Here is a 67225-nt window from a genome sequence, read left to right on the forward strand (position 1 = left end):
TGGGGATCATGAAAGGAGAGAGATATAATATTAAAATGTAGCTTTTTGCCAAAAAAAAGAAGTGTAACAATTATTTAAATATGACCGCATTTGATAAATGTAACACTTATTAAACACGGAGAGAGTAGGTATGTTTTTCTTACGTGAACCGCTTAAGGGGTTGTTACTACTTCTTCCCTCATTCAATATTGTTGGTGGAGTTAACGAGTGAGAAAACTAGTGGGATCGAAAGTAATGTATATGTGAGAAAGTTATAATTTGGTATATGGTATAGACGTTTATAACATGTACTACGTATAAGAAAATTTATTAGAGACAGGGCAACATTTAGGTGAGTGAAAATAAATTTCATTACTTTTATGTGACATCATATCATGTCCCTTAATCTTAACGACTTGATCAATCAATCATGTGGCATGTGCTGAAATGTCCTTGCCATCAAATAGGTCTTTCATCATTTGTATAACAAACGTCTACATTATAAGTACATTGGCTTAAGGAAGTTGTTTTCCATATAAAAGGTGCCATGTAGTATATGCTAATTATGGTTAAGACTTAAGAGGTATTGATGGTGATATTATTAACCTTCTAGTACAATCTTTAATGTTTAAGAGATTGAATTAGAGTTTTTTCACTTTCTTTCTTATAGAGCTAGCCAGCTCATCATGCAATAGTTTTTTTTTTTTTTTCATTCACAAAGTATATCTAATCTATCCTAAGTTATCCACATAATTACCCAAGAGAAGTTTTTAGATAAATTCTCCTTTATTTTAGTTAACTTTGTAATGTACCGGGCTAGTTCTTCATCGTTTTTTTGTTTCAAGTTTTTAGTTTTTTTTTAAACAAAAATCAAATATAGGAAACAAGAAAAAGTAGTTTTCACTTTTCTAATTGTCAGTTTTCTTAATAATCATGATTTCGACAAGTCGGACTAATTTTTCATTCTTAATATGACATATTCACATATATATATATATATATATATATATATATATATATATATATATATATATATACATACCATGTGACTTTATAAAACAAAAACCAAAATACTAAAAACTATAGTGATGCCGAACGAGCCCTAAATTTTGTATTTTTGTTGGAAATTTACCATCATTATTTATTAACATTTATACAATAATCCCTTTAATCAAAATCAATGCATCAACCTTTTCTAAAATTTTACTATTTAGATTTATGAAAATTCTAAGGTGATTAAATAAACTAATTAGATTTAGATTTAGTAAAATTCTAAAATTTTACTATTTAGATTTATGAAAACTTTGATCACCTCAAGCTAAGCCATGTTACATGGCACTCTCTAGGCCACATATAATCAAAGTGGTCCCTCTTAACTTTTTTTTACCAAAAATCATTTAAGTGATTTTCTAAATTGTTAAAAATCATTTATGGAAATTGGAAAATAAGTTTAGATATTAAAAAAAAAAAAAAAATATTCCCAGCCACCCTCTCCACCAGCCCCCACCCTGCCGTGACCACCGCCACCGACTCTGATTGCCGGAGACCACCGTCGACCACCTTTGTCTGCCGGCAACCACCAACCCAGCACCCTAACACGCAACGAACGCCTAAACCCGCTTCAGCAACGCAATAGTATCCTTCTCTAATTCCCCCAATGAAGAAAAGGAGAAAGGAAGAAAACCATAGTCAATAGCCCTGCAACGCGCCCCATACTTGTCTCGCTTCCGCTGAGCAGCAACCGACACAACACGACCAGGAACGAAGTCAGACAACCCTGATTGTGTTAAAGGAGAAGACCCCGTCAAGTCGACACACACATCAAGGCCTCTGTCCCAAGAATAAAGCAACACATCTGCACGTCAAAGTGTCATTCTCTCCGGTCAACCCAACGTTAACCTCCTTTCTTGCAGAAACCCCAAACCGAAAACAAATATCAACAAGGGTATCGCCTAACATTATGCCGATGTTTAATCCCCACAATCCCAGCACATGACACTGCATGATCCCCAAAAATGTCCAAACACATATGCAGGTCGAAGTGCCCCATCATTCCCTCCAGTCAACCAAACACATCTACAGGTTGAAGTCCCCACCATCCTAACACATCTGCAGGTCAAAGTGCCCCATCATTCCCTCCAGTCAACCCAACACATCTGCAGGTTGAAGTCCCCACCATCCTAACACATCTGCAGGTCGAAGTGCCCCATCATTCCCTCTAATCAACCCAACGTTAACCTCCTTTCTTGTAGAAACCCCAAATCGAAAACAAATATTAACAAGGATATCGCTCAACATTATGCCGATGTTTAATCCCCACCATCCCAGCACATGACACTACATGATCCCCAAAAATATCCCCATCGAAAACCCTTGAGCAAGCTAAACACGATGTCAAAACGGAGTACAATGGAACACCAAATCGGTAGCAAAGAACTGAACGGTAAGTCTTATCATTCATAGTCTGACCCAACCCCGATATTGGGACTGCTCGCAACTAGGCAGAAGTATGATCCCCCTGCTGGGACTTCCATAAGGCAACTTGACGCGGAGATAAGGAGAAAGTGGATGTTGCAGATGCAGTAACTTTCGTGAAATATATATGTCAATTTCTTCATGAGTTTGGGGCAGCGATCTTACTAGGGTTACTCATAAGGTCAGTTTGCACAGTCTTATTAAAAAAACAAAGAGCATCATCGAAGGCCAATCCCAAACCAACAATACTATAATTGCAAAGAAGCGGTAGCCTGAAGACTAGTAGACTGCAAACGCGACATAAGGAAAGCATAGTGTCGAATATCACCCGTTGATTAAACACCCAGTCCTCCATAAGCAAAAGGTAGGGTGGCAAGTCGCCATTGTCAATCACCAAAACCAGGCCCCGAAGCAGTTACAATGCGCTCCAAAGAAGTCTGAAGGGCCATATCAAAACAAAGTTGGGTCGCTTCAAAATGACGAGGGGGAAAAGTGCGCATAGCAAAGTTGAGTTTTGAAACCCAATTACACGCACAAAGCAGTAACAACTCACATTGGGGATCCTCAAGCTTAGCAATAGCATCCATGAGCTCAATGGTCTTCGACACTCTCTGCGAAACAAGCTCACCACAAAAAGAGGAATCCACACTGACAGGTTCACCAAGCAACTTAACATCATGCATAGGATGAGCAATATCTGGAGCAAATTATTACAAAATAAATTTTAATTTGAATGACTATTTTTTTTCTTATAAAAATATGGTTTTCGTTTTGGATGGTACATAAATACCTCTATGATGGATATTACCATTCAAAATTAAATTATTTATCAAAATTTTATACATTTTATTGTTTAGATAATGGTTATGTAATAAGAATTGTAATTAAATATTAGTACTTTACCCTATTATTGTAATTAGTTACTAACATTAATGATACTTTATAAAAAAAAAGATTTTTTGTAAATTACCACCCAAAAAACTGTCCACTTTTGATATAACCACCCAAATAATTTTTTTTTATATTACCACCCAATAAATTAAAATATTGCTCAGATTACCACCCATTTAGAATTTCCGGTGAAATTTCCGTCACTGGGCCCCACTTTTTTTTTTTCCTTTTTTTTCTTCTATTTTCTGGCTTTCTCACTCTCTCTCCCCAATTTTTTCACTCTTCTTCTTCCTACCTTCTTTCTTTCTTCTTCCCAACCACCACCACCACCATTGCTCCACCTTTCACACCACCTCTGGCAACCGTTAACCACACCAACCCACCCATCTCCTCCACCTCGCACAGCCGCACCAGCCACCGCAAGAAGCGCAAAAACAGCAGCAATTCCCTCCACATATCAGCAATTTGGTATTGTAATAATTGGTTTTGCTCGAAATTTCAGATAACCCCGAATTCAATTAAAATAAGAACCCTAATTTAAGAAACCCCCAATCAATTGAAGCATGAACCCTAATTTCAGAAAACCCCCAATCCCCTCAATTAATTGCGGATGGGAATGTCGATGGGGTGGGAAATTTGGCTGGGGTGGAAGATGTTGCAGATGGGAATGTTGGTGGGGTTCATAATTGCAGATGATGATGTTGGTAATGGTTCATAATTGCAGCCAAGCCATCTCAATTAAATTGTTGCCAAGCCAAATGGGTAAGTTACCCAACTCAAAAACTATTATCCTACACAATACCAAATTGAAATTGACAACAATGGAAAGAACAAAATCATCACAATCTCAAAATGATTAGTACTCCGTATAAAATAAGGGGGCGTTTGGTAAACGCAGAAAAAAAGAAGGGAGTAGTAGTACTGTAGTATGGTTATTGTTGTTGTTAATGATGATGGAATGGTGGTGGTGGTTGATTAGGGGATTTTTATCCACCAATCACCGTCTGACAAGTGGACCAACCAGGTTTCGCCACGTGTTCTTTACGAAGGCCAACAGGAACCTGCCACGTGTCAATCACAGATACGTCCTCCACGGACCACTTAAGACACGCCACGTGTCTACCCATGCCAAATGGGACAACCGGCCATCAAGGCCCAATTCAGTCTAGAGGCCCGATCAGCCCTAGGTTTACCTTAAACCTAGAGAGTTGCACGCTTCCCAAGGCTATAAATACTTGATTAATCCTCATTAATCAGGATCGAATAATTAAGAGATCAAGCAGAGAAGAACAGAGTTATTAACAACCGGCTAATCTCGCTAACAACGCAGATTACCAACGCTAAGCACTCTCACCTAGAGAGATCTCATTACTTTAATTTCTGTATTGACTACTCCTTAATCGGGTACTAACTTGACCGTTGGAGGCGGAGCTCTCAGGAGTCTCCGTTATTTTGCAGGTACAGGCGTCCGGTTCCAGTCTCGGAATTGTAACTCTCCCGCAGGACATCAGAAAATCCCGAAACATTTGGCGCCGTCTGTGGGGAGAGTACTTCAGAGATGGCATCCAAGTCTGTACCGACTCCAGAAGAGAGGCGTCCCCTAGACGACCCTCAAGTTCAGTCGGACCATGATACCGAAAGTGAATTTGAAGTTGAAACTCATACAGCTCCAGACGGGACCCTAAGGGCCCGACGTACCCGTCATACCGAAATGAGGGAACGGGAGTATCTTCAAACAGGAAGCGAGCCAGCAGGCGCACCGCTTGCTCGGCAACAGCCGACTGATGGGTCTGCTCCCATCACAAGGAACGAACTCATGACCTTCATGAGGGACTTCAAGGGAGAGATCCAAGAGTTGATCAACAAAAAACCGCCTGCTTCAGTCAAAGAGCAGTCGGCCAAGAAACCTTCCACTTCACTGAAGAGGAAGCCAGTTCAAGGGCGAGAGGCGACTCCCCATCCTAAATCCAAGAAGCGGGAGCCGTCTGCTCTTGATTTCACAAAACTCCGTTATCCTACGGGAAATAGGAAACCGGTTCGTCATATTCAGGCGAACGGGTCAAAGCAAACGTTCACAGATGCTCGGCACCTGCTAGAGCAGAAGAAGAGTGACCGATTATCAGAGTCGGCTTCTACTTCAAATTTTCAGGACAGTTTGCAAAATGCCTCGATGAGGCCAACTCAGTCGTACCATGAGAGTCAGTCAGGCGGCACCTCCCGTCAGTCCGGCTTTCATAGTGCCCAGGCGGTACCAAACTTGCCATTTGTGCCGCAACAACAGTATTTTATGCAGCCACCTCCATTTGGTGGACCTGCAGCAAAAAACGTCCAACCTATGGACTGGCAGCTACGGCTGCTTAGACTTGGTGAACAGCCGTCGGCCTTCTCCAAGGAAATTACTGAAGCCGCTCAGCCGGCCAAAGTAAAAAATGTTCTAGTAGGCGCCTATGACGGCACTACTAACCCAGAAGACCATCTGATGGCATTCACCAACCTGATGTACCTTCAAGGGTTGGATGATCCCACTTGGTGCAAGTGTTTCCCAGCGACTCTCAAGGGAATTGCACAGCAATGGTTCGGCAACCTGCCGACTGGTTGTGTAAACAACTTCAGGACGCTTGCTTACTTATTTGCCTCCAACTTCGCAATGAACATCCCTGCGAAGAAAACAACCCTTGATTTGGGAACAATTCAGCAGGGCGAGAAAGAGGGGCTTCGTTCCTACATCAGGCGGTTCAACCTGATGAGAATACAGATTCAGGGGTTACCGGATGAGGTAGCTTATACTGACTTTTTTAGAGGTCTCAAAGACGGGTCTACCTTCAAATTTGATTTAGTTCGAAAAAGGGTGGCGACTCTTCAAGAGGCCTTGATTGAAGCAGAAGCCTATATACAGGCGACTGATCTGTGTACGATGAAACAGTCGGACGGGAAGAGGTTCGACAAAAGAGAGGGACGACAGAAACAGTCGTCCAACAAAGATGAAAAAAGAAAAGAGGTCTGGGCGGCTGATTCCTCTAAACAGCCGGCCCAGAAAAAGAAAAAAGAATTCAAACCATACTCCCCAAAGTATGTGTTTAACAAGGATAACCAGTTTATCCTAAAAGAAATAAAGGGACGGCTCTCAATTGAGAAGCCGCTCCCCATGAAGGGTTCTGCGAGCAACCGGAACCAAGACAAAATCTGCGCTTATCATGATGACATTGGTCATCACACCAATGACTGCATCAGTCTCATGCGGTACCTAGACCGCTTGGCTGATCAAGGTGATCTTGACACTTATGTCAAGAAATCTACGGGGAATACTTCCTCAAAAAAGCAGTCGGCCAAAAAGAATCAACAGGCCGACAGTTCCGATACAGATGATGCAGTCGTCTACACCATTGCAGGCGGCTTCTCAGGAGGCGGCCCCACTATTAGGGGCAACAAAGATAATATAAGGCGGTTAGATGTAAATTCCGTTCACCAAGAACGGCCGTCCAAATATACATTTCCTGAGATTGTCATCACTGAAGAGGATCTAGGAGGAATAAGGGGACCGCATGACGACCCTCTCGTTATTGAATGTAAAGTGGCCAACCAGAGAGTTGGCCGAATCCTCATAGATACTGGGAGCTCTTCAGATCTCATCAGCAGCAAATGTCTGTCAAAACTGAAATATCAGACAGACTGCATACATCCGGCCTCCCACCCTTTAATAGGTTTTGGAGGAGGAGTCGTCCACCCACTGGGACGAGTGGATCTACCCATTCGCCTGGGCGAAAAAGGGGAAGGACGACACATGGTAGTCCGGTTCCTAGTGGTAGAGGAACTTTCGGCCTACAACATGATTCTGGGTCGACCAACCCTGAATAATTCCAAGGCTGTTATAATCCCGTCACTTATGCTGCTTAAGTTTGAAAGGGATAATGGAACAGTCGGCTCCCTAAGGGGAGATCAGAGGATGGCCCGAGAGTGCTATCTCTCGGATGTCAAGCCCACTGTTATGGCCACTGGGTCAAGTGGAGAAAAAACAGACCTTGACAATGTCAAGGAGAGTGCGCCTGTTCAAGAAACAGGCGACAGAAAAAGAAAGGCGTCCCAGACTGAGTCCGCAAGAAAAGCAAGAAAATAGCAATCATTGGCAGAGGACCGGCCGGATGAGTTCCGCCCTCAGCCGGCTGGTGAGCATGCGGACCTGATATTAGACGACTCCCATCCTGACCGAACAGTCAAAGTAGGGACGACTGCACTGAGAAACCTTGGTGACGACTTTCACAACCTGTTGAAAGAATACAAGGACATCTTTGCATTTGAAGTCCATGAAATGCCAGACATTAGTCCTGATCTGGCAGTACACAAACTCGCTGTGGATCCGAAAAAGAAGACGGTACGACAAAAGAAACGGAACCATGGTGAAGAAAGAGGTCAGGCGGCAGCCGCCGAAGTCAAAAAATTACTTGATGCAGGGTTCATTCGGCAATGTTACTTCCCAGATTGGGTTGCAAATGTGGTACTTGTTAAAAAGCCGAATGGCACCTGGCGAATGTGTGTAGACTACACAGACTTGAACAAGGCGTGCCCCAAAGACAGTTACCCTCTGCCTAAAATTGATAACCTGGTCGACTCAACAGCCGGCCATGCCTTGATGAGTTTTATGGACGCCTATTCTGGTTTTCATCAAATTCCTTTATGGAAGAAAGATCAGGAGAAGACGGCCTTCGTCACTGATCAGGGATTATACTGTTACACGGTCATGCCGTTTGGTCTTAAGAATGCCCCGGCTACCTTCCAACGAATGATAAACACAGTGTTCTTTGATCAGATTGGGAGAAACGTCGAAGCATACATTGATGATATGATTGTCAAGACTAAACTTCAGAAAGATCATCTGACGGACCTCCGAGAAACTTTCGCCACACTCAGGCGGCACCATGTCATGCTCAATCCCAAGAAATGTGTATTTGGAGTTGAGTCTGGGAAATTTCTCGGATTCCTTATCAACCAGAGAGGAATAGAGGCGAACCCTGAGAAGGTACAGGCGGTCATTGACATGCAGTCGCCTCGTACCGTCCGAGAGGTTCAGAAGTTAACAGGTTGTCTGGCGGCCTTGGGAAGATTCCTAAGCCGATCGGGCGACAAATGCCTATACTTTTTCCAGGCAATTAAGAAGAAGGCAAGGTTTGAATGGGGGCCGGATGCTGAGGCCGCCTTCCAGAAATTAAAGGTTCACTTGCATTCCTTGCCGAGGCTGGTCAGCCCTTTGCCCAAAGAAAATCTCTACATGTACCTGGCCGTCTCTGATCACGCGTTAAGCGCGGTGCTCCTTGCTGAAAGGGACGGCTGTCAACTTCCGGTCTACTTTGTCAGTCACGTACTGAAAAATGCCGAGTTGAGGTATCCCCTAGTGGAGAAATTTGGTCTTGCACTCTTCATGACTGTTAAAAAATTGAAGCCCTACTTTCTGGCACATGCAGTCGTCGTGTATACCGACCAACCGATCAAGCGGCCCCTTACCACCATGGAGTCCTCCGGACGAATGATCAAATGGGCCATAGAAATGCAGAGTCTCGAAGTTACTTTCGAGCCTAGAAAAGCAGTGAAAGGGCAAGCCTTTGCTGACTTTATTGTAGAGATGACTCGTCCTCCTGACTCTCAAGTTCCAGACCAAGTCTGGAAGGTATATGTGGACGGAAGCTCTACTTCAAACGGTTGTGGAGCAGGCGTCGTATGTCAATCTCCAGAGGGCGACAGGTTCGAGTATGCTCTACGCTTCAGTTTCCAGGCTTCAAACAATGAGGCAGAATATGAAGCTTTACTAGCCGGGATCCGCATGTGTAAGGCGGCAGGGGCAAGGAAAATAGACGCCTGTTCTGATTCACAACTGATAGTGAGTCAGTACAATGGCGAATACGAAGCAACACATCCGGCCATGATCAAGTATTTACAGGCGGTCCGACAAGCGGTCGGCTCCCTTGAGGATTTCCATCTGATCCAAGTGCCGAGATCAGAAAACAACCAGGCAGATGCACTTTCGAAATTAGCATCATCCGCCTCCTCCGATACTCCTCGAACTGTGTTTTGGGAAGTAATGGAGAAGAGAAGCATCGAGGAAAATCCTATTGGAATTCTAGACAGAAGCTCAACCTGGATGGATTCAATCAGGGCATATCTGACAAACGGTACACTGCCGGATGATCCTCAACAGGCGGCAGCACTGAAAAAACGAGCCTCCTGTTTTGAAATGATACAGGGAGAACTTCACAAGAGGGGGCACCTTCAACCCTTCTTAAAGTGTGTTACTCCTGAAAAGGGACGAGAGATACTAGATGATCTTCACTCTGGTTTCTGTGCTTCCCATATAGGTGGTAGGATGCTTGCTCAAAGGGCAAGGCGGCAGGGCTACTTTTGGCCTACTTTGGAAGCAGATGCAATGGAGATGGTGAAAAAATGTGACAAGTGCCAAAGGTTTGGCAAATTAATTCACCGTCCGGCTACTGACCTCACTACCATTCACAGCCCACTACCGTTTGCTAAGTGGGGCATGGACATTCTGGGTCCATATACGCCTGCTACAGGCGGCAGAAGGTATATACTTGTTGCCGTTGACTACTTCACTAAATGGGTAGAGGCGGAGGCTGTAAAGGGAATCAAGACGAAAGATGTAATTTCATTCATTTGGAAAAACGTCATCACTCGGTTCGGGGTTCCCATGTCTATGGTTTTTGATAATGGTCCCCAATTTGAGACGCCTGTTCTCAAAAGCTGGTTGGGTGACCAAGGAATTGCACACTACTTTGCATCTGTCGGCCGTCCACAAGCAAACGGCCAGGTAGAAGCCTTTAATAAAATCATCTCAGACGGTCTCAAGAAAAAGATTGAACGAGCAGGCGGCCTATGGGCAGATGAACTACCACATGTTCTTTGGGCCATTAGGACGACTGAAAAAGGGGCGACTGGAGAAACTCCCTTCCTCCTAACTTATGGTGCAGAAGCTGTTCTTCCAATAGAACACTACGAGCCGACTCTTCGAGTAATGCTATATGACGAAGAGGCAAACTGGGAAGCTATGCGCCTGGCATTAGACTCACTTCCTGAAAAGAGGGGCAATGCTGTTTTGCGCCATGAGATCTATCGCCTGAGAATGACTAGATCATACAACAAAAAAGTACACAGGCGTCCACTCAAAGTAGGGGACTTTGTACTTAGGAAAATGGAAGGAGTTGGTAGGGCTAATGAGTCTGGAAAACTAACTCCCAACTGGGAAGGACCCTACCGAATCTATGCGGAAGTCAGGGACGGTACCTACCGTCTGGAAACACCAGACGGACAACCGTTGCCTCGAACCTGGAATGTAGATAACCTTAAAAAATATGTTTTCTGAAAGTAAAGAGCTACTTAATAAAGTTTGCACTTACTATTCAATTTTGTATTACGAGGGGCATGCCGTCTGTACCTTTACAGTCGGCTACTCTCCATTGAGTTTCACTCTATCTTTAGAGGGGCATGCCGTCTGTTCCTTTACAGTCGGCTACTCTCCATCGAGTATTTTACTCACAATACTTAGCTAAAAAGATTAGGGCCTGGCCGATCCTGTAACTAACAGGCGGCTACCCTTCTTTTACTTAGCACCTACGTTCACCAAAAACTTACCAAGGCCACCGGCCGAATGATCAGACCAGGCGCCAAGCCACCTGATCAAAACTACAAAACTAATTCGACCTGTCCCAACATCATAGCAGGCGTCCGACGGCATCCCTCCGGATGAAATTCGTCGCAGAGAGCAGCTCCCTTTTGGGTGGAACATTGTTCTATAAACTAATTACACGGCACCTATACGACTGTCCCCAAGGGCAACCACGTAGCCGTTTTTGAGACAAGGATAACTCTATCACTAACCAAACCAGTGGTAGCAGTTGACATCTGAGTCAGATGACCGCCTGTATTACTTGGGATAAATGCAGGGGGTACCTATTGAGTTAATAGCCAACAAACATTGGCGAATCAAGGGGTCTAGCCGGCCTACGCCGCCTGGTACCTGTACTTCTCAAACAAAAGTGATGGCGACTGAGTAACTCCAAAGTTAACTCATAGTCACTCCTTCAAATTTGGTATGGAATCTAAAAAGTTTGAGTCGTCCGCCTGTTTTAAACAAACAAGGGCACTCGAACCCCTATTCCTACTGGATAACCTATTGAGTTAATAGCCAACAAACATCGGTGAATCAAGGGGTCTAGCCGGCCTACGCCGCCTGATACCTCTACTACTCAATCAAGATTGTGACAAAGACTAAGTAATTCCTATGTTAACTTAATAGTCACTCAAACTTAGTATGGAGCCTAAAAGGTATGAGTCGTCCACTTGTTCTTAATAAACAAAGGCTCTCAACCAATACTCTTGCTAGGTTAACAAATAACGAATTAAAAGCCAACATTGGCAATAAAGGGAAATAACCGGTACCCACCGCTTGTTTTCCTACTTAATTCCTTGGCTACTAGTTAATTCTATTTACTTGGTCAAATTGAATAAAGAGTTCGTATACCGATCGATTAAAGGGCCGACTGATCATCTATCCTGGAAACAGATAACCAGTCGTCCAGGGGCATAGGCGGCATACTTACTATTTGTACCTGTCTTAACGTTCGGCCATACACAACAGTCGGTCTAGTGAGCAAATTTCAAATACTTAGACAAATTTGAACCAAAACTGAAAATTTGATTAAAAATAAGCCGGCCACAAAAGACCAGCAGAATATTCAAAACCCCGGCCCCCTGGCCGGGTAATTACAAAGCAAACGGCACGCAGGCCGTGAAAAGAAAAAAATACTTAAAAGCTTAAGAAGGGGGCAGTTCAGTATCAGCAGCAGCCGCCTGGTCAGCACTCTTCTTGCTGGACTCGGCCTTAGCTGCACCATCTTTTGATGCCTTACCCCCAAGTGGCACAAGCGCCACAACCGGCTCTTCCTCCTCCAACGCACCATCCAACGCCTCTTCTTCAGCAGCCGCCAGGATCTGTTGATTATATATTTCCGAACACTGGCGGTACGTTCTTTCCCATGAGGCAAAGTCGGCACTGGGGAACAGTCGTTCCCAGGTCATGCGTTGGATTTGGGCGGAGTCTTCCACCATCTCCCGGACGAGCTCTTGTTTCTCTTGCTCGGCCTTATCCGAGAGCTCTTGGGTAAGACTCTTCTCCTGGTTCACCAGGCGTTCTTTTACGTTAGCCAAAGATTTCTCCATGGCTTCGTAAGAGTGCATTTTTTGGCGAAGGGGTTTCAGCTCGGCTTTAAGGTTGGTGACGGTCCCCTCCAGCTCGTCAACCTTCTTTTGGGCCGTCTCTAGCTGAGCCCGAACAGCGGCGGTCGCCTGCGCCTGATAATAAAGAAGATCAAGGGTCAGTACTTCATTTTGGGCAATTTGAAACATTGCCTTATCACAGCTGGAGGCGGCCATAGCCTTTGCGGCCTTTACCTCTTTGTTTTTTCCGATCAATCGGCTTGCGAAGGCTGTTGACTCGGAGCAGGGCCTAAGTACAAAGAAAAACAGGCGTCAGTTTCCAATCAAAAGAGTTAACAGGCGTCCTGGAACTCAAAAGCTCAAAAAGGTGCTAAGTATACCTCAGCTAGGACCCCTGAAATTCCATCAAGGTCAAGGGTGCCGGCACCCTTGACCGCCTCCCTGTCAGAAGGAGGAACTACTTTAACCATTGACTTGGCTACCTCAACCAAGTCAAGTCCCTGGGGGCCGGCTGCATTAAGCGAAAGGAAAAAACAAGTTAGACCTAATCAAGAAGGAAGCAAGGGTGAGTTTTTACAAGCAAGTGTCCATACATCTAGGCGGCCCCGCCTGGGTTTTTGAAGAAGTGGCCGGCTGCTTCTCAGCCGCCACTGTTTTCCTGGAAGACCCAGGAGAGCTTGCAACAGTCGTCCTCCGGGCCTTGGGGTCCGGCTGTTGCGAGGAAGAAGCCCTTGGAGTGCCAGACTGAAAACAAAAAGAGTTAGTATATGCATAATACAACTAAAAGGAGAAGAGTTTTCAAAGCTTACCAAGGGTGCCTCCTTGCTAGGGGAGTCGGCATACGACTGCTTCATTAGCGAGACCCGCAGCATGGCCGCCGCAGTCTTAGATGCTGTTATTTTACTCATGGCGTCGGCTGAAAGAAATAAACAGCAAAGTTAGTAAAAATCCCAAGTAAACAAGGCGTGAAAAAACAGAGTATTCGTCAGGCCGGCTACCTCTAGAGCACCGACTGCTGAGGCCACAGGCGGCCAAGAAGTACTCGTCATAGAGCCACTTGAAGCTCGGGACGCAGTTTAGGGGTACTTGCTCTCGTACCCCTGAAGTAGAGTTCACCCTAGTCTCTACTTTGAAGAGTCCTTTGTCTAGGATCTCTTTTTTAGCCTTTGGGGGAACAGGCGGCATGCTGCGGCCGCCTGCGAGAAGAGGCGGATCCCTGTTCCACTTGTTAAAACGTTTGTTCAGCTCCGTGTCTGAACTCTCGATAATAAGGAAGGTGTTCCGCCAATCCTTCCATTTGTTTGCCTTACCTCTCGTCATGAGGTAACCCTTATGGCTTGTTAATTGATACCAGCCGGTACCTCCCGACTTAGGGGTCCGGCTGAGATAGTTCATGTGGGCGAAAGCCTCAAAACTTGGCTCCACCCCGTTCAGTTCGCACCCGGCCACATAGCCGAGTACGTTTACCCAAGAGTTGGGGGCTAACTGCCATAACCCCAGATCATACCCATCTAAAATCCGCTGAACAGCCGGATGTAATGGGAAGCGCAGTCCAGCTTTGATGGCCGCCACATAGCAGCCAAAGCAGCCGTCACCATAGCTGGTACCAGCCGGCCAGACGACAGTATCTTCTGGATCCGGCACAAACAGTAAATACTCCGGGCCCATTTTGTGGTTAGCAATAAAGCTCGCCACGTTGTCTCGCATGGTTGCAATCCGGCCCCGGGGTACCCTGCAGTAGTAGGGGGCGTTTTCCTCTCTGTAAGAGGCGGACGGCTCTGCCCAATTATCCCCCTTCTCAACTGCATGAGAACGTCTCGCCTCTTGTAGGCGGCTATGTTTTTCTTCTGAGCCAGAAGAGCTGGATTCGGACTCGTCCCCTGACGAGTCCGAAGAGGACGACTCCTCCCCTCTCCTAGAGGGACCCGCCTCCTCTCCCTTAGAAGGAGCAGAAGGAAAATTAGACATGTCCACGGTAAGATGGGAAGGGAACACCTTGGTCCCTCTCTCAGAACTGTCAGCTTGACAGTCGCCTCGTTCTACATCTGGCGCCTGGTCAGATGTTTCACTAAGGAGCACCCTTTGGGAGGAGCCGTCTGAGTTTGATATCATAGCAGTCTTTTTTGTTCTGGCCATCACGTTCTGCATAGACACAGATACAGTCGGACTTTGTATAAAGGGCAAAGATGGGTCCAGAAAAGGGCAGGCGGCACTCCTAGTCCTAGATTCAGCCGTCCCCGGTGACCGGCTGATCACTAACTTAGGGCGTGTCGTGTGCTTCCATGGTGCCATTTCAAAAAATAAAAAGAAAATTAAGGGTAAGAGAACTGAGTTACCTGAACGGGTGACGGTTGATGAAGTCCTGGAAGTTCGGGTCAGTCGGCTTGTCAGAACAGGCGGTAGGCAGAATAAGTCTTAAATGTCAGAGCAAGTTCAGGGGTCCGAATGTTCTCGCAAAAGTTCTCAAATGTGAAAATGACCGAAGTCAGCACTTCCTTTTATAGGCAAAGTGAGAAGGCGAAGGGTCGCTTCCAAATTCAAAATTTGGGCGGGAAAATCTCTCGGCCGTCTGCAAGGTGACACCTGTAACAGGTCGTCGCCTGTCACCGTGCGACACCTGTCACAGGCGACACGTGACCAGTCGCGTGCCACCTGTGAGGGGCAAATGATTAGGGGATTTTTATCCACCAATCACCGTCTGACAAGTGGACCAACCAGGTTTCGCCACGTGTTCTTTACGAAGGCCAACAGGAACCTGCCACGTGTCAATCACAGATACGTCCTCCACGGACCACTTAAGACACGCCACGTGTCTACCCATGCCAAATGGGACAACCGGCCATCAAGGCCCAATTCAGTCTAGAGGCCCGATCAGCCCTAGGTTTACCTTAAACCTAGAGAGTTGCACGCTTCCCAAGGCTATAAATACTTGATTAATCCTCATTAATCAGGATCGAATAATTAAGAGATCAAGCAGAGAAGAACAGAGTTATTAACAACCGGCTAATCTCGCTAACAACGCAGATTACCAACGCTAAGCACTCTCACCTAGAGAGATCTCATTACTTTAATTTCTGTATTGACTACTCCTTAATCGGGTACTAACTTGACCGTTGGAGGCGGAGCTCTCAGGAGTCTCCGTTATTTTGCAGGTACAGGCGTCCGGTTCCAGTCTCGGAATTGTAACTCTCCCGCAGGACATCAGAAAACCCCGAAACAGTGGTGGTGGTTGGGAAGAAGGTAGAAAGAAGGAGAGTGAAAAAATCGAGGAGAGAGAGTGAGAAAGCCAGAAAATAGAAGAAAAAAAAGGAAAAAAATAAATTAAAAAAGTGGGGCCCACTGACGGAAATTCCATCGGAAATTCTAAATGGGTGGTAATCTGCGCGTTTTTTTAATTTAATGGGTGGTAATTTAAAATAAAATATTTTTTGGGTGGTTTTAACAAAATTGGTCTATTTTGTGGGTGGTAATTTACAAAAAATCCTAAAAAAAATTTAAACCAACTAATATTATCACTAGGGGTGTTAATCGAGTTGAGCAACTCAAGGTTGAGCAACTAATATTAACTTTGTATTTCTTTAGAGAGAAGTTATTAATTAGTCCTTATATCCATGACTCACCCCATTTTAAGTTCAAATAGAAATAAATAATGGTGATGAAATACTTTGTACAAAGTTGGCAATATTGAGTAAGATTAAACTAATGAAATAATGTAATGATAAGATGAGATAAAAAAATCTTGTGAAATAATGTAATAAGAAGATGAGATAGAAAAATGATGGATATTAACATCTAAAATTGATCAGCAAAGCTTTTGGGATAACTATCAACTTAATTTGAATAATATTATACATTTTATTATTTAGATAATAATTTTTTAATAAGCATTACTATTACGTTAATACTTTATTCAAGAAAAAATGTTAATTAACTAATGACTAACATTACTAATACTTTAGAAAAATTTTAAAGCAACTAATATTATTACTAAGGGTGCTAATTGAGTTGAGCATCTTGAGACCGACAAATCAGCTCATTCAACGTTCGATCAAAACTTGACTCGAGTTGTTTTGACTCGTAGTAACCTTAACAAGAACTAGTCGAGCAAGTTATAACTCGGCTCAATAAGCTCGTGAGCACCTCCATAACTATTTTGATTAATTGTGAAAATTAAAAAAACATAGTTAAAAAATAATGTGATACCTCTATAGAGAGATGCTATTACTTATGTCCTCAACAAACACATCTTAAATTTAAAGTGAAATTAATTAATTGATAATGAAATATTTTTGTATAAAGTAGACAAGAATGATAATAATTGAACAAATGAAACTATGTAATAGGAAAAAAGAAGGAAGAAAAACTTATTATTATAGAGTAATTTTGTTGAGCAAAAAGATTTGTAAAAGTCCCACATTGAGAGAAACACTACAACAAATTGACTTTTGGCCACGAGTAAAATCGTGGCACAAGTTTAAAATTCCCGTGGCTATGCAATATAGCTACGGGAATTTTAAAATTTACTCCCATGACACAAGAGGTCGTGGCTAAGAATTTGCCACGGGAAAATAGATGTCATGGCAAATTTTAATATTTATGCCACGTGTATTCACGTGGCAAACAAATTCTCTTGCCACAAATACTAACGTGGCTAACTAATTATTTTCCACAAATTACCATGGCTAATAAACTTTATTGCCACAAATATTACTGCGGCAGCTTGTTGGCCACTAATACTACCGTAGCTAATAAACTATGTTGCTACCAAGATTGTGGTTAGACATTACCTAAACCCAGTTTTCTTGGTAATTACCAAGATTGTGGTTAGACATTACCTAAAACCAGTTTTCTTGGTCTAAACCCGACTCTAGTTGGCTATATTCGAGCTAAGCAAGCTATAACTCGGCTCGATTAGCTCGTGAGTAGTTCAATAATATTTTTATTTAATTGCGAAAAATAAAATATCATTGTTAAAAATTAATTTGGTACCTTTTTAGAGAGAAGCTAATACGTATGTCCGAAATTCATCACATTTTAAATTTGAAGGGAAATTAATTAGATGCGATGAAATACTATTGTATGAAGTAGGCAATATTGATTAAGATTGAACAATAAAACAAATGAAAATGAAGAAAATAACATATTTTATAAGACTTTTTTTTAAGAAAAATGAATAAGAAAAGTATAGTGCATTTTCGTAATTGAGCAATTCGAGATCAACTTGGTCAACTCTTGGTCAAAACACGACTCGAGTTGTCTCGACTCAAACGCGTAACCTTAACAATCACGAGTTGAGCCATTACATTTTATTCTAAAATTTTATGCGTTTCTTCTTCTTCTTGTTTGAATAACCCAAGCCTTAAATAGGAGTCAAGTTATTCATACTATTAAAAGAGAGGCTAAATTTCTCTTTTTATAACTTCACCATCTTTATACTCTCTACTTTCTTTTAATGTGGGACTTTTGCAAATCTTTTTACTCAACAAAATTACTCTATATTAATAGTTTTCTATTCCTCCTTTTTTCCCATTACATTGTTTCATTTGTTCAATCTTAATCATTCTTGTCTACCTTATACAAAAATATTTCATCATCATTTAATTAATTTCACTTTAAATTTAAAATGTGTTAGTTGTGGACATAAGTAATATCTTCTCTCTATAGAGGTACCACATTATTTTTTAACTATGCTTTTTTTATTTTCACAATTAATCAAAATAGTTATGGTGGTGCTCACGAGCTTATCGAGCAAATTTATAACTTGCTCGACTAGTTCTTGTTAAGGTTACGACGAGTCAAAACAACTCAAGTCGAGTTTTGACCGAACGTTGACCGAGCCGATTTGTCGATCTCAAGATGCTCAACTCAATTAGCACCTTTAGTATTAATTATAATTGCTTTAAATTTTTTTCTAATGTATTAGTAATGTTAGTCATTAGTTAATAAACATTTTTCTTGAATAAAGTATTAACATAACCGTAATGCTTATTACATAATTTTTTATCTATACAATAAAATGTATAAAATTATTTAAATTAAGTTGATAAATAGTTATCCCAAAAGCTTTGTTAACCAATTTTAGAAGTTAATATCCATCATTTTTCTATCTCATCTTCTTATTACATTAATTCACTAGATTTTTCTATCTCATCTTCTCATTACATTATTTCACTAGTTTAATCATAATCAAAATTGCCTACTTTGTACAAAGTATTTCATCACCATTTAATTAATTTCTCTTTGAACTTAAAATGGGGTGAGTCATGGATATAAGTACTAATTAATAACTTCTCTCTAAGGAAATACAAAATTTATATTAGTTGCTCAACCTTGAGTTGCTCAACTCGATTAACACCTCTAGTGATAATATTAGTTTCTTTACAAAAATTTATAAAGTATCATTAATGTTAGTAACTAAAATCAGTCTTCAAAAAAAAATAGTAGCTAATTACAATTATAGGATAAAGTATTAATATATAATTACAATTCTTATTACATAACCAGTATCTAAACAATAAATGTATAAAATTTTAATAAAGAATTTAAATAAGCTGATTAGTTATTCCAAAAGCTTTGCTAATCAATTTTGAACGGTGGTATATGTATTAATTAAGTTCATGTAAAAAAAAAATTAATAATAATAATAATAATAACAACAATATTAACTTTCTTCAAAAAAAATAAAATGAAAATAACAACAATAACAAAACTAATTAACAAATCTAATAATAATAATAGTAGTAATATCAACTTTCTTCAAAAAAAAAAAAAACAATAATAACATCAATAATAATAACAAATCTAATAATAGTTAATGTGAACTGCTAAACATTGCCCGCAAATCTCTACATAAAGCCCATAAATAGTAGGTGGATTGACACATTTGCCCTTATTTGTTTTAAAAAAAAAACTCATTTTTTCTCCACTCTCTACTCTTCCTTCTCTCTAAAAAAAAAATTCAAAATACGACAATGTGGAGGCGGCAAGGCAAGGAATTGGCGGCGGCGGAGGCGGAAGGAAGGCGGTCGCACGGTGGCAAGGTATTTTTTTTTTAAATAAAAAAAAATCTCAAATAAGGCGGGGCGCCTGGCCAGGACGCCGTGGCCACGGTGGCGGCGGCCAAGCCAGAAGCCAGCACCACGGCAACGGTGGTTGGGGACGCCAAGGCCACGGTGGTGGTGTCTTGTGAAGGCGCCGTCGTCGTGGCCGTGGCCGTGGGTCTGGTGTAAGGTTGTGATGCCATCTCCCTTTTTTTTGTTTATGTTTATTTTTTTCAGTTTTCTGTTTTTTTTTTCATAATTTTTGTTTGTTTTGTTTATGTTTATATTTTTTCTTACAATTTTTGGTATATTTTTTTGTTTATTTCTATTTTTTTTCAAATTTGTTGTATTTTTATGCTTATATTTCCTTTTCAATTATTTGTATTTTTTTTGTTTATTTTTATATATTTGTTTTCCAATTCTGTTGTATTTTATTTGTTTTTTTGTAATTTTTTTTATGTTTATATTTATTTTTTATGTTTTGGTAATTTTTTTCATTTTATTTTGTAATTTTTTTGTTGTTTTTTTTTTTAGTGTTTTGTTATTTTTTTTATGTCAATGTGTTAGTATTTTTTTTTGTTTATTTGATATTTTTTTGGTTAGTTATTTTTTTTTAATTTTTTTATGTTTATATATATTTTGTGTGTTTTGGATATATATATATATATATATATATATATATATATATATATATATATATATATATATATATATATATATATATATATATATATATATATTTTCAGTGTTCTGTTATTTTTTTTTATGTCAATTTATTAGTATTTTTTTTTATTTGATTTTTTTTTTGGTTAGTTATTTTTTATTTTTTTTATGTTTATATATATTTTAATTTTTTAATGGAGTTAGATATCGCATTTTCGACCTGGTGCGGGGAAGAGTATGAAAGTTATTAGAAGTAGAAACTACTCTATGGAGAGCTCGGGGCCCAAGCACGTTAGATCCCGTGGTATTTCGGCCTTGACTCGCAGAGAACGGGTTCACCATCCTGAGGAGGATGAAGATGATGATGGTGAGGAGGGGGATGTGGACGATCAAAGTGGACCATATGATGATTACGGTCCATTTAGTCAGTGGCTTGATGATATGTACGAGACGCATAGGGTAGATGTGCGTAAGGGTAAAGATGGTAGATTTGTTAGTAAATCTGGCACATCATCTGCGTCCACTGTGTCTGCGGTAAGCAGAAAACGATCGAGGGTCGTTAATGATTCTTGGGTGGTGAGGGGTGAGGTGGATGGAGGACCTGTAGAGGTGGAAGAATCAGTCTAGTCCTTCAAAGCTCTATGAGCGCTCTCAACTCTACATGTTGTAGTGTTTCCATAATGAAGAACTTGGTTTGTCCAATATTTGACAAACTTTTCCCTGTGAGGTATCCACTGCTGCATCACATAGTTTACCACTGCCGAACACCATTGGTACGCATCCCTAAAGTTATCCAATGCTCGATCGTACTCTACCTTTGTGGTAGCTTGCAGGATCTTCCGCCACTTACCATTTACCAATCTCTCTGCTGAATTTAAATTCTTGTTGAAAAGGTTGTAGGCTTTGACTTCCACACAGTTGTTGATGTGACATGTGCACAGTAAAATGCTTCGATTCTGGAAACAGCTCCGCTATAGGGGCAAAAAGACCTCCCTCACAATCACTGACGATGGTTGATGGCTAAACATTAGGGTCGATGTAGTTTCTCAACTTCGATTCTGGAAACAGCTCCGCTATAGGGGCAAAAAGACCTCCCTCACAATCACTGACGATGGTTGATGGCTAAACATTAGGGCCGATGTAGTTTCTCAACTTCTCCAACACCCAATAATAACTTGCAGTCGTCTCATCCTTGATGACTACATAAAATCAGAAAGTTCTAGTTCGTTGGAGCCATCCCAATCATCTCAACCAGTGGGAACTTGCATGTACTTGTTTGTCTTGTATGTTGAATCGATCAAAATCACAAATGGCCAAGACTTGATCATATCAGCACAATCAGGATGCACAAGGAATAAATGAGTCACCTTCGATGTCTCTTCATCAGAATTAAACCAGAACAAGTAACCACGTGCTTGTGCCTGGTGTAGAAGCTGCTGAATAGGGTTCCTTCCCTCTGACCGTCCAAACATCGGTTTCTGTCTGACGTTGTCGATGTATCTTCGGTTTGGCTGGTTTTCAGGAAATTTCTCTAACACAGATGCTAATATTGTAGCAGGCTTCACTTGAGCATCACTCATTTCTTTGACAACTAGTTTTGCTGCAGGACTTAAGCCGCTTAACTGTCGATGACCCACTTCATATACTATCATCTGACGGTGGCGGCGTTCCGGCCAGCATTTTGTAACTTCAATCTGCAAGGTAACTCGCTTTCCGGCGACGATGACGGCTCTCCGGTGTTCCTCGGCTCTCCGGCGTCCCTCGACGATCCATTCCGGCTCCACATTTTTCGAAAGAGAGAATTACGTTTTCGGTAAAAATTAAAAAAAGGGCAAAAGTGTCAAAGTAAAAATAATTGTGGGTTTTATGAAGAAATTTGTGGACGATTTTTAACAAATCCCTTAATTAATGAACAAAATAACTATAACAACAACAATAATAAATAATATTAATAATTAATAATAATACTAATAATAACAATAACCACTCTCTTAAAAAAAAAACTTAACCATAACAACAACAATAACTAAATTGATTTTTTTCCCTAAAAAAAACTAAATTGATTAAAGTTCCGGAAAAAAAAATTGATTAAAAAAAAAAAAGGGGAAAATAAAAAAATAAAAATTAAAAAGCAAAAACCAGTAAAGCACCACCACCAAAATCACCGCCCAGCCAACCCTTCCCCTCCCCTCCCCTTCGCCGCCCAAAATTATCCCAGATCGCCGGAAACCTGCCTGCCTCGCCGGCCGACACACCCCCTCCCTTCCCCCGGCTGATTTCGTGGGGTTTTGGGGTTAGAGATAGGGTTTGGCTGGTGGGTTATAGTTTGGGTTTGGTGGACGTTGCCGGCGGTTTTGCGATAAGGGGATAGGGAGAGGGATGAGTCGCCGGTAGTGGTGGGGCTGGGTCGCCGGCGATGGCGATGGTGGGGCTGATTTCGTGGGGTTTGCGGTTTAGCTGGAGCGTCGGCTGCGGTTTCGCGGTAAGGGAAAAGGGAAAAGGGAGAGTCTTGGGTCGCCGGCATGTTAGAATGCTTGCTTGGTGGTCGCCGGAAGGTTAGGATGCAAATTTGGTGGTCACCGGCAGTCAGGGGCGGTGGTCGGCGGTCTCCGGCAATTAGAGGCGGTGGTCGGTGGTTGAGGTTCCAATTTCCATAAATATTAAATATTGATTTATAAAAGATTTTTAGGAATTTAGAAACAATTAAATGAATTTTGGCAAAAAAAAAAAAAAAAAAAAGAAAAAATAAATAAATAAAAACAAAAAAAAATAGAGGGACCACATTATTTTTTGTGGCCTAGAAAGTGCCATGTAGTTAGGCTTATGATGATCAAAAATAGTTTGATCACCCTAAAACTACCCTTAGATTTATCCATGCTTTTAAAGTTTTCTCTACTTTTACTCTTATTTCTTGGATATGTTTTTTTTTAGGTTTTTTTTTTAATTTTCATTTTAAACTCTTTTGTTACCTCACCTAATAACACCCTATCATAATTAATAACTCTCTGGTCTCTCTCTGTTCTCTTTCTCTCTCCTTTAAATATAAAATACTCACTTGAATGATGTCCAATTTAGATTTTTTATTTCACACTCTTTTGTTACCTCACCTTATGAGACCCTATTATAATTAATAACTCTCTCTGATCTCTTTCTTTCTCTCCTTTAAATATAAAATACTCAATTGAACGGTGTCCAATTTGAAGTTTTTCTAAGATTTTGAAGCCATGGTAGAAATTAGGATAATGGGAGTAGCATAACTATAATATCTATAATATCTATCAGTAATTAATGTAAAAAGTTTCCTTGAAAAAAAAAAAAATGTAATGTAAAAAGTGTTTATCACTTTTAGCTTTTTCTTAAATTTGTAGAAAAAGCCATATGCAACTATCTTGAATTGGAGAAATTAGTACTACGTATTAGACTTCAACATTCTTAAGATAGTGGTTGAGATTAGGGGTGGGACTTTTCAAACCGAACCGTGAAACCGCCCGTTACCGAACCGAACCATCACGGACCGATCCGTTTATAAACCGATAAATGTAAACCGAAAACCGAACTGAACCGTTTGAACCGCTCAATGTCAACCCGTTACGGACTGTAAACCGATAACAAACCAAACTGCGCAAATCCGAACCGAAACGAAACCGAACCGAATGGTTTATAAACCCGTTAATGACCCGAACCGTTTATAAACCGAAACCGTTTAAACCGAAAAAAAACCGTTTAAACCGAACCATTTGTAACCCGCTAACCGTTTAAACCGACCCGTTTATGAACCGAAACCGTTTAAACCGCACGTATAAACCGAACCGTTATAATTCGCTAACCGTCTAAACAGAACTGCCATAACCCGTTAAACCGTTAAAATCGAACTGTTTTCGAATCGCAACCTGTTTAAACTTATCCAATTACAAACTGCTTAATTCAAATTGAATTATTTACAACCTAAATGGCTAAATAGTAAATATAATTAAATAATTAATGTTAATAAATGTAGATCTAATCAAACGTCTTAGATTTATACAAAGATTTATATCACCTAGATCTAGGCCAACGACATTATTAATATCGTTTTAGATTACTTATTTATTTTAATTACAAGATATATCATTTGTATCTTTTCATTCCAGTAATAAAGTCCACCCAAATTATCTTCATTGTTCCTTGATATTCATGATCATCCAATAAGATAACATAAGATTGGAGATAAATAACATTAAAATTAGAGTAATATCAACAAGCAATTAAAAAAAGTCACCATTTTCATTGATTAAAATTCACAATACATATACCAATACATAATGAAACTACTATCACTACTACCCAGATTAGATTTCAGATTTATCAACTGAAACATCATCAAGTTTAGGGTTGCAAAAATGATACATGATAAGATGAAGGGAGGAGTGAGAATGTGAGTGATTTGGGAGCAGAATCTTGAAGCAGAATCTTGAAGCAGCAGCCCAGCACCCAAGAGCAGAGGAAATAGCAGCAACAAGCAGGAACCAGCACACGCAATAACAGATCAGCAACTTATCCGAAGCAAGGAATAATATAAGCAGAAGGGACTCAGCAAGAACTTATTTTTGTTTTTCAAAATTGCTCTCAGATTTACGTTTATCGTATCATCACTGAGCAATGGTTGTTTTAACTTAAAACTTGAAAAATGCTGCCAGCAAGTACATATACATTGAAGTCTCAACATAAATGACAAGGGCAACGATGATTCAAGAAAAATTAAAACAGCAAGCATAAGAAACAGCAGCAACAAAACTTATCATAAATTCATAACACAAAAGGCAGCAACACAACACCTCAAGCTGGCAGGAGGCAGGAACCAGCTCATGCAGGCAACAATATAGGCAATAACAACTCAGCAGAGACAACAACCAAAAGGCAAAAGCACTACCAGCAGGCAGCAGCTCATAACAAGTTCAAGCAACTTCAAAATTATAGCTTTTGTTTTTTAAAATTGCTCTCAGATTTACATCACCAAGCAATGGTTATTTTAACAAAAACTTAAGAAATGCTGCCAGCAAGTCTGAAAATAAATGACAAGGGCAACGATTTTAAAAGTCTAGAAAAATGCTGCCAGCAAGTCTGAAAATAAATGACAAGGGCAACGATTTTTCAAGATAAAATAAACCACAATGAGACACAAATACCAGTTATGCAGATGAAGCACTTTCGGCTTCAATCTCTTTACCAATAAGGAGGACGTCTTCCTCAACATCCGCTTGATAACCACGGCACCAATTTTGGGTGGTAACCAATGCCTCAACATTCTTTGGCAAAAGTTTACCCCTATATTTGTTCAAAATACGACCACCCAAACTAAAAGAAGATTCAGAGGCCACCGATGTAATAGGAATGGCCAAAACTGTTATCAACATAATGAGCAGTCAAAGTGAGATAGCCTCGGATAGTACATGCAGTCCACAAGTCACATGTAAAGCTAACTCTACCAGAAACATTAGCCAAAGACTCAAGCAACAAGGATTTATATTTATCATGCTCAACAATAACATACTTTAACATAGTTTTTCTACAAACATGCTGCACCTTAGGATTCAAATATGCATGAAGTTCCCTAAGATATTCATGCTCTACAATATTTAAAGGATATGCACGGCAGATTATAGCTTTAGCAAACTTTTGTAAATAAGTTTTTTGATCAAATTGTGATTCGTTACCGGACTGGAGACCATGCTTTTCCAAACATGCATTAATATGAGCTCTACAAGTTGAAGTACCCGCTTTACCAGGTGCTTTATATTCTTTGCCACACAAATTACAACGAGCATAATCTACATTTTCATTACCTATCGTCTTTACAAAAAAAGTGTAATGCTTCCATATACCTGCGGTTCTTTGACGTTTATTAACAGAAGGATTGATAGTGCCGGTATTACTAGCATCATCAACCGAGACAGAGGCAGCTTGAGAGCTAACAGTATCAAAATTTGATTGCCTCTCATAGTCAAATTCATCATACTCGCGAGACATGACTGAAACAAAAAAAAAACAGCATTTATAACTTATAAGTACCAAATTAAGTGACAGATTCTACTAATAGTGAGCAATTAAGCATGCATTGTCTCATGTGACTGACACTGAAGTCACGACAGTGAATCCTATTCACTCAATACCAAAATTCAACTAAATAGATAGTTCATATTTCAGAATTTTATTTGCACTAGTCAATGTTTCAAAATTCAGAATTATACAACAAACGTGATTACAACATATATCCTAACAGAATATAGAAAGTTATATACGATACAGTCACATATGTGTACATTTTAAGTACTAACTTTAAGCCAATCATATACAATGCTTGTATTCCAACAATATGGGTTAAAAATATAAAGCTAAAATCCCAATAAATAAACAATGCATGTATTCCAACAATAATAATCACATAATCTGAACAACCCATCATCATTACTTTTAAATCGAGCATAATAAACAACAAAACAGCACAAATCTACCATTTTCCCGTAAAAAACAAAAATACAATCAACAACAGATTTTATTCATTTTAGGCATATTTCGACTATATTCAAGCAAGAACAACAACAATAATCAAATACAAAAACAGAAAAACTGTATTAAAAAAAAAACAAAAAGGAAAAAGTAATTACCTTTGACGGCTTGAAGGAGATTTGAAGATGGAGAACTACCTGAACTGGAGATCAAAAGAAAAAATCAAGAATGTAGATTATCAGAACTTGAAATAAAAAAAAAAACCGAAACGAAAACGAAAAAAATCGAATAAATTAACAAAAAAATTACCTTAGGGTTTGACGGCTTGAAGGGGAGGAAGATTTGAAATCAGAAATCAGAAATCAGAACTTAGATCCAAAACAAAAATGAAACGAAAACAAAAACCCTAAATAAACAAACCGAAACAAAAACGAAAAAAATCAAAACGAAAACAACAAAAATTAACAAAAAAACGAGAATGTAAAGCGAGAAATCAGAAATGTAGATCCAAAACACAAATGAAACGAAAACAAAAACCCTAAATAAACAAACCGGAACAAAAACGAATAAAATCAAAACGAAAACAACAAAAATTAACAAAAAAACGAGAATGTAAAGCTAGAAATCAGAAATGTAGATCCAAAACACAAATGAAACGAAATTGAGCTTGAGATTCTTGAGAATTTCAGAACGAAAGAGTGAGAAACTGAGAAGTTAGAGAGAGAAACTATGACAGATTGTGAGATTGAGAGAGAAACGGCTGAATGAGTGAATGAGAATGGCTGAGAGAGTGAGAGTGGGTTTTTTTTCTAGGTTTAGGTTTTACTTCAGTTGATCTAACCGTCCATATTCAATCTCAACATCTAAGTTAGATCTAACCGTTCATTTTTTTTTTGTAGATTCTAGAATATTCATCTAGATCTAACGGTCTAGATTTTCTTTGTGCTTTTCTAGGTCTTTTTGACCGTTTTTTTTTAATAATTTATTATTATTATTATTATTATTATTGTTAGTATAATTATTTGTTAATATTATTATTATTACTAGTTTACTACTACTATTATTATAATATTATTATTATTATTATTATTATTACTATTATTGTTATTATTATTATTATTATTATTATTATTAGTTTATTACTTATAAGTTATAAATTGTAAGAAACGCAAATGTTTCAAAATTGAAATTGATTCAATACGACATAGTTAATGACTTAATGAGTTAATGGCTTAATGCTCATCAATATGACAATATCTGACATCTGTGAGTCTGTGATTGTATATCAGTATATATAATAAACTATAAAACTAATAATAACTTAATAAGTAATAATACTAATAACTAATAAAGTAATGAAAATCTAACCATTGTTTTTCATGGGCATTCAATCTAACCGTTGTATATTTGACTATTCGTACATTAGTATTGCATAATGCTTTCATCACCACTTTAATTAGTGATTTCGTGATTTCGTCCATTTAACTTATTAAGTTGTTTGAGTTAGTAATCTAAATAAAGTAACAAACTAAATAACGAATCCATTTAATCTCGTGTAAGTTATAATTTATAAGAAATGCAATGTTTGGAAATGGAAATTGATTCAATACGATATTGTTAATGTATATGTAATTATATTATTATGTATATGATGTATATCATATCGTACGAATGTACGGTTGGTATCATTATCATACTATCATAAGTATCATTGCCTCATTGAATTATTGGTATGTACTATAATCGATAAACATATTTAGTTATTTACATATCTGATCATTAAAACTTAAAAGTTTAAAACACTTGTTGATCAATCTAATTGAATACTTGTACATTCTTAATTATCGATTTATCGTATTATAAGTATCAACTCATTAAATCATGGTCATGATTTCGTCCATTTAACTTATTAAGTTGTTTGAGTTAGTAATCTAAATAAAGTAACAAACTAAATAACGAATCCATTTAATCTCGTGTAAGTTATAATTTATAAGAAATGCAATGTTTGGAAATGGAAATTGATTCAATACGATATTGTTAATGTATATGTAATTATAGATTAATTATTATGTATATCATATCGTACGAATGTATGGTTGGTATCATTATCATACTATCATAAGTATCATTGCCTCATTGAATTATTGGTATGTACTACAAATCTACAATCGATAAACATATTTACATATCTGATTATTAAAACTTAAAAGTTTAAAACACTTGTTGATCAATCTAATTGAATATTTGTACATTCTTAATTATCGATTTATCGTATTATAAGTATCAACTCATTAAATCATGGTCATGACGCGATCTTTAAAACAATCATGAATTCAATTCATGACCCAAACCGCTTATAAACCGAACCGACATGATCCAAACCGTTCATAAACCGAACCAATTGAACTGTGTAAACCCTCTACTAAACCGGCCCATTTCAAACTGAACCGACATGATTCGCACCGTTTATAAACCGAACCGATATTGACCCGGGTAAATGCCCTAAACCGACCCATTTCAAACCAAACCGGCTTGATCCAAACCGTTTGTAAACCGAACTGACATTGACCCGGGTAAACCCGCCCCTTAAACCGACCCGTATCAAACCGAACCGACATAATCCGAATCGTTTATAAACCGACCCGCTTATGACCCAAACCGAATTTAAACCGCAAAGAAATTAACCGAAACCAAACCGAGCCGTGACTAACCCAAACCGAACCAAACCGACCCGCCAGCTAAACTAAACCGTTTCAATCCGAACCGCTCCAAACCGAAACCGACTCAAACCGAGGTTAAACCGAACTGCCAGACCGAAGTCCCACCCCTAGTTGAGATGTATCATTTTTCCCACAAAGTTTTAAAGGGAGAATAAATTTTTATCAAAAAAAAAAAAAACAAAAAAATAAAAACACTATATTTATTTTTTGTAACAAAATCAACTTTTCACCGTAGGCGTAAAAGTAGTTGTTACATTACATAAATGCAAGTCCAACTAGTCTCTACCTGTGTTTGTTCACTACCATCTTTTCATCATTGGAATAGTAAGAAGTGTCCCAACTGCAAGGTACAAGAGATGCCGTGAGTTTTATGGAACTTGCAACTTTTTTTTGGTCTACTTGTCAAAATACAAGATACCATGATAAATAGATACACTATGGTACATACATGACCAATCAAAGATGCCTTCTAGAGGTGTCAAATTTTGCTTATAATATCACTATAACATATCTATCTGATATATCATATATGTCATCACCACCAAAATATATCTATCTATCAACATCAATGCATAAGGTTAGGGTACCGACATACGTATTCCTTTTTTTTTTTTTTTTTTTTTTGACAAAGATTGCATATAATAAAAGGCATAGATTACAACCTATAAGAGCTAAACAGAACTACATTACAACAAAAAACATCAAACCACACGCATAACCAACAAAGGAAGAACTTATGAACTATAGCTGAGGCAAGACGCTAAACTCATCCCATAAACTTGACTCATTAGTAGACGATTATGCATAGCGGTAATGAGAATTTAAGTATAATTTCACCTGTAAAGTACCAAGTAACTTGTACAGTAATAGATGGTAATAAAAATTTGTGCATTTGTTTTTTGAATTTCAAATACATTGACAGAATAGTTCTAGATTTTTCTAACAATTTTATATACAAATTCACGAGGACAACCTTACTTTATAGAGAATTACTCCTACATTGAATTACAATTTTGCAAAAAGGGTATAAGCCATATAACATGCTCTAATATAATAGCATTAAAGCATCAATATTTGCAAATTCTTCGAAGCTAGTCCAGAGAATACAATGTGGATAGGTTCATCCTTTTTGACTACCAAAATCTGAATATTCGTTGGGACAGTTCCCTGGAATTCTCTCTGTACTTCGTATAAGACATTGACAGGGCATCGACCTCAATTAATATCGCCTTCCACCTTTTCCATGAAACTATGTGGATGATACAAAAGTTTTCTTAAGTGCGTGACCAGCATATCACTTTATTTCATCTTCCACAAACAACACTTTTCTTTATTCTATCTTTTCAGAACATTTGTGTGCTTCATCTGAGTTAACGCTTGTTTAGTAGGCACTACCAGGTGTTCTCCCCACCCTGTAACCAAAAATAAATACAATAACCAAAGCTCTGTGAATTTTGTGATAAAACGGAGCTTGATACAAATTCGGGATTGCTGCCACACTTGCAACTCTCAGTCTTCACAGTCAGTAATCCTGGCACTATGTATCAGCAAACCTGCATGGTATTGGTATTGGTGCAGCAGATAAATAATTGGATCCAGCCACTAACAAAGTCTGTGTAGGTTCATACGTATACAGTGTAAAACTACAATTATTTGCAAAAAAGACTAAAAAAAAATTCACTGAAAGACACCCCTTTCTCTCAATACTAATGGAAGTTAATTACTGTATTTATAAGACAGGTAATGAAAGAAATATGGTACCTTGGGGCAAAATGATGAACAATGTTCTCCGGCACAGAAATTAAGTCGCTTCAGCTGGCTTCACTCCATCAGAACTAATGAAGAATGGACAGATCCTTGATTCCACAACAGTGATCCAGATCTCCCTTGCCTACTTCTGAGCTGTCTTTACCAAAAACGGCGCATAGTTCTGATTTCACCACATCACTACAGTGAAACAAAGTGATAGAAGGGACTAGTTTGCATAGTAATGGGTGGAGAATTGGAGATCAGTTGCATCCAGATTCCAGCATGTACTAGAAGTTAAAAGCTACTGATCTTTAGGTTCACAATTGACTTGCCCAGATAAGCATTATAATAAAAATTATAAAAAATAAAAAGAAGAGAGATAGATAACTCTCATAACTCATACAACATATTTAAGAATCAAATTGGCCACATAGAAAAGACTTACTACACCTCATGGCTCATGCTATGCATACATTATGTCAATTAAAGCTTATCGTGATGAATCAGATAGCAAAAAAGGAAACAGAAGATTCTTCTTAAACTTTTAATACAAACACTGAAGACGAAGATGCAAAGTGACTTCAGGCACCACACATAATTAAAAATTTACAGAGTAAATGAAGAATGTAGGTCTAGCGAGAAAGTGGGTGCAGTAGACAACTCCTGTCCCATTTCATAGCTCACCTCTGAACCACTATCCACCACAATGCAACTCACAAGGTGCTGGGCTTCTCAGGCATTCTCCTTGATTGAACAGCAACAATGCTAAAAATAGTTCTGACCTGCATTCTCTTATATAGAACTATAAATATAAAGACCAGTCAAGCAAATAAACAATAGCATAGTGAGGTTGAACATAATCTAATTATGGTTCACCATACATGCAAACGAGATTTTCATTCTAAAAGTAAGAGAATCAAGACACACAGCTAATTTCCAGCTCGAGTGAGAGATTGGCAAATTGACTCCATATAAGTCATCTGTCAGGCCACTATATAGAAACGGACAAACCAAAATTGCGTGCATAAAGGAAGATCAACTAGAACCTCAATGTCCTCAAGTAGCACATAACAAGAGTTGAATGGTGACTTTATGTAATGCAACTTTCTTCTTTCTGTACGACTGCATGCCACAGGTGGCTATAACGGATGGCCATGTTTGAACCCCAAAGTACACTCAAGTAAACAACACAGGCTTTTGTTACTTACATGGAAGTTCAAATGTATCGAGAAACAGCTGAGTAGTAACTGTCAACCAGTTCATAAGGTAATCCAAAGTGAGGTCTCCAAGTATATATGCAGCTATATTAAAATAATTTCTACAAGCTTCTGAAACTAAGGAGTACAGAACAAGTAGAAAAGAAATCACAGGATAATATTATAAAATAAACTCATTCTTCTCTATAGAAGGTAAAATTCCTTTATTCCATTTTAAGGTGCTCAAAGGAAACAACAAAATCTACAATTTGTCAATTTTCTTCAACAATGGTAGCCAGTAGCCACTATAGAATGCAGCTAAGGGGAAAAGAAGGAATTTCCTCATCTCCAAACAGGATAGATAAATTACATACTTTATCATATAAAAACAAATAAAAAAAAACTCCTAAATGATTGACCATTAACAGGAAGTAAAGGGAGACAGATTGCCTACAGAGCACTTGAAGGGAAGCCTTTATACAGAAGGCTTCACAAGTGAGTATGAACAACTGCTACATGACACCATGAAAACCAGCTGAATCCAACAACACCGCTTTGATCTGCTCAGGCAAGATTTCATTCCCTTCCCTGCATTGCTGATTGCAAAAAATAAGAATTGTGAATGTCTGTCCCTTTAATTGCTGCTAAGCCATATATTTGAAACTACCTCTATTTATTAAAATTATTCCAAATAGCAATTGCTGCCATCTGGAAACATTGCCTAAGACTCTAGGAGCATAATACCCAACTCTTTGGAAGTTTGGATAACAGTCAAAAATCAAAAGCATTTTAAAATTTAGGGGACAAATAAGATTTATAGGGGCAACAGGGAATTTTCATATTCTCAAAGCAAAACTAAACCAAATATACATGCACATATAAATTAATAATTTAATACAGCATAAGCAGAAATAAGTCTCTTTTCACAAGAATTTGATAAGGCGGATCTCATTCAGTGAAGACAAGTTGACTTAAATCAAGCTATTCAATCCAATATTGCCGTAGATAATTGTTAAATAATATATCCTTAGTTCCTTACCTCCGCTCGAAATATATCCAATGCAAATCCATTGAAACAGCTAATAACACCTTGCTGAATATCCAGCCCAAGGTTCTCCAAAGCTTCTAAAGTGGACAGCAACAGACCAGGTCTACGAGCACAAAACAAGTGGATATTAACTGCCCTTCCTTCTCCAGCACTGACTTCAATCTATACATAGTGAAAGGAAACATGGAACCATTTAGATTACAAGACAAATGGCCTATATAATTCCAAAAATTAGCCCCAAGCATCAAATTGAAAAGCCAGGGAGCAATTAACTTCTACTGATGCACTATGCTATATTTTTTTGTTCTGCAAGGTCATTGATTTTTACTATACAGAAAACTAATATTTACTGATTACTAAACTGAATGTTACTGTAACGAAATTCAAAACCCAAAAAAAAAAAAAAAAAAAAAAAAAACCTTGAGGCAGTTGTCAAGCCTTAGATAGTTCCACACTTTAGGAAGAAAAACTTCTGTAAGGACTGTTTAACAAGATTTATCCAATGAATGAAAACATTAGGTGTTTTTTTTTTTTTTTTTTTTTTTTGAACAATGAAAAACATTAGGTTTTACTGGCATATTATTAATATTCCCTTGATCATTACTTTTCTTCATCAAATAAGAAGAAAATAGCATAATATTTAAGTTCAGATTCACTAATTGTTATACTTGACTAAGTTAGCCCAAAATCACTAGTGATTCTTGATTGCTAAAAAGCCAGAGAACATGACATGACAATGGATCAACCTTCCAACTTTTTTGGGGAAATTGATTATCAATGTTATCAATAGAATAAATTATTCTCTATAATGTATGATCAATGGGTGGACAATGTACAAGCAAGCAATCAGGTTTCATGACCAGCTTCTAAGAAGGGTTATGCATAAATAAACAATGAGTAACAAAAGGACTCTACAGCAGTTTCTACAAAATCATTCACTGACAGTAGCTTTTCCAGGGACAAGGTGAGCAGTATCATAAAATTGAGTGGTTATAGTCTATAGCTTTTCATGTGTTTGATCAGCCCATTGCATACTTCTAGACTTAGGTGGTTAATGTGCTAATCTAGTTGGCAGAATAAGATTCATGGCTATGGCATTTCATCTGCAAAATCAGCCACAGTTTTCTGATTGCTATGGCCATAATACTTATGAGACACTAAATCCCAGAAACCTCCCACCGACCATAGGTAGACTAGCCATGTAATGATTGATATCTGAAACATTGATTAGTCAGACTAGGCACATGAAAAGAATATTACACCATCAACCTCGTTTCTTACACTGTAATTGACCCCCTCCTTCGAGTCCTTCCCACCAAGTTCCTAGTTACCTGCAATCACTTCAATGTCTCTTGTTACTTCCAAGGCTTCAAGGGCTTTAACTAGCATGCATAGTTGGAATGTGATAATCAGCTGTGTTCCATGAATTCGTATCGATCTCCCCTTGTTCCCATGTTAATTTAAAAGCTACAAGTGATAATAAAATAAAACTTTGGCTTTGAGTACTGAACTAAACTTGTCACCACAGATTAATCACAAATTTCTGAGAAAATTCTCAAGCTGCCTAAGGGGATTCTTCATACCATCTATTAAGGAGAAACTTCACTCTGTACATTACCTTGGATGAGAAGTGTTTTTATATTTTTATTTTTAATAAAGATACAGTACTAATTTAAATACTTGGACATCATTTAAATAACCCCCATATCATATTAATTTTACAGAAAGGTCATAGATCCTACAATGCTACATATCCCAGTCTATTGCATCACAGATTCACAGCAACCAAGCCATCGGAAACTAACCCATCCATTATGTGCAAAGGCCTAAATGGACCTGTTTTCCTAGTACACTTTTCATACCAGATAATTCAATCATGTCCAACATTGTTTTAGAAAGTCAAGAGTGGAAGTTTCCATTTATACTCCACATTAGCAACCATGTAAATCTGATAAGAAAGTACATTCATCAGCTACTAATAGAAACCCCAATATGGTACCAATCTGACTCAAAGAATTAACACACACCCAACCCCCCCCCCCTCCCCAAAAAAAAAAAAAAAAGAAAGAAAAAAAACGACGACTTAATAGAAGAATAGAATATATAAGTATTTAACCCATAAGGGAATGAGTTTTAACTTTCCATGAATATAGAATTAAAGAGTCCAAGTTTTATCACCATAGAGTATAAAGCAGATCCATACAAATAACTTCATTTTTATCACCAGAAATAAATAATAATAATAATAATAATAATAATAATAATAATAATACTTCTTCAGTTTTTATTTACTTGCTAGTGGCACACACTTTGAAGTCAAGATTATATAACGTAAACACACAAATTATTCAAAATAACTTTTACACATAATACCAAGACCTGTCAATCGGGTCGAGTGATTCGGGTCGCTCCGGGTCACGGGTCATTTCGGGTCGGCTCACTTCAGGTCACGAGTCGAGAAATGCTCAACCCTAACCCAAAGTTTTGGGTTCAGGTAAACCCAATGGGTTTAGAACAATTTTTTATTAAAAATTTTTTGGCTTATTTTTAAAAAATTCTGATTTTTTAAGCTTACTTTGCTATTTTTTTTTCCAATTTTTTAATCGAATATTTTCATCATATTATTTTTATCCATTACATACTACATAATTTAAATCGTCACCATTTCACCAAAAGCACATCAAAATGATTTTTCTAATAATACCTAACCCTTTTCTAATCCTTGTGTTAAAATTAATTTGATAAAATCATTCGTTTACCTTCTGTAATCACCTCCTAAAACTGCATGCCTAAAAGGTGTGTTGCAAGTAAAACAAAAAAAAAACAAAGGAAGTAGATAGATAAGGAATTAAAGAGGAAAAAAACAAAAATATTAAATAAAATATAAAAAAAACATCATGCATATAGATATGAGGTTCCATGAAAATCGACCTAACTCCATGCCTTGGCAAAATATAGCTATAATTCCGGTTATTGAGGTAATAGATGTTCTTTCCTACAATATAAAGCACTATAGAGCTCTCCCACTTCTATGACCCCTTCTCAATCTCCTCTCTTAGTAAATTAAGCAATCTAACTCTTCTTGTCATCAAGTAGCGGTTGCTTCTCCAGTAGAATGCATCCTATACCATTAGGAGAACCTACACACTACTGCAGTACTACCGAAATACCGATGTAGTCAACACAACACGACCACCCATGAGAACCTCACAAACAAATGGAAATTAAACGAGAACTGCCCACTCCATGGCCCGTTATAATCGGTGAGAAGAAAAGTGAGATAAGTGGCCCAATATAATTATGTGGCCTGTTACCTTTTCAGCATTAGCAGAAGAATAATCTCTCCTTAGCCATCAATGGGTGAGGTAAGCGAACATTATCCGTTTACAGCTATGTTACAGCAAGAACAACTCAATTCACTTCGTTATACTGTTCAACATTAGCTTGAATAGCATCAACGATTCAACGGTCACTTAGTCAGCTGGTCAAACTAGTTTGCAAACTTATAATTGTCATATGCCTTGTCTCTTCTTAGATTAATTGTCTCTCCCTCTCTTTCTAAAGCGGTAATAATTTTTTATAAGCAATCAAGTCTTTGAAACTCAAGTGGGAGCTCCATAGTCGGGCTACCACCCAAAGATTTATGGTTGAAGAATTCCTCTCACCTCAAGGTTATAATCGATTACATAGTGGAGTTTCCACTTCCCATTCTATGGCTTAGACTTTCCCCTTGGGCTGGAACCCACTCCTTCTCAAGTCTCATAAGAGCTAGTCCACATAAATCAGCTATTCAACAAATTAAATGAAGAAAAAGGAACAGCTCCATTTGATGTGGATTAAACCACGTTTTTCAGAGGTTGTGCAAATTTTAAACAAAATAAAGGATACCAACTCAAACCCTAATTAAAATCCTAAATACTAATTCTAAGGCTAAGGCCTAAAATAGGAAAAACCCTTTCAAGTGAAAGGTAAAAAAAACCTAGAGGCAAAATCTAGATAACTACTAGAAACAAAAACAAGAAATTCCCATATTGAATATGCATCACCTTTACATTAATATACCCCATAGGGCACAAAATAAGGCTCCTAGTTCATGAAGATCTAGTTTGTGCTCAAGGAACTTGCTCAGCTATTTTCCTTATGTGACTCGGTGTCTCCTTGGAACTTCCAATAATTAATGTTTTCCATCTGCCACCATTAGTACAAGCTGGATTCTTGGATTTTAGCAATGCATAGCTCCTCCTTAATCTAAGATTGCAACAAGCAATTATGTGTGGTTCAGGGACTACCATTATAATTCAAGGCATGTAGCAATGTGTTTATTTTTTTTGTATGATTGTATCACAAGATCTTTGTCAAGCAAGCCAATCATCTTTATCAATCCAAACCAAAGAAAAACAAAACAAAGCAAACTAAGCAACGCAAGATTGAGGAAACAAAATAAGATATTCGATAGTCAATTCATAAAGTTACCCTAGCAAGCTGATTCTTGGGGACCGGCAAAGAATTTGGGGAAATTTCCTCCTTCACGCGGCATGGAAGAGTTGGTGGGATAAGTGTAGAAGGATGAGAACTAGCTGGCATCAGAGGGCCAGGATTACTGGACTCCAATTCATTGTGAAGCTCACTAATCCTTTCCAAGAGCTCTTTTAAATAATCAATAGCATCTCCAAGTATTGAGGCTCTGTCCATCTGCAGGAGGAATATCAATTATCAAATACTATTAGTGTTTTTAAATAGTGCGAATAGTGGACATGAGAGTATTGTACTACATAGAGCAGTAAAAAGAGCACATAATAATCCACTGTAAAGAAGAATTTGTTGAACTAATCAACTAAAAGAATTATCAAGTCCTGACCACAAATGTAATCAGGAAAAGATGTATCATAAAAGGCATCCAGGACATAATTCATACAGTATAAACCAAACAATACTCTGTAGAAGTTGGAACTCGTGAGAAGCAAGCAGCCATCTAGCAATGTTTTATCTATCATCAAAGCACTCCGTATTTCCGTAATAAGAAAGATTTCCACATCAAGCTTTGGGATGTATCTTCCCAGTCTAAGGAGCCTTAGAAATTAAGTCTAAAAATCCTCTAGATTTATAACAAGTTATTTGCAATAGACCATGTGACCCCTCCAGTGGTCTTCACCTACTCCAGGAGGAAAAGGCACACTAAGAGAAAAACCAATGGGCCTTTTCTAACAACAAGGCAGCCAAATACACTTGAGCCAATCAGCAGGAACCAAGTGGCAGTGATTGAGGAAGAAGACAACAGCACAAAAGACAAACTCAGCAGCCAGTAGGATCTCCTTAGGGAATTGCATTGTACATATCAAAAGGGAAGAGAGTAATTGATGAGGTAGGCAATTTGTGAGTAATCTTTGTTAAGCTAGGTAACCTAAAGTTACCCTATGAGAGTTGTGGGCTAAACCCACTGTTTGTAAGAAACCTTTTGGCTTGTGCTTAATTAAAGAATCAATCTTTCTTCCTCAAATTTTGTTGTTTGAGTCTTTGTTTGTGAACTGGTCTGAATCTATTCCATTACCCAATCTAAAACAAGCAAAATCATCTGCTGACACAAAACTCCAGATAAACCAGGTAAAGCTAGACTACAGGGTAATAGGTTGATCCAGTGAAGTTTCGCTGATCCCAAACGCCATAAACCCTCTAAAGTACCACCTTTACCATTTGAAATACCACCCCAACCATCCAAAAGTACTACCAAATATGCACCAGACCAGTCCACCACAATTCTCAAATGTACAGGCCTACAGAATCAATGTAATACCAAAGTCACAAAATATATGGGATTGGATTATTTATTGATCTCCGAGAACAATAAATAGCTCCTCAAACTAGACCAAAAAACCATCAGCATCATTCCAACCAGTTACTATCATGCATGATCCGGTCATCAACAAGCTCAGAACCCAGTTTTTAACTACAAAGCTTATGGTTATGAGATTATGTTACTCTAATGATCACAACCTAAAAAAATGGTTGAACCCTGTTTAAAGATCTAACCTTTTTGTCCCCACTTAGCTAGCTAACAAGTTATAATTCAAATCACAATCATTAGACCACTTCCAATGATGAGCAAAAAAAATGCTTGCCCACTATCTCTCTACCCACTTTCTCTCTCAACAAATCAGTTTTGCCCATGGGCAATTTTTTTTCACAATTTCTCTCCCAATGGTGAGCAAAAAAATGCTTTCCCACCACTCTCTCTCTCTCTCTTACTTTTTCAATACCCCACCATTACTTTCTCTCTCCTACACAACACTTCTTTATTTATTAATTTCATTTATATTTTAACAATATTACTCCAAAAAAATAAAAACTAGTCTAAATTTGTGTAACTTTTTTTTTTTATTTGTGTCGTTTTTATCGTTAAAATAAAGAATATGGAGGATTTATGGTATTTCTGAAATTATACCAAAATATACCAAAATGCATGTCTATTTATAGAGAATTAAATTTTATGACCGTTGGTAATTTTAATTTTTTTTAATAAATATTTATTTCAGAATTTGCATTACAAAAAATATAACCATTGCAAATTGTGGGGCCCACCAGAGCACTATTCACTTGCAAATTTGCCCAAGTCTTGGGCATTTTAAGAAATGCTCATGGGCATATTTTTGCATTTCTTCATTTGATCACCATTGTAATGCATGAGCACATTTTTTGCCCACCCAAAATGCCCATGAGCATATTTTTTTATCACCATTGGGAGTGCTCTTAAAAGCAAACCAACTCAATCAAATATATACCAATCCTTTTCGGTTCTTCTGTATAACTTGCAAAATTAACAATGTCTAACAACACATAGTATCAACTTCAATCATCCACAGAGAACAAGGCAATCAACTAAAGTTCATAAAGCTAGTAATCATACACACATAAGATTATAAGACCCCAAAACCAAAAGGTGTCTGAATAAATAACATCCAAAATAAAGTCAGCTAAACTAAAGATGACCCTGCTAATCTTAGGCAATAATAAATAAACCAAAACAAAATTGGCTAAACTAATGCTGACCTTGCTAATCTTAGGCACAACAGACCTAAGCAAATAAAGGCGGTCATTAAGCTTCTTCCTCCGACGCCTCTCCGCCATCAAATTCTTCGCCGGCAACCCCTTCCTCTTTCCCTTCCCCTTCCCACTACCACCACCACCAGTCACTAAGCTATTGGTATTCGAGTTCGAAAAATTCCCGTTATCATCATCATTAATACTATTATCATGATTCATAGTAACATTATTAGTATTATTATTATTGCCAACATCACCTTCCTCAAATTGTTCATCAGAATCATAATTAACCATTGAAACCCCAAAACTCCCTTCAACCTCATCTTCCTCAACATCACCATTACCATTATCATCCCTTTTTCTCTTCCCTCTTCCTCCCCAAAACCCACCACCCAATTCCCCTAACTTATCCGACCCGGTAGAGCTGGACCGGACCATAAATCGTTTCTGAAACAAACTGGGCTCAACCGGACCCGGCCCAGTACTCGGGCCCACTTCAAGGGGCATCAACATTTTCACCCGGTTCCCAAACAAAGTAGGATTCGAATCCAGACCATCTAACCCAGAGTACCCAAACCCAGGGAACTCGAAGCATGAACCCGGTTCAGTACGGTGAACCGGAGGAAGAAAACCCGGTTCGGTGCAGAAATTATAAGCGTTTGATTCAAAAGGACTGTTATTGTAGAACGAAGAGAGAGAAGATTTAGCAGCAGAAAATGGGAAGAACGGAAGTTGTTGTTGCGATGAAGATGATGATAATAATGGGTCGAATTGAGGTTGAGAAGAGCAAGACGACGTCGTTTGAAGAGTAGAAGGAAGGAGTAAAGCGTCATTTCCAATTTCTGATGGTGGGGTGATAATGTGACCGGCGGCGAGGTACCAATCACCACCGTCAAGTGGTGGTGGTTGTTGCTGCGGATGCGGTGGTGGTCGTGTCCATGAAACGGCGTCGTTTTGGTCAGCTGTGTCATCGACCCATGCGACGTCGTTTGATCTTGAAAGCATTTTTTTGAGGAGAGAGAAAGTGGGTTTTAGGAGGAGAGAGAAAGAGAGTAAGTTAGAGAAAAAAGGAGGGTAAATTAGAGTAACACGGTGGTTCAGTGAGTGCCGTGCACGGTGGTGCGAGACACGTGGTTTATGATTTATGGAGGCGCTGCTTCATGTCACGGGTGTGTTGGGTTGAATTCAATTTTGAGATATGGGTTCAAGTTTCAACTTTTTTAGGGTATTTTCTCATGCCACATACAGCTATTGTTTTTGTCTTTTCTCTCTTCTCGGCCGACCTACTTACTATCTACGGAATAGGTTGTATGAAAATGGATACACATATGTTAGGATACAAGAGTCGAGATAAGACCAACCAATAAATGACACAACTCGGGCGACCTACTTGCTATATACAGAATAAGTTGTATGAAAATGGATACAGGTATAAGAGTCGAGATAAGATCAACCAATAAGCGACACAACTCTACTACTTATACTAAATCTAAGCACAGTCAAATGTATGTTGTTACTTTGTTAATAATAAGAGTTTCATTTATTTCATGATTGGTCAAATGTTCAAGTCCTGCCAATTCCGACTCTTGGGGATGTGAATTTTTGTTCCTCTCCCTCCCAAGGGCTAACGTTTTCAATATGTGTATCGTTAAAGACTTTATTTGTTTATTGTATCATTTAATTGTGAATTAAGTAGTGACAATCTTGAAAGAGAAAAATGAAATGAAATACATTTGTTTTTTTTACAAAGGAATGAAATACATACTATGAGTCTATGATACTAGTTCATTTTGCCTTTAAAGGGGTGTTTGGTTCACGAATTCTAGGTAAAAAGCTTGAGTTAAAATCATAAGCCCCTAATTACCTAAACGAGTACTACTGTGAGGTAATCCCAGCAGCAATCGGAAGCTGGCATGAATGAAACAATTATGCATTTTGATGCCATCACTTGATGAAACTGTGAAAGAGTGAAGCTAGTAAAGACAACCAATAAACATGATTCCATTAGTACATAAACTAAGGATCTAGTCTATTACTCCGTATTATATTACTCCGTAGTACGTGCAGCTAAAAAGTATGCCATGAGGCCATGCATGAAACTCACCTACCCCGTATAAAATATTAAGTGGTCCACCATACACCAAGGATGAAATTGACAATGCAATAGGTAAGAAGAATTTGATTAAGCTGTATTTATCATCAAGTACTCGATTTCAAAAAGTTAGTCCTCATCAACTGAATCGTGCTGATTTCCTCTTTGTGAGGGTTCAATGATGTTATGGTTTTATCAACTCAACATTATCGATTTTAAATAGTCCTTAGGAATGCATATAAGAATATAAAAATAAAAATATTTATGAATATACGTATGATTTTGTCATGTATTCTCAAATTAATATTTACCTATACAGTATTTATTGTGGAAATGTATTAAATGTTTACATGCATCCCTATATATCATTACCTTTCAACATATTGTCTTGCTCAATGTTTTAATATCTCTTTCTTTTGACTAGACAAGTAAAGGTGGCAATCAAAATTGTTCCAATTGAATTCAGATTTATTGAATACTGATATATGGGTGAAACATTATTGAGAATGGTTTTGGATCCTTTTGATTCTATAAGTTTATTGTGATGAGAACATGAGATAATCACTACAAGTATTTCAAAATCAAGTTCAGGTCAAAACTATTTTGTGTCGAGTGACTTTAGGTAGAGTTTGATTTTAGAATTCCTTACAATATGGCGTAAAAGATGAAACTATTGTATTTATTTTGTTCCATCATCATCATGAAACTGAGCACCTTACTAGATACGTTCTAAATCCAAATATATATATATATATATATATATATATATATATATATATATTAAAAAAAATGGTCTATTTGCTTTAGCGGTTAGAAATGGAGCAGTTAACAGCAGACAAAATTTCATAAACGCCTTTAATGGCCACTACTATTATACTCAATTTTCTACCCCTATTAAGTAGTAACTATGTAGCTGTTAGACAATTTAGCCACTCTTCTGTATAGACATGAAATTCAGACAATCTATTTAAATAGACCAATAACAATAAAATAGACATGAAATCAGGCAATCTATTTATGTCATAGTAGTTGAAGTTACAATGATGTCCAGCCAATTTCTGAGATGCATATACTGATGATATATTTAAACCTCAATCCCCCCAAAAGACATTAAAAAGGCACTACAACAAATCTGGTGGCTGATATTGATGGCCGCTGCTATCAGAAATTTATACTCCACCGCATGCAGTTGCCTGCACCAATTTTCCTGGAGAGTATCATGTATTATGGTTTTCAGCCCAATTCTGCCCTAATTCAAGGCCAGATAAGAGGGTAGGCTACGTCCCTGCATCACATAACCCAAGAAGTGTTCAAGAAACCAATATAATATATAAAGTGTTGTTTTCGCATGAGATAAGCAGAAACATACATGGTATCATTAGTTGGAACTTAGCCAGGAGGTTATCAAGTATCTGCTTGAGTGGTAGAGCACTCAGAGTCCACTTGGCAAGCTGTGGTTGTGCAGACACACTATAGAAGAAAAAGATGCATTGAAGTCGAGCAATGATCAGATTCAGCTAATTTCAATTTACTAAAGAACTAAAGGAATTTTTAAAGGACCAATCAAGGGCTCACTATGCTTCAGTCACTATATATAAGTAGCTGAAACTAATTCACGACTTCAGAATACCAGAAAGCATGTCTAACTAATCAACAACAAACTGCATGTCCCCAGAATATCCCATGTCATTCAGATTGAAATGACACAAGGAGCAAAAAAAAATGATGCAAACGAAGTTGTGGAATCAATTACATGAACAGAAGTTACTTTCTTGTACCTTTGCTTCATTGATGGGCTTGGTTTGAGCAGTAGTAATTGATTCAGGTCCAGAAGAAATAGACTTGGTGGAGCAAGCAGGCTACAATTTCATCACATGATACCTCATAATTCAGTACTACACTACCACATAAGAAAAAAGCTATTTCATGTATAGTCCTATATGCAAGAGATTTACTTGCCTCTTCTGCATGGAACTCCTGGACATTCGCTTCTTGCATTTCTGTGGAAGGGTATGTATCACACAGATCACGTTGTGAAGATGCTGCAAAAAGTAAAAGGCAACAAATTCAAAAGAAACAAAGAAGACAAAAACCATAAGTCCGTGCACCAGTTTTAACTTTTTACAAATGGTGTTGTGTTCATCAATAAAACAACATACGGAGTACTAAAATATAACCAATGTTCATTAAGTGTTAACCCCACCCCACTCATCTCTAGCTTAAGGAAGACTCAATTTTCTTATGTCAATTAGCCAAGGAAAAAGTACAAATCTTCTTCTAGACTTTCAAGTGCTATATATGTATATGCAATTTTCATTAAAATCTTTGTCTTGCCAATATAACCATCAACATCATAATTTTTCATGCCCAGGCAGAGTAGGGAGGATTGGATATATTAAAACCATGAAGTCGGGTGATTTATACAATACACCAGAATATAAAATCTTTAATAGGAGCTTTTTAGTTTTAGTTTTCTATGGAGGAACTTGACATAATTAATTCTCGAAGTCCAGAAAAAAGAAAAAAGAAAAAAAAAAAACTTTCGAATAGTGCAAGTATTCAACCAATATGCAATTCCCCAATAGGTTGAAATTGAGACATGAAATAAGTGAATATACATAAGGTACAAAGCTTACGTAGACTTAAGAAATTTGAGCCTTGGACCAGACAAGAGAAAGACCATGATCAACATATCAAGTACCTGTGCAACTTGCAAAGCCTCCCGAAGTAAGCTTTTCAAAAGATTCAGCATCCTTCCTCGTGTCAACCTTAGAATCTTCAGTCCTGGAGGCTCAATGTGAAAAATAAGTATCAGTAAATCACTAAGAATAATCAACTTCCTTAGTTTGAAGCCTCCCCCCCCCCCCCCCACCCCACCCCAATTGCTAATTTGACATATGTATTGACTGTATTCCTGAACTCTAGCTGGCAAGAAAACAAGTCAAAGAAATTAGGATTTAGGTTCACGTATGTAAGTGTGATGTAAAGAATGCATGAAATAATATGAAAAACGTACATGGGATTCTTAGCATAAAAGTATTATTCTAATTTTCGGCTTAAAATAATGCCTTAATACTGATCAATTCACATGATTTTCACTCATCTACATTTATTTGTACTTACCTAAACTTATCTGGACATATTAGAACTTATTCTAGTTGTAGTTAGAGCATGAACTTCCCTTATTAACCCTTATCAGAACTTATTTGTCCTGAACTTATTAGAACTTATTTCCCTAAAATAAGTGGAAACAAGGTGAAAAGAACAAGTACTTTATGTTTTTTCCTCTCTAATCTTTGGGGGAAGGAGGGAGGGATTGGTAGCAACGTACTAGCATTTAGGAAAGCTTATAAATGTCATATAATCTCCAGATGCTGATCATGAACGACAATGAAATCCAGAGCTTGACCTTCTCATTTCCTCTCTAGGAATCGTACAAAAATTTTCCTTGCTTTCAATTATTGAGAGAAATGCTTCTTTGTCCTGTCATTTGGATCAGAATATCACAATTGGAAATATGTTGCATTCTGCAAATATGAAGAGAGATGCCATAGATTGTTTGCAATATTGCCATGACAGCTGTAATTACTCTTTATACCATTAGATGTTACCAAAAAAATGTACATGAATACGAAGTTCAAAAGCTATAGTAAATATACACAAGATTTAACAAGGTATGCTTCAATAACCTATTGAGAAAAGTATAATCCGATGACCTTGATTAGTTTTTTCTTTTTTGAGAATGTAAAATACAATGACCTTGTTGATACCACACAGCTGATCATCACATTTTATACATGTTAATTAGTTTTATAAGAATGCCTAATCTATCAACTGGCAGATGTCCAATCAGGAAATCAGTATGGTGATACGCAGTTGTCAAAATTGTTATAATCCATTCATATTAAGAATAAGCATACAGTAAAACAGGGGAACTGATTATGACTACTACGCCAAAGACCTCATTCACATCTCTGAAAGCATGCTGGATCTTCTCCAAGACAGCACCTAAACTCTTTAGTTCAGAATCCAAAGCCTGCAGTGGGATATAGAAAGTGAAAATTAGAGCAAGGCGAAAATTAATCAAACTGAAAGGATGAACTACAAATAACATGAGCGAGCAAAAACTCTGTACCTGCTTCTCTGATATTAAATTTTGTATAATGGCTTCCTTCTTTGATAGAGTTTTCTGAAGGTGACAGTAGTCAAAGCATAACATTTTGGAGATTGTTCACATATAAGAATTTAAGAAATCACTTAAATTGCTCTAAAAATGCATAGATCAGAAGGATATAGTTTCCACTTGTGTTTGATTTTTGTTACTAATTCTCTGTGCTTCAATATGTGCTTCTAGCTCAGAAATAATCTTCTCTTTTCTCTGGAGCTCATCCTTGTATATCCCAAGCCTATTTTCCATTTCATTTATTTTTCCTGCATGACACAGCATCAAACACTGTTTAAGCCTGAATTAATCAATAAAAGATTAGGTCAACTGACGAGCTACAGAATAGCAATTACCCATAAGAGCCTTCTCGGTTTCAGGAAGTCTGTCTAACTTTCTTTTTAAGCTGTTTACTGCACATATAGACTTGACATTTGTTAATAATAGAAAAGGAAGACCAGCAATATTGAGCTAATTCACAAGGCTATCACTGTAACAATTCTATATAAACTATTTGCAACTAACGAAGTGAGTGATCAAAAGAAAAACTTAAGAATCAAGGTTTTTACATACCGACTTCCTCTTTTTCATTGACAACATGCCGCACACTATCAACAACTTGCTTTACATATGATGCCTCCTTTTCTATAGCATCAAACAGTAACAAGTGTGACTTCAGCTTCTCTGAGAAAAACTTGAGCTTCCGATCTCTTTCTTCAATAGAGCGTTTCATATCATACGTTGATTCCTGAAACCAAACCAATATATAATCAATGCTCTAAACCCCTCTGTATCCAATAGCAGAAGGTCCATTTGGACTACAATAGAAGTGCAATCTAAAATATTACATAGATAAATGGGAAAGTTACATTATACATTCAATGGAATGAAAATAGAGAACACTGCAGAAAACCCTATCGATAAGAATCCAAAGCTGTTACTATCGTTAAAAAAAAAAAAAAAAAAAAAAATTGAACAAATCATCCAAGGTTCTAGCCACAGTGTCTCACAGGATAACAAGATATACTATAGCATTCATTAGCCTGTTAAACATGTGGCGTTTTAAACATCCAAATGACTTGAGTCATATCTCAAACCAACTTACAGGTCCTATCTTATGGCAAAAGCCATGTTCAAAATCCGTCCAAAGAACTCATTGTAATTCACTTGAAAAAACTTAATGATACTAGACAGGTTTGCAAGTAGAGTCTAAGTTTCGACCATGAATCCATGATCCTAAGCACCAAATGTATTACTCATAGTTGGGTGACCTCTTAGTCTTATCACAAAGCCAGTTATACTTAGACTGTAGTTGTACTTATGTTCGATTTTAAGTATTAAGTGTCCAAGTGCTACTTAAATAGTTAAATGTATCAAACCCATAATATAACATCTTAAAACTCCATCAACACCAATTGATGCAAAACTATTTCACTCTCTTCAAGATTTCAGTGAAATCAGATACATGATCATTAAGTCATAAACAAACAAAATAAAGCCGCAATCAAACGAAAACCTGATAAGCAGTTACGAATTGCTCCCTTGATTGAAGAAGGCTTTGTATAGTGCCATTCAGCTCCTTTTGCTTGCTCTCAAGTAAAGCATGATCATTCTGGAGATAACTTACCTATCACAACAAACAACAATACTTAACAAAACTGAACCATTTTCTCTCACAGGAATTTCATCGAACAGTTGATGTGCAAAAATTCAAACCTTCCTTTCTAATTTCTGGCGTACTTCAGTAGATGAAGCTAATTCAGATTCCAATTCCTTCAATTTCCTCCCAAATTCCTCTTCCGAATGCTTCTGCTTCTGAAATTCAAAACAAAAATTACAAAAATACTCCATAATCAAGCTGAAAACTGAGGATTTTACAGAATTGAAAGTGATTGGAAAAACCTGGGTTGAAAGATGGAGTTGTTCCGTAGCAGATTTTTCTCTTTCCTGAATAGAGCAGAAGAGATGAATTAGAGAGGAGAGAGAAAGAAGAAAAAGGAGAGAGAGAGAGAATGGCTTACTCGAAGATCTTTGACCTCGGAGATTAGGGCACGAAGCTGGAGTTTGAGCCTCGACAGTTTCAGCAACTCCATTTTCCCTCCAAATTTGCTCTCTTCCTTCGGTTTCTACCACAGTTGACAGTCCACAGACCTTTTTACTCGTTAATTCAAATACAAGTAATATCTCCGTTCTATTAATATTGTAACAAAGATAAAATTACGCATCCTAAATATCTATAATTGTGTAAGACTAAAAATTATAAAAAGTTGATATTGTGAAAGCATTTTATGAGACGAATCCTACGAGATCCCACATGACTATATTTTGCTTAATGTATAAATTATATTATATGGTCAAACAAGAGTGATGAATACTGTAAAAAGTCCATTGTTGCAATATTAATAGAACGGCGAAAGTATTAACCATTTTTCAAATTCACTTCCTCCCTCCTAAGTCCTTAACTGCATCAACTAAGGTGTCAACTCGGATGTCTAATCGGATTCGGAAAAATCGGGTTTAGTTGGACTTATTATTTTAAAATTTAATTCATGCTAAATTATTATGTCCAAATAAGTCGACATTTGAACTTTATTTTTTTCGGGTCGGGTTAGTCAGGTAGGTTTTTAACAACTTTAAATTAAGGAAAATTTGTTAATTGCAGTCATTTAAAGTTTGTATCTTGGAAATTGCAGCCATTTAAAAAAAAATGGCAAATTGCAGCCCAAAAGTACTAATAAATTGTAAATTGCAACCCAAATTCAATTATTTCATCGATTTGCGTGTCGAAAAATATTCCGTAAAGGTTTTAGGGGTCATTTTAGATCTTAAGGAACCAAAACGAGCTCGGAATTGGCAAAAAAATTAATGTAAGGGCCTCATTTTCATGGAAAAAAATAGTTACACACAAATCGATACATTTTTTATACGCATAACGAAGCACTTAAGTTACTTTTTTTTTGCAAATTTCGAGCTCAATTTGGGTTCTTAAGGACTAAAATGACCCCTAAAACCTTAACGGAACATTTTTCGGCACGCAAATTGATGAAAAAATTGAATTTGGTCGCAATTTACAATTTATTAGTACTATTGGGGTGTAATTTGCAAAAAAAAAAATTTAATAATGACTGCAATTTACAAAATATAAACTTTAAATGACTATAATTGACAAATTTTTCTTAAATTAATAAGCATAGTCATTGGTTGTCCATTTCAATTGTAATCCTATTTTTTGTTATATTGAATACCACTACTCCATTTCACCTATGATTAACCCGTGGCCATTATTTAACACGATGTCATTTAATGTTCAAAACCTTGAGAAGTCATAGTTATAATCTGGGCATGCATTTTATGTCCTAAAGTCTCGACCATTTTTCATTCTTTAAACATTTTTTTTCTCTCTTGATGCTTAACCAAAATACTCCATAGTCCTCTCCTCTCCTCTCTTTTTTAGGGTTTCAGTATTTTTGGCCGTTAAATTAGACTATTTCCGATTCTTTTTCTTTTGTTTAATTCAGTTACTTGTTACAGAATATTTGTTTTGTTTTTCTTTGTTTTGTTCTCTCCATTTGTGAGAGTCTGTCCCAGTTTTTTGGGTTTTTTTCCAATTTTCTAGGATTTTGATTCTCATCTATGGATGAGAATTTTATTTTTGGGTTCTGATAATAACTGAGAAGGTGACTTGGATTTATATGGGTTTAGGGTTTGTCATCAACTCTACGATCAAAACATCAACGCATATAGATTGTGAAGGTCTCTACTTGGAAAGAAGAGAAGACATCGAAAATCACTATTCGCGTCAAGTTTGAAGCGATAGAGTGTGAGCTATGCCATACATGCAATAGTTATGATTTTGATTGTAAAATTAATGTTATTTTCTCTAAATCTGTGATTTACAAATCTTTATCATTATTGTAGATGTTGTATGACTGTTTATTAATAATAATATTCTTCTTCCCATCAAAAAAAAAAAAAAAAAAAAAAAAAAAAAAAAAAAAACTCTGTAGTCAATGATTAGCCTTGCTCTAAAGGACTAAGGGTAAGTTTATTGGCGAGTCTTGAGTGGAGTCTTGACTCAAAACTCACATACAAGACTTTTGTTTTTTGCAATAATGTGGTGCAAGACTATATGTAGTCTTGAGATGAGTTTTGAAATTTAAGACTCTACAAATTGAAAAAGAATTCTGATTTTTTTTGTTGGCCAATGATGAGCTGCCAACTCATCAACTCAAAATAGTTATAGATATTTTAATAATGAGTGTTAATATTTTTTAGGAGGGTAAGTGAATCTTAGGATAATGTGTTAAATTGGAGAAAATTTAGTATGAATCTAAATCATAAAAAATAATTTAAAATTAGTGAAAAGTTAACGTGGCAGAGTTTGGTGTGTGAGTTTGAATCTTGGGATAAACTTACCCTAAAGATGCTCGCTTAGTTACTTACTTGAATGAGTAATAAGGTATTGTCAGTTTACTTACTCGTTAAAGTAATGTAATTCCTATTTGCTTACTTGGAACAAAGAAGAATGAATGACACATTCTAAAACTAAGAGCACGCTAGAACGTGCTCCAAAAGGTGTCAGCAAGTGCGTGGAGCCAAGTATATTAAAAAGCTGCTGAACGCGCCCCACGCGAGCCACTAAACAACCCAAAACCAAAACCAGTTTTAAGCCCCTAGTTTATTTCAAAACCAACACCCTCGTTGGTTGCTCTCGCGGGCCGCCGGCGATCAGAGTAGGCAGCCTTTCCTCTCGATCGCCGGCAAGTCCTTTGGTACCCAGCACACCGAGATCTTCACCCTCGTTTTCCGATATGGTGCTTTGCTAGCGAAGGGGCCTCACGATCTAGCAATCTGATCATCGGTCGACCTGCTGTACCGGCCTCCTTCTGTCGCGACCTGCCGGATTCCTTCGCGCCGGGGCTCAAGGTGGGTGTAGTCCCTGGACGCCCCTTTTGTTTTTTCTTGCCAGCTTTTCTGGTTTTGGTAGTGGTGCTCCGACCACGGGTCACCGCTTGGCTGAAATTTCATCCACCCTATCTCTTGCGGCATCTGATTATCTTTTAGTGTTAGTTTGTGGCAGTGTCTTGGTTGTTGCAACCTCGCTCGCCGCCTATTGTTTGACCATTGTTGTAGTCCCTTCGAGGCTTTGTGTCTTCTTGGTAGTATTTGTGTGTATTTCTTTGTGTTTGCATGTTAGTCAACTCCACTTTCGCTTTTAGAAGTTCGTTATGGACTGCTGAAAACTACTTAGCACCCTTATGCATACTCACTTGAACGATGATTTTGAAGAAAGCATCGTCAACTTTGCTAAAAATATTGCCCCAAGAATATCCTCAATCAAGCAAAGATATTGTAAGAGAGGGCAATGTTCACTTCAAGAAAGGTGAAATCGTTCTTGCTGGAGCTAAGTATGATAGAGGACTAAAACTCCTGTGTTTTGGACTCCCAAGAAATGAAGATGATTGTGTTTTTCTAAGGACTCTTGCCATATCCCTTGACTTGAACCTCGCAGCTTGTTCCTTAAAGGTTCGGGATTATGAAAAACTAAGGAGCTCTACTCGGTAGTCATTATGCTTGATGATAACAACACTAAAGGCCTCTACAAAAAGGCTTTAGCAAAGGCTTTAGCCGAAATCAAGCTTTTCCAACTTGAAGAGGCTTTTGAAGACCTTTGCAAAGCAGTCAAGGATGAGCCTAACTAGTAGAAAAAATGACATTTGCTACGGTTTTTTTAGGGGTATTTGCTACGGTTTTGAACCGTAAAACTAGTGGGCGTAGCGAAAAAGGAAAACTATTTGCTACGGTTTTTTCAAAAAAACCGTAGCCTTTTCTTACTATTTGCTACGGTTTTTTGCTTGAACCGAAGTTATTTGCTACGGTTTAGGCCAAATTTTTTTTTAAAAAAAAGTTATTTGCATTCTGTAACTTAATTAATGCAGATAGTATAATATATACGTAGTACATAAAACAAACTATTCTAATAGAATTTGTATTAATTATAAATTGTAATTTACTACAAAGAAAAAGAAGTCTAAAATTAGGCTGACAGCCCTATGCAACAAAAGAAAACATCAGCTACAACTCCTACAAGCCTTCAACAGCAGCAATGACTATCGAAAATAGCAGCATCAACATATATATGGGACAGCAGTTGCACTGGCATAATCTGAGCAGCATCGTCTGAACGAACAACTCAAGTAACAAGCACATATGTCCTATATAACCAAATCTATAAAAATAGAGAATCAGAACTCAAAAGATAACAACAAAACAAAATAATTGAAAGTTCATAAAAATGAAACTTTCAAGTCCAAAAAGAATCATAGATAAACACAAAGTTGAAAAAGAACGAGACTGTGATGGCGACACAAGACACAAGCACAAAGCCATTGATACACTGAAAGGGATTTAAGATCATTAGTAATAATAAAGGGAAGTCACAAGCACAAAGCCATTTTTCATACTACAATCTGATGCAACAAGAGGGGAGAAATATTAAATAACCTTTGCGGTTGTTGTTCAGAATGATACATGCTGGTCATCTTTGACTAGTCTGGAAAACACAAAACATTCTTTCAAGAAAAATATGTCAGCAATAAGATAAAACTAGGGGATTTCATCAAATGCTGAAGCTATGATCAACATCAATCTTGGCAGTTAGATTAACAATATTAGCAAAAGTATAGAACTAGCTGATATTTTTACTTCTATTAGAGAAGATGAGAAAACAACAAAAGGGGACTGACCCCTTGCATTAAGATATCTTACTATCATAAACTAACAAATTAATATATGATTCAAAAGAAAGATAAAGGAGAGGAGTGGGTAGATTAGAGCATAAGGAATGGCCACCAAGCTAAATAACATGCTTCAATAGAATTTGGCCAACTTGTGAAGAGTTATAAGTCTCATAACTGGAAAATATATGTATTTTCAGTGTCAGCATGATCAATATTTATTCATGTTCTAAAGCAAGATGACAAAGATCAACACAATAGTCTCCCCACTATCCTGTCTAATCATTGTTTCTATCACGAATGAAGATATTCAACCAAGAGCAGGTAAACTCTGGGAGTATGACTCATTTAAGCAAGCCAACAACAAAATCACAGCTTTATTACCAAAAGGATAGGGTTGGAAGTCATTTTATGTTTAAGTGGGTTGTTGTCAGAGGTAAGACTCAAAGTATTGATTAGTGACGAGTAGCATCTAAGAAAATATAATATACACGGTCCATGCTGTAAGACAGTGATGAAGAAGGCATAATAAATCTACTAGGATGTGCAATAAGTACCTTACCTATACCATCAAAATTGACTTTTTTGCATTGAGGTAGAAACAATATAAGGCAAAAGCAACTTCAGCTGTGACTCAAAATGTGGCTGGATACCATATTTGACAGTAGCTCTGCAACATCTTGGTAAGGATACTCTGAACTGTCCAAAACCAGCTTGTTAAAATCTTATTGTCTAGACATAATAATGCAGCAACAGATATGAGAGAATCGTGACAATAATGCAATAGCATAAGTCATTTTAATAATTTTATGACTTTCCTGACAACCTACATACTGCACAAAAAGGGATGAACTAAAAGAGCATAATTATAATATCCCTATGATGTCAACGGGAATGGTGTCTCCTTATGATGTCCAAACTAGCAAAGCAGTCTACAACAACTATTTCTATCAAGCGAAGTTCCAAATGCCACAAAAATGTACATGCACATATCAGAGATACGCAAGTTCTAAAATTCAATACATAATATAACATTTTAGCAACCATTAAAGCCATCACCTCCAATACTTAGAGTTATGATCAAATTACTACAAATATATATGAATTGAAATGATATCCACAATAAACCGTATATGGAAATAACAAAAACTCGCACAAAATTCAAACAAATTATTAATCCACTAAGCTCTGGACATGACAACACAGATCAATTGGGAAAAATCCGACATTAAAAGATTGAAAGAAACAAAAAAGCCATTTCACACAATATATATCTATAAAAGAAAAACAAAACTCAATAAATTATCAAATGATAGGAATAAAGTTACATACTCAGATATGCTTTAGAAAAGTTGTTGTATTGTACCAGTACCCCTCTATTTCCATCTTTATCAACTTTGTATGGCTTCTCTTTTCTGATAAAAATTCCAAACAGAAACAATTAGACAAAATTTTCTATAAAAAAAACTTAGAAAATATACCTAAATTAGTGGCAAAATTCAAAAGATTAGATATTTGGATCAACAAATGCAAAATAATAAAAGATTGAAAGAAACCATTCAAGCAGAGCAAAAACCTCACAAAACACTAGATACCAGAGCAAAAAGTAACCCAAAGATAGCAGCAAAATTCAAAAATTTCATTAAAATTATAGCTTAAAACACTGTAATAATAATATTCAAACCTAATAACCCTAAAACTGTTAAAATTAGAGCTTAAATCACAAGAAACAATGATAATCCAATCAGAACAATGACAAAGCGAAGAAAAAATTCAGATCTTTGCATCCAAACCCACAACTGCAACATCAACACCAATCGTACCCAAACTCGATCAAATTTCATATAATTTTTTTGCAGTTTTTGCCTTAATTTCAGATCAAATTTTGAGCTCTGTCTAATCGAGATGAAAGATTGAAGAAAAAATCGATGAAAGCGAAGATCGAACTTAAATTACAAGATTAATTAGAAAAGAGAGAAGAGAACCAAACCCTTTCAAGATCTTAGGAAGAAACACTTTCATTTCTTGATTTCCCTTGAAGCCAGATCTGAGAAGAAAGGGGGAGAGAGAGAGTATGTGTTCTAGAATACCGTAACATAAGAGAGAGAGGGAAGAAAAGAGGGTGAGGCGTTTTTTTTTTTTTTTTTTAAAAAAAAAAAAATTATTTACTAAACAAACGTTAAGGTTAAGCAATTGAACCGTAGTATTTTATTAAAAATGCTACGGTTTTCTAACTCGCCGAAGCAAATGTAGAACGGTAAAAGAGACTTTTTCTACTAGTGTAACAACCAGGACATCTGCCGTGAATTGGAGAAGATGGAGGGCCTAAGAAGTAAAGCTAGCAAGCTCACGGGCAAGAGAGGCACTAAAGACTCCGATCTGTCACATGTCTTCTTCAACAAAAAGGGGAAGATCAACAAGTCTGCTATCAGCCTAGAATCTAACAGGTTGTTTAGGAATGATGTTCACTTGTTCAGAGTGATGTCATGGAATTACCCAACATGGACGCTGCTAGTGAGATGGTGGTAGAGAACCTTATCCCTGCAAAAACTGTCTTTCCTCCTTTGGAAAAAGGGGACGATAAGGCTACCAGCTCCCCAAACAAGATTTCAGTTCGAGATGGCAAGCTAAGGACAAGATCAAGGGAAATCCATATTTTCCTTAACAGTTCGAGAGGTAATCAGCCCCTTAAGATTTCAGACGTGCCTTATTTAGACCTGAGCTAAGGGAAAATCTTGAGTTTCTTCAAACATTCTGCTGCTTCATGGATAATTGTACGGGTGAAAGAAAAGACCACTCATGACGGGCATCTCGATTCACACAAGGAAAGGACTCCAAAGTTTCTGAAACCTTGCTCATGCCCATTATGATGGTAGGGCCGAAAAGAGGGATCGCGTCAAGAAGAGCCAAAAGAAAAAGGCCAAGCGACCTCTAGGCACCGCCGTTGAGAAGTTAGATGATCATGTATCTACTAGCCTAACTTCTAGCAGCAATGAAGGTTCAAGTATCGAGGAGGGGCGTGAGCGAGGTTCCTGCGAGAGATTTAACTACCACTGATATTGCTGATGTGGAATTTGTAGGTTCTAATGAGGAAGACCTCATGATTTTTGAACTTGAATAGGCACAGTCATTTTCATCACACTCTACCTTTACGTTCTCTGTCACACTGAAGAAGCATGAAAGGCCAATCAGGTCAAGGGTGAAGCAATGGCAGACCTACAAAGTAACAAGGGGTAGCACGTGCTACCCCATACCCCTGGAAAAAAAAATTAAAAAATAAATAAATAAATAAATAAATTGTTGATCAAAGAGACCTGTTTTTATAAATAACAGGTATCTTTGATGCTGCCATAGTAAAGTCCTACCTAACTTGTGCTGCTTCCCTTGTAAACCTAAAGAGACCGGTTATGTATAAAATAACCGCTCTCTTAAGTTATGTTTTTTTTTTTCCTTTCTTCTTTTGACCTTTTTTTGGCTTAGTTGTATGCGTCAATGTGTGCATTATTAATTTTGTATTCATCCAATTTTTTTTTTCTAAAGGATCTCATTTTAAATTATAAAAAAAAAATCATAAAATGAGTAGCTTATTACTTTTAAAGACCCCTTCATTAGATGAAATTCTTCCCATTTTAATTGCACTTTTTTGAATGCACATATTTGGTAAGTAATATATTTACTACTTAGTTTTATGAGTAAAGCAATTAAGAAAATTTATGCTAAATAAAAAAATTTCATAGCTTTATATATTATTTCTTTTTATTTATAGTTTACTAGTATAAATTACCATATAGTTTTTTAACCTTATGAATAATAGATGTGGAGTACATACAAAAGTATCGAACATATAGCCATATTGACAACTAGAATATAAATTATTCCATATTTGTAAAATAAAAATTTATCCACCAAAATAAATGTTAAAAATTTAAAGCCTAATTATTTAACGATAGTGTATACGTATATAATAACTCGTTTCTACTTTTTTTTTTTTTAATTTTTTGTTCAATGCTACCCCTCATTAGAAATCTTGGATCTGCCACTGGGGTGAAGAACAAGAAAGGTAAAAGGTATTCCAGGTTTTTTTTTTGCAGGATCAAGAAACGCAAAGGAACAAGTTTGGAACACCCTATGACTAGTATCAGTGATAGATCCCCCCCAAGTCCCCTTATTTGCACCATCATGAAGTTCATAGCATTTGCAACCCTAATTTCCATTTTAGTTCTTATATTAGTTTGGCTAAGAAAGTTAAATTTTCGTCTTGTAGTCATGAGCCGTTGAGAGCTAGCCTCTTTTTTGGACCGTTGTAAAAAAGAAGAAGAAAAAAAAAAAGTGTGTGGGCCAAAGCCTTGTTCTATCTCTATATGCTTTGAGGTTGATAAACTTAAGCTCCGCCCACTAGCTAGTAGCTAGTTATGTGTCATGCTACAACCTATTTTTCATTAATCATTTTAATTATCATAGCAACGAAATTGATAGAATGGAATATTGTTACACCCAAAAATTAAATTTTTGACTTTTTCTAAATTTGACCCAATTGACCGAGGTAAATGAACTTTAGAGTCAGTGAAAGGCCTTGGGTCAGTCGATGGTAGCAATTAAAGGTGGGTTGGATTTAATCAAAGGCCCAATATGAAGAAAGGAGCGGTTTGGAGGCAAAATAGGGTAATTCGATTTTCAAAGAAAGTTGATGCCAGGAAGAATAACTGCAAAACAGTTATTGGAGTCAGCCATAACCACTCCAATTTGTCTATATATAGAGGCAAGGGAACCGTATGAAGGACATCAACAACTCAATCAACAACAAGCATTTCATTTCATTTAAGCTTTCTTCTTAGCTTTCTTAGTTTTCCTTTGGCTTAGTAGTCAAGCGATAGTGTAGTTTTCTATAGCATGTATTGAAGATCGTCTTTTCCATTATATGAACATGGAGGTAACCTCTCCTTCAACTTGTACAATTGTAGACCTGTAGACATCTAAAAATGTCTCCCCAAAACCAAACCCGATGATGAACAACCTTTCACCGCCATTATCGGCCGAGTCGAGTATTTAATCTCAGGAGTGCTTAAAATCCATATGTAATCCAACACAGCATACAAATCAGTCAACAGATCAGTTCAAGTATTTAATCAAAGCATAGTCCAACCCTCATTTCTAGCCAAAGACCTTTTAATTTATTTCATTTTATTTATTAATTAAGCCCAATTAATAAATATTAAAAACCCTAAACCTAATTAACCCCGAAACACTGAAACGGCGCCTAAATTTTTTGTACTTAATGTGAAACAAAAAGATAAAAATGAATTTAGGCAGAATTCTAGAAAAGGAACCTGCCGTGTCACAACAGAAATGCCGCGCCACGGCAATTTGTATTGTGTCACGACAATTTGCGCCGTGATGCGGCAATTTCTAGGTTAATTTTCTTCGCGACACTTCATTTATAGGGCTTCCGGACCTCACCTCTCGCATTTCCTCTATAAATACGAGGATAATTTCTCAGTTTCGGGACACCAAATAACTCTCTCTCTCTCTCTCTTATGCTCTAGTCTAAATACTTGCCTTCTTTATTCCTTCACAATACATCCCCTAAGCACTCCCCGGAGTCAGTACTTTACCCGAAGTTCTAAACTTAAACCAAGACGTGAAAGGTAGAAAAGTTTGAGGGATTGGCCCCAAATCAACTTTACTTTCATTTGATTTAATTTCTACTCTTATTATTAATTTTCCTTGAAGTTACTAACACGTTTATTGTTTTATAGTTGCAAGCAAAAGCAATCAAAGTAAGGAATCATGTTCCTTTTGTTCTTGTTATATTTCTAACGGTTTTTGTTATGTTTTTCATATACTAATCGTTGTTATTATGGTTAAATTGCTTCCAATGTTGATGCTTATTCTAATATATTGATTACCATATTGCATGTTAAAGGGAATATGTAATTGAATATAACGCCTAATAAGATAATTTGGACGACCGGTTTAGGATCCTTTTTAATCTTGTTATTTAATTGAAGTGATCACAATATTTTAGAATTATATATTGCATTAACATTCAACCAATTTAGCTTAATAATAGTTTGGAGCAAATTGAATCTTTGTTTGTGTGCCTTTGAGATCGCAGGAAATACTTTTCACTATTAGAATCGAGGCCAATACGGGCAAATGTGACTCCATGGCTCACTTCGTACCATCATCCCCGATCCTATTTTAGTGGTTCCGAACCATATGGAGTCAGTAATCCCATGGATTATGAATGGGGTGTAACCTTCACGGGTCAATTGTTGTTGCCTTTCTTTGTCCCTTATCGTGGTTGCCTTATAATGATCCGTGAACGGTTTACAAGTTCCTTACAAAATTGGTGGCGGCTCCCTACTTTGCTTTGTCCCTAATCGTATGTCAATTCTCACTTCCTATGATTGCCAAGCATAATCGCAACATGCTTAGGTAGGCGCGCTTCGAACGACGCCTACAAGACCTGACTTTCTCCTTTAATTAATGGAGAGCATTTGTATCTTTTGTCATATGTTCATCTACTAGTTTCTTTAAGCAATCTAAATTGTTTAATTTCTTTGGGAAGCTTCTTTATTGTTTGCTTTTGTTAAGTTAGTGAGGTTATCAATTCTTTGAAACCAGTAACTCGAGGGGTAGCCCCCTAATACTCTAGAATAAGATAGGGTATTTGACTTGTTGGTAAGAACAATATTTGCCTCAACAGGCATTTAATGGAAACTAATTTTCTTTTGTACTTATGAGTAGTAAAAAAAACAAGTTGTTTAAATACACGGATATTATTGAATATTGGAGTACATGAAACCATATGATTGAAGTAAAGGATGAAAAGGGAGTTATTTTGCCAAAATTGAAATAAAGCAAAATTTGGAAGAACAAACAAAAAGTTGAGCAAATGTTGGTGAATTGGTCAGCATAGGAGTGATAGGACCATGTCTTTAATAAGCTAGTACATTGTACCTAGAACGAACTAAGACAACATCCTATCATGGTGGGCTTACATAAAAGCTCATGCACAACCTAAACTTCGTGTCGATGGTAATTCTATTTAAAATTTTATGTTATTTTAATTTTAAAAAATAAATAAATAAACTAGCCAACGCACTAACCAATCTATTGTACTGATTCCTAATCTCAAAAATGATAGTAGTACTAGTTGCATAACCCGTGTCTTTCGTGTCTGACCCCTAACTCATAAGTCAAGACGACCAGCTCTTGACCTTTATTTTCACATCTCCTTCATTTCCTTGCTTTGCTAATTGCCTTTATGGCTGGTTTGGTGCATAGGGGCCATGGCCATCTTGTTTAAGGGAGCAATCATAATGTTATCGCCATGTACGTCTTCAAGTACAATAGAAAACAGCTGGTTATGTCCATCAATATACAAGTATAATGTATCATCAACATATCAGATTTCCAATTTCGAGTCTATATATAATATATACATGCATGCATACATCAATACTTCCCATCGCATTAGTTGTCATTTGTCAATAGTTCTTAAATTTATAAATTAAGATTTTAAGGGTCCATCATCATCCTTGGATCCATTAATAGCATTAATCTATATGGGACTTCTAAACAAGTTCATGTATGTGTCATGTATATGATGCTCTCATCATTCAACAAGTCTTTCATTCTATATTTCCATAAATTTAGAAATGTGAGTACGTCACAACATGGACTACATACTACACTTGCAAAAGTTATGTTTTATCTATTCAAATTAATCAGACATACGTATAAAAAGAATTTGATCATAAAATCCATACATTAGATATTAGTATTGTTTGGGGTAAAAATACCCTAAACACGTGGCCCAATGGCCTAGTGACACGTGGCATCCAGCCGTTGGTCAGCAGGGCTCCAATCCTCTGCTGACACGTGTCCTCTAAACCCTAAAAGGGAAACCATCCCTTCCCCACTATAAATAGTGGAAGGACCCTCATTAATGGGAAGCTGGAACATTTGTTGTTCACATTGAATACTCCTCAAAAAGAAAAACACTTACCCCGAGCAATATTAATTGCAGAATTCTCCCATTACGCGAGAAGTAACTTCTACATTACGTGCATTCTACCTCCCGTATCTTTACTAACTTGATCGTCGGAGGCGGAGCTCCTACCCCCAGGAGTCTTCGTGATTTTGCAGGCACAGGCGTCGAAGGGCATTCTTGGAATTGTAACTCTCCCGCAGGACACATCAAAAAACCCCGAAACATTTGGCGCCGTCTGTGGGGAGAGTACTTCTAAGATGACTTCTGATACTGTGTCACCGAATCAGGACAAACGGCCTGTGGTCGAGCCTGAGGTCCAGACGGACCATGAAAGTGGAGACGAAATTGAAACATATGTGGCCCCGGATGGGTCTTTCAGAACGAAGCACCCTCGTGCTAAAGATAGAAGAGAACGGGAAATCAGCCAAGCTGCTCCCAGCAACCCAGCCGGGCAACCGGCTGGAATTGCCCAAACGGTGGAGGGCTCAGCCCCCGTTACAAGAAACGAACTCATGTCTTTCATGAATAGTTTCAAGGGTGAGATCAAGAGCCTCATCCGGTCAGCTACTCCAAAGAAGGGTCAGCCGGCCAAGAAGCCTTCTGGAAAGAAGGCGGTCAAAGAACGAGTTCCTACCCCTCATCCCAAGCCAAAGGAGGGGGAGGGCTTAAGGTTTGATCCAAGCAGACTCCGTTTTCCTCAAGGGGAGCTGCGAAAGGCCATCCGGCACGTACAGCCGGAAGGCTCCAAGAAAACATTCTCAGACGCCCGCACATTACTCCAAGAGAAGCGAGGTCAGGCGTCTGCGTCGGCCTCAACGTCGACCTTCCCGGACAGTTTCCATGACGTCTCACACAGGCGTACGGGAACGAACCTTGGGAGCCAGACGGGCGAAGCTTCTGCCCGGTCTGGACCCAAAGTGATCCAGCCTGGCCTATTCGGCACACCGAATGGGTTGGGTGGATCCCCTTTTATGTCACCGGGTCTTTTCGGTGGGCAAGCGCAGCAGCCGTTCCAACCCACGGACTGGCAGCTGCGCCTGCTAAATTTGGGGGAACAGCCAACGGCGTTCTCACCAGAGATAACCCAGGCGGCACAGCCGCCTAAGATCAAGAATGTTTTGGTGGGGGCCTATGACGGCACCACCAACCCAGAAGACCATCTAATGGCCTACTCTAACCTCGTGTACCTCCAGGGGTTAGATGATGTCGTCTGGTGTCGATGCTTCCCGGCTACCCTCAAGGGCATAGCCCAGCGGTGGTTTGGTAACCTACCAGCCGGTTGCATCAACAGCTTTCGAACTTTGGCGTACTTGTTTACGTCAAATTTCTCAATGAATATTCCTGCCAAAAAGACTAGCCTCGACCTAGGGGCAATACAGCAGGGCGACCGGGAGGGCCTCCGGTCATACGTCAGACGGTTCAATCTGATGAGAATTCAGATTCCAGGACTATCAGACGAAGTGGCCTATACAGACTTCTTTCGAGGTCTGAAGGATGGGTCGACCTTTAAGTTTGACCTCGTCCGGAAGAGGGTTGCTACCCTCCAAGAGGCGTTAATTGAAGCTGAAGCCTATATACAGGCGACGGAGCTTTGTGCTGTCAAGCAGCCGTCAGATTATAAAAAGTCTGACAAAAAAGAGAGCCGGCAACAACATCAGCCGGCAAGAAAGGAAGAAAAGAGAAAAGGGGTCTGGGCAGCTGACCGATCAGGACAGCCGGCCCAGAAGATCAGGCGGAAGTCAGAATCGTATGCTCCCAAATACGAGTTCGCAAAAGATTGCTCCACCATCCTCCTGGAAATCAAAGACCGGATGTCTCTCGACAAACCGGCTGAAATGAAAAGCCCCGTGAATAAACGGGACAAGAGCAAGTATTGCCAATATCACGAGGATGTCGGCCACGACACCGATGGCTGCTATAGCCTCAGGCGGCTATTGGACCGTCTGGCAGATGAGGGGGCCCTAAAATCCTACCTACCCAAGGCTAAGGGTAATACCCAGGCCAAGAAAGGGCAGGCGGCAAAAACCGGCCCAGCAAACTCCGAGACGGATGAAGAGACCATCTTCACAATAGCAGGCGGTTTTGCCGGAGGAGGTCCTACCATCCGGGGCACCAAAGACAACATCAGGAAGCTGGTCAACTCAGTGGATGAGGGCCAGGCGTCGAAAGACATCTTTCCTGAGGTCCTTATTTCTGAAAAGGACCGGGGCAAGGTCAGGCGGCCTCATGATGACCCCATCGTCATCGAATGCAAGGTTGCCAACCAGAAGGTTGGCCGAATCCTAATAGACACCGGGAGCTCGTCTGACCTAATCAGTTATCAGTGCTTGACCAAGCTCAAGTACACATCCGGTAACATGCACCAGGCTCCTCACCCACTAGTCGGTTTTGGGGGTGGAGTAGTGCATCCGGTCGGAAGCATAGATCTTCCGATCCGGCTGGGTGAAAAGGGGCAAGGACGCCACATGATAGTCAAGTTTTTAGTTGTAGAGGAGCTGTCCGCCTACAACATGATATTTGGCCGTCCTACCCTCAACACATCTAAGGCTGTCATCATCCCGTCCCTCATGTTGGTCAAATTTCAAAAGGATGATGGTACAGTCGGTGCCCTAAGAGGGGACCAGAAGACGGCAAGAGAGTGCTATCTCTCTGACGTCAAGACAACTATGGGTGCAGCCGGCCAGGGCGAGCCCATAGATATTGATAACTGCGACCCAGCAGTCCCGGCTCCAAGGGCAGCCGGTATGAAAAGAAAGGCGGACCAACTGGCACCCGTCAAAAAGGAGAAATAGCAATCACTAGCCGGGGAAAGGTCAGATGACCAACGACCTCAGCCGGCTGGTGACTGCCTTGATGTCATCCTAGATGACAGCCGTCCTGAAAGAACAGTCAAGGTCGGGACGGTAGCCTTCGAACGGTTGGGAGAAGGCTTGCTCCAGCTGCTGAAGGAATTCAAAGACATCTTTGCCTTTGAAGTGGAAGAGATGCCAGGCGTCAGCCCGGATCTTGCTGTCCACAAGCTAGCCGTAGATCCCAAAAAGCAGCCGGTTAGGCAGAAAAAGAGGGATCATGGTGGAGAAAGATCTCAAGCGGCAGCGCCTGAGGTCAAAAAGCTGTTGGATGCTGGGTTCATTAGGCAATGCTACTACCCGGATTGGGTGGCAAATGTCGTTCTAGTAAAGAAGCCGAACGGTATTTGGCGGATGTGTGTGGATTACACAGATCTGAACAAAGCATGCCCAAAAGATAGCTACCCGCTTCCAAAGATTGACAGCCTAGTCGACTCAACAGCCGGCCATGCGTTAATGAGCTTTATGGATGCTTATTCCGGCTTCCATCAAATACCTCTCTGGAAGAAAGATCAGGAGAAGACGGCTTTTGTCACTGATCAGGGGTTATTCTGCTATACGGTGATGCCGTTTGGGTTGAAGAATGCACCGGCTACATTCCAGCGCATGATAAACACCGTTTTTATCAACCAGATTGGCAAGAATGTAGAGGCGTATATCGATGACATGATAGTCAAATCCAAGCTACAGACGGATCACCTAGCAGACCTGCGAGAAACCTTCACCACACTCAGGCGGCACCGGGTCATGCTTAACCCAAAGAAATGCGTATTTGGTGTTGAGTCTGGGAAGTTTCTCGGATTCTTGATTGACCAAAGAGGCATCGAAGCTAATCCGGAAAAAATACAGGCGGTAATTGACATGAAGTCTCCCCGCACTGTAAAAGAGGTCCAGAAGTTGACCGGTTGTCTGGCGGCATTGGGGAGGTTCCTCAGCCGGTCAGGTGACAAGTGCCTCTATTTCTTCCAGGCAATCAGGAAGAGGTCAAGGTTTGAATGGGGTGAAGAAGCAGAGGCGGCATTCCAGAGGCTTAAGCAGCACTTGCATTCTTTGCCAAGGCTAGTGAGCCCCCTACCCCGGGAGGTTCTGTACATGTACCTAGCCGTCTCTGATCACGCCCTTAGTGCCGTTCTCCTCGCTGAGAGAGACGGCATTCAGCTGCCGGTGTACTTCATCAGCCATGTCTTTAAAAATGCTGAGCTCCGGTACCCCATGATCGAAAAATTTGGGTTGGCCTTATTCGTAGCAGTCAAGCGGTTGAAGCCTTATTTTTAGGCACATCCGGTTGTGGTATACACAGATCAGCCGCTCAAGCGTACGATGACTGCTATAGAGTCATCCGGTAGAATGATCAAGTGGGCTGTTGAAATACAAGGCCTTGAGATAACTTTTGAACCCAGGCGGGCAGTGAAAGGTCAGGCGTTTGCCGACTTTATTGTCGAGATGACTAGGCCGGTGCACCCGGAAAACCCTGATCAGGTCTGGAAGTTATTTGTAGACGGCAGCTCTACGGTGAACGGCTGTGGTGCAGGTACCATCCGGATGACCCTTCAGAAGCATCAGCGCTCAAGAAGCGTGCTTCAAGTTTTGTTATGCATCAAGGGGAACTCCTCCGGAAGGGATACCTGCAGCCGTTTTTGAAATGTGTAACCCCGGATAGGGGGAGAGAAGTTTTGGAAGATCTGCACGCGGGGTTTTGTGCCTCGCATATTGGCGGCAGGTCCCTGGCCAGAAGAACCAGACGGCAAGGGTACTTCTGGCCCACTCTTGAAGCGGATGCCATGGATCTAGTAAAGAGATGCGACAAGTGCCAAAAATTCGCTAAGTTGATACATCAACCGGCAACAGAACTCACGGCAATCCATAGTCCGGTTCCGTTTGCTAAATGGGGCATGGACATTTTGGGACCTTATACGCCTGCATCAGGCGGCCGCCGCTACATTCTTGTAGCAGTAGACTACTTCACCAAATGGGTTGAGGCAGAGGCGGTAAAAGGGAATAAAACGAAAGACGTGATTTCTTTCATCTGGAGAAACGTCATCACCCGGTTCGGGGTTCCAATGTCCATGGTTTTCGACAACGGATCGCAGTTCGAAACGCCTGTCCTGAAGACCTGGTTGGGAGACCAAGGAATTTCCCATTGTTTTGCATCCGTTGGCCGTCCTCAGGCAAACGGTCAAGTTGAGGCTTTTAACAAGTTGATCTCAGACGGGATAAAGAAGAAAGTAGAAAGAGCCAGTGGACTATGGGCAGAGGAATTACCTCATGTCCTTTGGGCTATCCGGACAACCGAAAAGGGGGCAACCGGTGAGACCCCATTTCTCATGACATACGGCACTGAAGCAGTTCTTCCCATTGAACATTATGAGCCTACTCTACGCATTATGTTATATGATGAGGAGGCTAACTGGGAAGCCATGCGGTTGGCATTAGACGCTCTTCCAGAGCGAAGGGGGAATGCTGCCTTGCGTCATGAGATCTACCGTCTGCGTATGACTAGAGCCTACAACAAGCGGGTTCGTAAAAGACCTTTGAAAGAAGGAGATTTTGTGCTTCGCAAAATGGAGGCAACCGGTAGGGCCAATGAACAAGGCAAATTAACCCCAAATTGGGAGGGACCCTACCGGATCTTTGAAGAAGTACGAGACGGCACTTACCGCCTGGAAACTCCAGACGGAAGAAAGTTGCCTAGAACTTGGAATGTAGATAACCTCAAAAAATACTACTTCTAAGTATTGTACATCTTTTGAAAATTTTCAAATGATTAATGAGAATTACATTCAATTTTGTATACAGCCGCCATGTCTTGTGCCTACCACAAGCGGCACCAGTAACTAATTTTTTCATCCAGTGACACCCATACGGGTGAATTCATCGAAGAGAAC

General features: G+C 38.5%; 2 protein-coding genes and 1 long non-coding RNA gene across 3 annotated transcripts; all 3 read right to left on the reverse strand.

Annotated features, from left to right (window-relative positions):
- Positions 1 to 32620: 32620 nt before the first annotated feature.
- LOC110698065 (transcription factor ICE1-like) lies at positions 32621 to 42122 on the reverse strand. The gene is made up of 4 exons (XM_021875468.1): positions 40508 to 42122; positions 37937 to 38155; positions 33455 to 33625; positions 32621 to 33011 (listed from the first exon to the last, which is right to left on the reverse strand). The coding sequence occupies exons 1-4, from the start codon at positions 41504 to 41506 to the stop codon at positions 32928 to 32930; spliced, it is 1473 nt and encodes a 490-aa protein (XP_021731160.1). The 5' UTR covers positions 41507 to 42122; the 3' UTR covers positions 32621 to 32927.
- Positions 42123 to 43584: 1462 nt separating this feature from the next.
- On the reverse strand, positions 43585 to 48894 carry LOC110698066 (oral-facial-digital syndrome 1 protein homolog). Its single transcript, XM_021875469.1, has 14 exons — positions 48777 to 48894; positions 48658 to 48702; positions 48472 to 48570; positions 48272 to 48382; positions 47329 to 47503; positions 47112 to 47168; positions 46888 to 47024; positions 46729 to 46788; positions 46555 to 46629; positions 46003 to 46076; positions 45295 to 45377; positions 44372 to 44635; positions 43963 to 44063; positions 43585 to 43878 (listed from the first exon to the last, which is right to left on the reverse strand). The coding sequence occupies exons 1-12, from the start codon at positions 48846 to 48848 to the stop codon at positions 44415 to 44417; spliced, it is 1209 nt and encodes a 402-aa protein (XP_021731161.1). The 5' UTR covers positions 48849 to 48894; the 3' UTR covers positions 43585 to 43878; positions 43963 to 44063; positions 44372 to 44414.
- Positions 48895 to 52714: 3820 nt separating this feature from the next.
- On the reverse strand, positions 52715 to 56330 carry LOC110698067. Its single transcript, XR_002506651.1, has 3 exons — positions 55483 to 56330; positions 54825 to 54907; positions 52715 to 54191 (listed from the first exon to the last, which is right to left on the reverse strand). It is a non-coding gene; the product is annotated as an uncharacterized LOC110698067 (long non-coding RNA).
- Positions 56331 to 67225: the final 10895 nt, after the last annotated feature.

Source organism: Chenopodium quinoa, unplaced genomic scaffold (genome assembly GCF_001683475.1).
Source record: "Chenopodium quinoa cultivar QQ74 unplaced genomic scaffold, ASM168347v1, whole genome shotgun sequence".
In the NCBI taxonomy this organism is placed as follows: Eukaryota; Viridiplantae; Streptophyta; class Magnoliopsida; order Caryophyllales; family Amaranthaceae; genus Chenopodium; species Chenopodium quinoa.

Excerpts from the sequence above, each read along its gene's own strand:
- LOC110698065 (XM_021875468.1), bottom strand. The coding sequence starts at position 41,506 with ATGCTTTCAAGATCAAACGACGTCGCATGGGTCGATGACACAGCTGAC. Across the intron at positions 38,156-40,507 it reads TTGTGCCTAAGATTAGCAAG|ATGGACAGAGCCTCAATACT; the intron begins GTCAGCATTAGT and ends TTCCTCCTGCAG. Across the intron at positions 33,012-33,454 it reads TGGATATATTTCGAGCGGAG|CAATGCAGGGAAGGGAATGA; the intron begins GTAAGGAACTAA and ends TTTTGCAATCAG.
- LOC110698066 (XM_021875469.1), bottom strand. The coding sequence starts at position 48,848 with ATGGAGTTGCTGAAACTGTCGAGGCTCAAACTCCAGCTTCGTGCCCTA. Across the intron at positions 47,504-48,271 it reads AATTCGTAACTGCTTATCAG|GAATCAACGTATGATATGAA; the intron begins GTTTTCGTTTGA and ends GTTTGGTTTCAG. Across the intron at positions 44,636-45,294 it reads AGGCTTTGCAAGTTGCACAG|CATCTTCACAACGTGATCTG; the intron begins GTACTTGATATG and ends TACTTTTTGCAG.